This window comes from Lingula anatina, chromosome 6, assembly GCF_051362555.1.
Source record: "Lingula anatina isolate TDL-2025a chromosome 6, LinAna3.0, whole genome shotgun sequence".
In the NCBI taxonomy this organism is placed as follows: domain Eukaryota; kingdom Metazoa; phylum Brachiopoda; class Lingulata; order Lingulida; family Lingulidae; genus Lingula; species Lingula anatina.
Genome location: NC_141772.1, coordinates 11297755 through 11356669, shown reverse-complemented (window position 1 = coordinate 11356669; position 58915 = coordinate 11297755). Strand labels below are relative to the sequence as shown.

At 36.9% G+C, this 58915-nt stretch overlaps 6 protein-coding genes across 8 annotated transcripts; 3 read left to right on the top strand and 3 right to left on the bottom strand.

Moving 5' to 3' along the window:
* The first annotated feature begins 10296 nt into the window (after positions 1 to 10296).
* Positions 10297 to 16173, top strand: LOC106153404 (uncharacterized). 3 transcript variants are annotated; one of them, XM_087016219.1, is made up of 8 exons: positions 10297 to 10705; positions 11301 to 11380; positions 11900 to 12430; positions 12753 to 13445; positions 13705 to 13896; positions 14332 to 14425; positions 14954 to 15170; positions 15746 to 16173. In XM_087016219.1, the coding sequence occupies exons 3-8, from the start codon at positions 12103 to 12105 to the stop codon at positions 15776 to 15778; spliced, it is 1557 nt and encodes a 518-aa protein (XP_086872345.1). In that variant the 5' UTR covers positions 10297 to 10705; positions 11301 to 11380; positions 11900 to 12102; the 3' UTR covers positions 15779 to 16173. The 3 variants fall into 3 exon arrangements, with proteins under 3 accessions (XP_086872345.1, XP_086872346.1, XP_086872347.1); XM_087016220.1 differs by lacking the exon at positions 11301 to 11380; XM_087016221.1 differs by lacking the exons at positions 10297 to 10705; positions 14954 to 15170 and having other exon boundaries at positions 11152 to 11380.
* Positions 16174 to 16878: 705 nt separating this feature from the next.
* LOC106153403 (uncharacterized) lies at positions 16879 to 22911 on the top strand. Its single transcript, XM_087016218.1, has 5 exons — positions 16879 to 17644; positions 18130 to 19659; positions 19880 to 20012; positions 21239 to 21287; positions 21508 to 22911. Exons 1-5 carry the CDS (start codon positions 17542 to 17544, stop codon positions 22249 to 22251), a joined length of 2559 nt encoding a protein of 852 aa, XP_086872344.1. The 5' UTR covers positions 16879 to 17541; the 3' UTR covers positions 22252 to 22911.
* A 494-nt stretch (positions 22912 to 23405) lies between these two features.
* On the bottom strand, positions 23406 to 32285 carry LOC106153414 (UDP-D-glucose 4,6-dehydratase). Its single transcript, XM_013527336.2, has 11 exons — positions 32153 to 32285; positions 31626 to 31692; positions 31289 to 31357; positions 30737 to 30827; positions 30258 to 30400; positions 28091 to 28189; positions 27472 to 27531; positions 27156 to 27199; positions 26623 to 26788; positions 26242 to 26398; positions 23406 to 25693 (listed from the first exon to the last, which is right to left on the bottom strand). The coding sequence occupies exons 1-11, from the start codon at positions 32239 to 32241 to the stop codon at positions 25596 to 25598; spliced, it is 1083 nt and encodes a 360-aa protein (XP_013382790.1). The 5' UTR covers positions 32242 to 32285; the 3' UTR covers positions 23406 to 25595.
* A 159-nt stretch (positions 32286 to 32444) lies between these two features.
* On the top strand, positions 32445 to 40476 carry LOC106153413 (integral membrane protein GPR180). Its single transcript, XM_013527334.3, has 9 exons — positions 32445 to 32716; positions 34941 to 35075; positions 35358 to 35567; positions 36126 to 36306; positions 36608 to 36657; positions 37055 to 37206; positions 37707 to 37898; positions 38182 to 38259; positions 38598 to 40476. The coding sequence occupies exons 1-9, from the start codon at positions 32569 to 32571 to the stop codon at positions 38751 to 38753; spliced, it is 1302 nt and encodes a 433-aa protein (XP_013382788.2). The 5' UTR covers positions 32445 to 32568; the 3' UTR covers positions 38754 to 40476.
* A 193-nt stretch (positions 40477 to 40669) lies between these two features.
* LOC106153415 (ADP-ribosylation factor 4) lies at positions 40670 to 44711 on the bottom strand. Its single transcript, XM_013527337.2, has 6 exons — positions 44452 to 44711; positions 43659 to 43739; positions 43239 to 43348; positions 42700 to 42771; positions 42332 to 42457; positions 40670 to 41996 (listed from the first exon to the last, which is right to left on the bottom strand). The coding sequence occupies exons 1-6, from the start codon at positions 44516 to 44518 to the stop codon at positions 41913 to 41915; spliced, it is 540 nt and encodes a 179-aa protein (XP_013382791.1). The 5' UTR covers positions 44519 to 44711; the 3' UTR covers positions 40670 to 41912.
* A 5870-nt stretch (positions 44712 to 50581) lies between these two features.
* On the bottom strand, positions 50582 to 57506 carry LOC106153412 (uncharacterized). Its single transcript, XM_013527333.2, has 2 exons — positions 56893 to 57506; positions 50582 to 51104 (listed from the first exon to the last, which is right to left on the bottom strand). Exons 1-2 carry the CDS (start codon positions 57442 to 57444, stop codon positions 50838 to 50840), a joined length of 819 nt encoding a protein of 272 aa, XP_013382787.2. The 5' UTR covers positions 57445 to 57506; the 3' UTR covers positions 50582 to 50837.
* Positions 57507 to 58915: the final 1409 nt, after the last annotated feature.

Sequence of the window (58915 nt, the reverse complement as noted above, 5' to 3'; positions counted from 1 at the left end):
TTTCAAAAGTTTCTTCTATCATGATCATTATTTCATTTGTTGGTGGGATTATGCATATTTCTTTCATATTTTATAAATAACTTATTCAAATTGAATATTTCGGTTAAAGAAATACACCACACAGCTTATTGTAATAATCAAAATGATTTTATTAACCAAACGGTACTAAAATATGCCAAACCATGTGTCAAAAAAGTATGCTCACACAGCAAAAAGTACGTGCTGATTAAAACAGCTTATTATGAAAAAATAAAGTTCGATCATCTAAGAATTAGTTTTAATAAAAGAAGACAGTGGATAATAGATGATTAATCGTCTATTATGCAATAAATATTGGGTGTGCTTTCCCTGATTTTGAACAACAGCTTCACATTGTCTCCTGCAACTTGCCACTAAATTCTGCCAATCTTGCTTTGAGAGCCGGTTCCATTCTTTATTTACTGCCGGTTGGACCTCTCTAATGTTTCTAACTGGAGGTTGTCTCTCATTTATTGCCCTGTCAATCATATCCTAAGCATGCTCGATTACATTGAGAATTGGTAAATATGCAGGCCAATCCAAATGTGGGATACCGCGCTGTTGCAGCGCGTCTTGCACGTACCATGCTTTCTGGATGTGCATTGTCCTGCACCAAATTGATTTTTCTTTCTGGATTTGCTTGAATGTGTGATTGTATGCACCCCAATGGTATTTCGTCTCTGTATTGTTGACCAGGGCGCCTCCCTTGAATGACGTATGGTGGCAATTTTTCATTGTTTGGCTGAAATGAACTGGTCCTGGTGGCATAATCGAACCAGATGTCTTCATCTCTTGCGTCGGTTAATATTGGTCTACCAGAAAGAGGCTTGTCCAATACATGATGGGTTTGGCGCCATTTTGCTACCAGCTTGGACACTTGGCTTGGTGCTGCTTTTTTGTTGCCTTGCAATCTGTCTCTTTGGCACCCCAGCATTATAGCTTCCCATTATTTGCCATCTGATTACCTCGCTGGGTCCTCTACTAACCATTGGTTGGTCCAAAATAACAAATTGTGCCCATAAAACTAGCCAAACTGGAAGCTCCTCATGGCATGGCTAAACTGTGTTTTTCGCAAGTGGCACCCCCTTAGCATATTCTATCGTGTCCAACAGTAAATAGTACTCTAATGTCACGGTCCAGTAAGTCAAAGTAATAACAAGAGAAATATCTAACTATTGTACAAATTTTGCCTCAATAAAAATTTTGGTTGCTGAGAAATTCGAGAAATAAGAAAGTGTTGCTTAACTTATGAGCATCAGAGTATATATATATATATATATATATATATATATATATATATATATATATATATATATATATATATATATATATATTACACCAATTGACACTTCCGGCACAATCCTGTCTCCTTCGGTATGCTCTATCTAATCAATTTGGGCGTTTTATGGTATGTTCTGCAATTATAACGATGTTTAAGAGTCTTGGAAGGACCTTGTGAAAGCCAAGAAGTTGTTTGTAACTGACAACTGAATTGCACTGAACAATGATTTATCTTTTTTAAAAGATTGCGACGAGTTTTTAGATGATTATATGCCCAGCTGACATGAAATTCCACATATATGACCACGCTTATACACCTATTACACCGGGGTAGGCACTAATCACTGACAAATGCCATGACAAATGTGACATTCTGACAGGTGACCTTCTGACATTCACTCAGCTTTGCGTCTTACACCAACTGACGTTACATGACGTCAGACTTCCGGCACAATCCTGTCTCCTCCGGTATCCCCTATTCAACAGTTTTCTTGATTATGCTAAAGGATTAGGGCTCGTTCTCAGTGAAGCTGTCAGTCTGCGTAGATCAATCCGGCTCCATGGGACTCTCGCTGAAAGCAATGAGTTTAACAGATGAACACACTTCCTCCTGGTGTTGAGTATACCGTGTAGAATACAAAAAATACTGGTGATTATAAGATTACGTTGAAGCAAGATTACTTTTATTTTTTATTGTTTCATGTTTTTTAACCAAATCCTAATGTAGTGCCAATGTAGGCTAATATGTATGTCCAAAATTAAACACAATATTTTTACAGTTTTGTACAGTAGTTGCGTTTGATGTATATGATGATGTGTTGAACAACACATCATTAAGATGAATAGCTATCGATATTTACATCATTGTCTAATAATTAGAAGATCAACAATATATCTACTTGTATGATATTTTTGACAGATAAAACGTTCTTTTGATAATCTATAGAATCAAAGTAAATACTTTGAATTAACTTTCGTTATCATTTTACGAGACCTAGTATCGTTTACCTTTCCATTCCCATAGAAAACGTGCTTTGTCACAATGGGACCCTCTCATCAAGTTGAAAATTATTTTTACTCCACATTAACCCATCTTCTCCCAGCTATATATATATATATATATATATATATATATATATATATATATATATATATATCCTTATCTTCCCCATTTCCAACTTCTTTTAGTTTTCCACCAGCGCCTATTCCGATATTCCTTGCAGTCTACCTATCTTTAAGCTTTTCTGTAATTCTTATTCTTTTACATGATTATTTCATATAAACAAAATTTTGCATCTAGCTTTATGTTTTCCCCATTTCCATATTCCTTCAATTTTCCACCAGCGCCTGTTCTGGTATTCCTTGTATTCCATTTCTCTTAAAGCTTCTCTGAAAATTTTTCTCTTTTAATTGTTTATCTCCGGCGCAACTTCTCGCGTGTCGGTTTTACCAATATCATTAAATTATTAACACAATGTTAAGGATCTGTTTGAATAACAACGTTTGAACACTTTGCTGATGGGGGTATATCACGCGCCATGTATCTAGCTCGATTATAACGTGCAGTGCACTAGGTCACAATGAGCAACATATAAGCGAGATTATAATATAATATATAACTAGTAGTTGATACCCGTCACATCAACCATTGAACCATGATAAGATATTAGTATACACGATTTATAGAATCTCTTTATATACTATATTCTGTAATAATAATAAAATAATAATTAGAAAGAAAAAAAGACGGGCCTAAGTGGTATTCGAACCCATTCTACCATGTTTGGCAGCCATAGACGTTTGCCACCGAGTCACTGAATGCTGCTAACCGATGTAATGTAATTGACAGTATATGATACCCGTCACACATGCCGAAGCTTTACGGAAATTGCCGAAAGCTAGAAAATGCCTTCAAAATATACTTTGAACAGGTATAATCACATTCAAACTACTATCACTCTCTTCCCACTGCCCTGAGGTATTGCTAACACCTGTCAGTTGTCATCAGATCGTTGTACTTTGGGAGAAAAACGGGAAATGGAGACTTCGGGTGATTTCCTTTTACTATATAGTTAATATATTATTCATATAAGCGAAATTCTAGGGGCAACAAACTCTTTTGCTGAATCACTCAGATCATCACATATGAGGCGCAAATGATAGTTATTAATATTGTATGCCGAGAGGGTTTGCACATAGAATAAGGCAGGGTAAAAAGACGTTCAAAGATAGCAGCAGTACAGGAATGCTTCAAGTGAAAGGGGGTACACTGCACAAGAATTGACAAAATTATTTTATGCTATATTGTAAAAAAATGGGCATATTTGTTTGTACTCGCCACACGTATTATGGTATAAGTCTTGTAATCGTTGGCATTGTGATATACACCGGCTGGATTTGGATGGAATATAGGAATAGAAGTATTAACCGCGTATTGCAAAAACCTCCACCTTTTTGGAGTAAAATAGAACCTGGCAGGAGTCAGTTCAAAGGTGAAATGATCCATGAGTATCGAGAGAATGATCTCACGGATGACAACGGCTGGATTAGAAATGGTATCGCAGAAAAGGAACAACTAAAACGTGCCTGGTCGAGTTTTAACCCTAATGACAAAAGTAAAAGCTGCTTCACAAGCAAAAAATTCAAATATAACTTCAGGACTAACGTGGTAATGTCTAACTCTCATATTATGCACATCATTATAGGAGAAAGAAAAGAGGACTCGACAGGAAAGACTGTGTTGTCGGCCGGGGGAAGTAATTTCCGAATTGAGGTGACAGGAAACGAATCCATGGTTTGTCCTGTTAGAGATTTCTTTAATGGAACCTACGTCGCATATTGTGATATTCAGTATAGTATACAGGGTACAGTATATTTAGACTACACGGACTTTGAAGCGTTCAGACACCACGAAATTAATGGAGTATATCCATGTAGAATCCACAAAAAAATTTACTCGTTTCATCATGTTTTCTCCAACAAGTCAGAGAAAGAGATGGCGAGCACAGGGAGGAAAAACTGTAATAAAACAAACATTGAGGATTACCTGAATGGACGCTGGTGGAATATTCGAGGACAGTGGAAATGGGGAACTAAAAACAGGTGCATTTTTGAGTTTATGAGTGAGGCAGACCTTTGGAAATGTTACAATAGGAAAACTACTTTCAGAATCTTTGGAGATTCACACCTTAGATATACCAGTAATTACTTGAGTCAACTGTTGTCGAAATATTGGCAGATTCCACCGTATTCATTGCTTATAGATACTGGTCAAAATTCCACTGAAGAAAACCGAAAGCAGATTGTAGGTTTAAGCAAAATAGTATTTAAATGGACTCCCCATGCTGCCCATTGCGAAAATGAAATCAAATCAATTTCCTCTCGGTTTGAGAAAACTCCTGCCACCAAAGACGATGTAGTTCTGATGGGGTTCGGGATTCACGAATTAGAGAATGCTAACCAGAGTGCCTATAAATTTGTAAAACATGCTTTTCCTCGTTTTGTGAACTTCTTAAGAGGTGTGCGTGGAAACCCCAACACGGCAAAGACCCGTCTAATATATCTAAATATTCTGCCGAGATGTAAAGTTCTAAAGGATGGGAATGATTACCTGATTGCGGCGGTCAATGAAATCACCAAAGATAAACTGGAAAAATACGGCGTAGAAATAATAGATGGTTTTAATATCCTCAGTCCAATGAAGTGGACAAATTGTGACGGAGGACATTTTCTATGTCCCGTAAGGAGTGATGACCCACGCAAGTATAAAGGCCATACAGGAATGACAATGGCCCACCTTTTGTTCAGGATTATGTGCGGATTGTAGCATGATGTAGACGCCCGGAATAGTCTAGTGGGAACAAGGGGTGCACGTGCAACCCCTTAACAAACAATGGGAAACTGTTTCTTAATCCTTGATGTCTACAATTTTTATTTCTAGGTATTTCCAGAGTAAAAAAGTTAGTTCGCTGTTTTAATCCAATGCTTCAGTTTTGCACAATTGAAGTTCATCTTTATGTTATGTAACACTCTGTAGCTTAAATGGGTGCATTTTAGGGGAAGTAAATCATTCATAAATTATAACTTAAAGAAAGTGTAACAATGATTGGTTTCAGAGAGATGGTAGCCGACGTCACTCCCTGACATGGAACCCGAAGAAGAAGAACAATGATTTATACACTATTATGTTGCACACGTATAACAAGTCCGCCGCCACCCCAAATTTAAAAAAATAAACGAAACATTTATCATTATTTTTCACTACGTGATAAAAATTATGCTAAAAACACTACACTCATGGGGTACGTTATTGAAAATTGGATGTACAAAAAATGTATGTAACAATTGTTAATTTTACTCTTCAATGTAGTCACTTTTTAACAAGACATGATTTAACTGTAGATAATAAATACTACATAATCTATTCCATTCATTTTTATAAAAGAAAACAAGTAGCATGAAAGAAAGTCGAAAAATATAATAAAATTTAATCAAAGAAGATTTGCTGATATTTTTTACATACGTGTATTCTAGTGAGAAATGATACTTTTTATGAACAATGGTATGTTAATCATAAAAGATGCAATAAAACAGGTCAATACCCGACATCCCAAACCATATAGTGCTTAAAGGGACAGACACCAAGATTTTGAGAATAAATCGCTTCTTGTTGAACCTACCTGTGGGCAATGAAAACTTTTAAGACATAAATTGATATAAAGAAAGCCTAAATCAATACCGCAGAAAGTAACCATATTCACTGTCCCAGCCTATTCAACCTCGGTAGTCAGCTGTCTTGGAAAAGCTATTATGCATGATGACAAGGTGTGAAAAACGTCTCTTTATTTTGCAAATTTTAATAGCAAATAAAAGAAAATACATTGAGAGATGGAAATACTTGAATTCATATTTATATAGCCAATTAACTTTTTTCAACACCCCCCTTTTCTGTTACGTTCAAATTTCAAGAACCCCCTAATTTGTGCCTAAAAATTTTACCCCCACCCTAATTTTTTCCTCCACCCCCACCCACTCCAACTCAAATAATGGCCGGTCTCTAAATTAGCTGGTGACAGACGGTAATGACAACCAACTGAGTGGAACCTACTGCCTGCCTACAACTAACTCTCATCAATCAAATACAAACAACTAATAAAATACAAAAAAGCAAGTCTCCATCTGGCGTCGAGACCACCCTACTCCCCCCAAGAAGGTCATATGGAGTATTATCATCCGGGGAAGTTGTCACCCAGATCCAAAGATCCTCACAAGATGACGACTCTACATTAAATCCGCCAGCAAGTGTGAGGTCTGAGAAATGCAGATCCACCAATATATTTCATTGTTTATTAATGACTTGGTAAAATATATGAAACAAAATTGCGGCTGTAGCATTTTCATTAGAGAAGATATCTGTGACCTTTATGCAATTTGGTTTGCTGATGACGTAGCCGCAGCATCGGAAACGGCTGTTACATTGCAGAACCAAATCTATGCAGTTCGTGACTTTACCGTGGAAACAGGAATAAATGTAAATTTGGACAAATCTAAAATAATGGGATTTCGGAGTGGTGGGTCCCTTAGACATTATGAGTGGACAGTTCAGGGTCGTGAAATCCTATAAAGGTATCAAACAAGGATGCACCCTTTCTCCTCACCTATATAGCGTACCACGGAACAGTAATAAAGAGAGGACAATGAGGAACCTACAGTAACAATCAGAGGGAAGCGAATGTCAGATCTATGTTTTGCAAATGACCCTGTGCTCATTGAGAACAGAAAAGAGAAAAACGGCTAGCTCGTTGAAAAGTGTACATCGTAAAAAGAAAAATGCAGCTTAGCATGGATGAAGAGAACAAAAGAAATCAATGGTACAAGGAGGTGAAGTTAGTGCAGCAAGGCGTGGAACGCATTCGTACATGACGTGCTTGTAGGTCGAATAATCACGACTGAGTCTTTTGTTCTGCACGCTAGCCGTGGTTTAAGAATGATCTACTGGGGATATCTCTGTAACAAATACTGACAGAGCTGAATGAGATATCTTGCGTGCTCATTACCTTCAGTATCAGTCATTGACACTTTATTCAGGTGAGCACAAACAAACACGTGTGATAGGTTTGACTCGTGTATGCCGGGAGGACGTGTTTTTGCTGCGTAGGGTGATCAAGACAAAACAAAGTGAAAAAAGAACATTCAAAAGACACTGACGACAGGGGAGTTTCAATACAAGAGAATACATTGACTGCCGTAATACTTAGAAAATGGGAATATGTGTTTTAACCCATGGTATCTTCCATGGAATGTGTTTAACAATCATTGGCATTTTGATATATACATGTGCTGTCTCGATTTGGTTGGAACCTCCCAATAGAAGTATAGCTATCCAGAGTTTATTGCAAAAGCCTCCGCCTTTTAAGACAACAAAGGAATCCGACCGGGACAAGATCCATGGAAATCGAGATGATGAACACGAGTGGGTTAAAAATGGTTTTCCTGAAAGGGAACAACTAGAACTTGCCTGGTCGCGTTACATTCCTCATGCTTATAGCCCTCAGGCCGATATTACAAGTACACGTTGTTTCATAAACAGAAATGCAAGTTACAATTATAAGGTCAACGTGGTATTATCTAACACTCACATGTTGCATATTTTTATAGAAGAGAGAAAAGAGGTTTCAGCGAAAAACGGCTCGTTGTCGTCCGGCGGAAGTAATTTCCGAATTGAGGTAATAGGAAATGAATACATGGTGTGTCCGGTGAGAGATTTCTTTAATGGAACCTACGTCGCATATTGTGATGTTCTTTCTAGTATACAGGGCACAATATACTTAGATTACACGGACTTTGAAGCGTTCAGACATCATGAAATTGATGGAGCGTATCCTTGTAGAATCCACAAGAAAATCTACTTGTTTCATTATGTTTTCTCCAACAAGTCAAAGGAAGAGATGGATAGCTCAGAAAGAAGAAACTGCACTAAAACAAGCATTGCGGAATACCTGGATGGACGCTGGTGGAATATTCACGGGGTGTGGAAATGGGGAACTAAAAACAGGTGCATTTTTGAGTTTATGAGTGAGGCAGAACTTTGGAAATGTTACAATAGGAAAAGTACTCTCAGAATATTTGGAGATTCACACCTTAGATTTCTTAGTAATTACTTGAACGAGTTATTGGCCAAATATGTGCATGTTTCGTCGTTAAAAGAAAATAAAATGGGTTTCAATTCATGGCAACTGCACCTGAACCGAAAGGAGATAGTAGGTCTGAGCAATATAATATACAATTGGACTGCCTATGCTTCCGAGTGTGAAAAAGCAATCAGTTCAATTTCTTCCCGATTTTACAAAAATTTTGCCACCAAAGATGATGTTATATTAATGGGATTTGGGATACACCATATGGCGAATATAAACGAGAGTGCCTACAATCTTGTAAAACATGTTATTCCCCATTTTGTGGAGTTCCTAGGCGTTCTGCGGGAAAACCCCAACACTGCAAACATCCGTCTTATATATCTTAATATTCTGCCGAGAGTTTATGGCGAAAGGGATGGAAATGATTACATGGTTGCAGCGGTCAACGGAATCATCAGAGAGAAGCTGGTAAAATATGGTGTAGAAGTAATAGACGGTTTCAATATTCTCAACCCAATGAAATGGACCCAGTGTGACGGTGCACATTATTTATGTCCAATAGGGAACGACCCAAGACATTTATCAGGCCATACTGGAATGACAATGGCCCAACTTTTATTTCGAGTTATCTGTGATTATTAACACACACACACCGGTACTTACTACCCCAATGTCATAGCATCATCTCTCTAATAAAAACAAATGCTTGTCGTCGCCATCGGTTTTTGAGTTCATGTATTTGATGTTTGGCCATAAAGTTAGGATAGTTGGCATATATATATGATGACAAAACCCTACGAGGACGAGGCCGTGATTGCTTGTATTTTTGTTTTCATCACAGCAATAGAAGAATCAACAAAGATGAGCCCATATTTCTTGTTGTTCACCATGATTGTATTTTTATCGACGTGAATTTGAAACAATACACTTTTACTGTTAAGCAGCAGACTGTAGACATTCACTTTTAGGAAAAGGCTGGAATTTTAAAAAAATTAGTTTATTTTCATCTACTTGTTTTATTCCCGATCGATCTATCGATCTATACGGTATGTTTAACCAGTGTACACAAAAATAAGACCGGTTTAATCACAGTAATGTTAAGGCCATACTGGAATGACAATGGCCCACCTTATGTTCAGAACCAAGTGCGATTTAGCAGCATGCGTTGGCCACCCTGGATTTCACTGCATATTCATTATCGACATTGGTCTCCTATGGTATCATACTTATGATAACCATCCGCTTGAGTTAGGGTATCTCCCTTATGTACTATTATAGCAGTATGTATTTAAAGCTGCACTTTCGGAAACCAAATTCTCCTCATCCTGTTATTGCATGGTCAACGTCTGACTTATTGGGATACATGAGCAAGAATGCTTTGGGTGAGATCAGATTGCGTTGATATTTGCCTTCACGCTTAATATAAGGGCTATATAAGGCTTAATCAAGGTCAGAGTGAAAACTAGGTTAAAACGTTATTTTTTTATCACTCTATTATCCACTGTTATCCATTTATAGTGGCATTTACAGTAGTAGGTGGTGTATAATGTAGTCAGACAGCTAAGGGAACATATGTGTTTTGGTGGTGTTGGTGAACAATAAATCTTTTCAATAAAGGACTCATCGTGCTCGTTACTATAGCGATTAACAACCACGTTTACAGAAAATGACGTTGCAGAAACCTGTATATGCTGCATCTTGCTCAGATTAATAAAAAATAAATGTTCCTTTGTGTTTGCTTCCGAAATTTTAAGTTTGGAAATGCACTGAAAATAGAAAAGTAATTAAATGTGATTTCACGGAACTGTTCTACTTGGAAAAGTTTTCTCAGAATGGTTGGAGATTCACAACAACGAACAATATAACAATATAACCAAAGACGGCTGTGGTTTCTGCACCTAATCACTCACCCGACAACGCCCTTGTGCATGTGCGTTATCACGGTAGAGTCTGTGGTATCCCTGAAGTCACCTTTTGCAAATGAAGGAAGACATCTTTTGAGAATGTTACGGTAAGGGGTCCAGGGGCACCGGTGTAACGTAACAGAGTCCCCCATTTCTACAGGTAAGCCGCGCCCTAGATTTGGACCCAATTAGGTCAGGATAACCCTAACCATAAAAACTATATGGAGGGCGGACTTTCGGTTACATGGGCCCTCAGTTTCGTTACACCGGAACCTGCTCAACCAGCACTGGAATCAATGTGGTTTAGCTGAATCAAGATGGTCCATCGATGGTCAAAAGGGGGCTCGTAGACACAGGACTCGTCTGGTGAGTGATTTGTTGGATATGCACAATGTTCTGAGGATAGGACAACCACCTTTGAGCCCTGATATGTTTTTCTGCCTTAATCCTTGGTCCTACCAGTTAGGTTGAGTAATATTTCGCATCTATTGTAGAATTCATTAATTTTTATTGCATTCATACCGAAGCGAATCAAATTCAGTGAATGTGCACTGTTAAGCAAAGGGCGCACTTATATCACTTATGGAGAATTACTTTGGCGTAACTAAAAGTTTACAGATAATGACAAAGTCGGAATACACATATGCTGTATATCTGTTCAGAATTATATTCCTTCTGAGTGCCAACGAGATTAAAAATGTGTAAAAAAAATTATATGATATTATATTATAAAATAGAAAGACATTGATTTGCTATATTTCGTTTCATTATGTCCTGGGAAGAAGAAATAAATTATTATTATTATTATTAAGAATCTACTTCTAAGTAATGAATTTTGGGTAACAAAAGTTTCGTGACTCTTCGTAATGACGCAAGCTGTTGACCCAAGTTTCCATATTACGATCTGCACGCGCATTTCATGACCTCCCTTTTTGACCTCTCTTAAACGGAACTATTTAAGTCCTGCCAGAGTCTGTGTGTTTTGCCAGTGACGTGAGTTCATTGCAACTTCAGATCCGGGAAGAAGAGAATGCTGCTGATGTAAGTATATGTTTAAAAGCATGTGGATATTTAAAGGTGTGCACATTAACGAGTTACTGGACCTTATTACGCCGATGATTGCATTTCTTTGATTATGATTTTGGTTTTTTATTTCTTTCTCATTTGGCAAGACGCGGCAACAGAGGTCGAACGTTAATAACACTTAAGGGTCCCATCATCCTAATTTGCTATTCAGGACCCACAAATCTGTAGGGTTAGAGAGTTAGCACTTTGTGTACCTGCTTATGTAATTCAGTAAAGTCGACCTCACTAACACAGACACTGCCTTTTGTTTGTGGCCAACCAGAACAATGATACTCAGAAAGACCTGTTTTTATGCTTTTGACCTATATTAAGTTTCCTGATTTATATTAGGATTGCGCTCTGTTCAGTGCGGTGACTCAACTTTGACTTTTATCGTACGTTGTTCAAGTTGGAAGTTTACTAGCTTGATCTTGACACCGTACGTGACATGAATCAGACGCAGAAAACTGCGCACTTAATCTATTCCCGTTTCAGGAAGAAAATCAACCCCAGTGGTTTCTGAATTACAGTTGCGAGTTTAGGCAATCCTTTACCATGTCAATTCACAGCGAAAATCTTGTGACTTGCACTTAAAGGTCGTCATCCAATGTGTATAACTGAGGCTCGTAAGGGGACATTTTTATACCCGGAATCTGAAGCAACCTACTACGTTCCAATCTGACTATTATCAAAGAAAGATGGATTACAAGACCTTACAGGAAATTGCACTTCTGTTGGACCCCACAGACGTGTTTGGGAACGATTGGAGAATGGTGGCACATAGAATGGGATTCACCTTCCTCGAAATCCGCAAACTGGAGCGAGAAGCTGAACCTACAAAAAGTGTTCTGCTTAGCTATAAACACAAGTCTGGTAAAGCAGACGACGAATTATTAGTGGATTTGTGCAAGATATGCTCGGAAATAGGTCGCCAAGACGTCGTCGAGGTGATTAACATAGACACAGATGTAGAAGCCCCACTGGAGTCGGATATAAAATCGAGACAGAAGGAATTTCTTATAAAATGTAAGTAATGCGTACGTTGGAAATGTATCAGCGTAAGTGTTTTTACTAGTGCATGTTTAAACGCTTTATTAACAACAGTTATAGTTAAATGAAAATGTGCGTTAGAATTAAATGATTTAGGCTACTGTTCATTTTTCGGCCATGAATACATACCGGGGTACTAGTAGTGAAATTATCTTACGCCAAGGGAAAGTGAATCAAACATTTTGAAACAGAAGTTAGAAAGAAATAAAGCAAAACACAGGAAGGGTTAAACTGAATAAACAAAAAACCTAGCCGTTGTAATATAAGATTCACATTAAAATATATTGTCGTGTTTTAGATAGATGCACAAGCGAGCAATTGTACGCCCGAACCATAAACGAATGCACGCGATGCATGAGAGACTATTTCACAAAGGTGTGCGGAATTAAAACGCGCCAACTGCAGGCCTTCCTAGAGAAACCGCAGAACCTGAGCGTTCTTAAGGTATTGAGGAACAACAATGTTTTAACTGAAAAGCAATTCTCTTTACTTTGCCCAAGCTCGGGGAGCATTAACATACATGATATGGACTTGTCCCTGCTGTACATCCTTGTTAAAAACATAGCACTAAAGGACGCGGATTGGTCAACACTGTCGAATCAAGACGATTCAAAGCCGGAACACGACGTGATCAGAATAAAAGACCTTTGCCACAGATTATCTGCTGTGAGCCCAAACAACATTCAGGTGGAAAATTTTGAGACTATTTTTAATGATCTCAGTGACCCTTTGCGTCGCCTTGGTGGAAACCCCGAATATATTCTACAAACGGAATGTAGTACTGGAGATAAAGAGGACGCGAAGGCAACTGCTAAGCGACGAAGGGCACGTCTTTACGTGGCCATCACTGCAGTACTAGTCTCAACAACAGTCGCTGTTATTTTGGCTGTCTCATTCATCGTTCATTCAAATGAAACGCCACCTTACGACCACGCCCCTACCTCTGTGTGTGAGAAGGTTACACCTGAAAATATTACCTTCAGGTGGAAAGGTAATTTTGTGCTGTGAGGTCATCTAAAGTCTTTTTTATTATCGAGCTACATTTACTTCTTTATTGATAGCTCCATACGCAATATTGATAATTGATTTTGAAATCGTTTTGTACAAAAATATTGTTTTTTTTAATATATTGAATTTAATGCGTTTGACATGAAATATACACTGTATATCTTAACTGCTGGTATCCCTGTGACATATAAGATAAATAAACCCACTTCTAAAAAAAATTATTTGGAAACTTTATTCTGTAGGTAAGCAAGTCGAATTTCCTTTCGTTAGTCGAGATGGCTGGGGAGCTAAAGCTCCTCTTGGGGAGTACCCGTACCGAACTCAACCCGTCCCTTACGCCGTCATAGCTCATACGGCAGGGGCCCGCTGTAACGGCACTAGCTATTGCTGCATGGAAGTCAAATGGACACAGAAATTCCACATGAAAGCTCGAGGTATTTTACACACTATTAAGGATTTTTTCAAATTCTTCGTTGCTTGTTATATAAAATTAGATGATTGTTATTTATAATTTTAAAATTCAGTTTTGTTAGACATATTACACAGCTATTAAATAATCAAACGGGAAGAAACTTGTACCTTTTGAATTTTCCACACACGTTATAAACTATTCGCAATTTTCACCACTTTGCAAAGATTTTTTTCTCCGGCGTGATCAGCTTAATTCTTAATCGTTTAAAATGTGTTCTTTCTTGGAAACAGTTTTTTTACCTTGGTTTTTCTTGTAAATCAGGAAGTCACTACCCCCCCCCCCCAAAAAAAAAAAAAAAAAAAAAAAAAGGTCAGGGTTGAAATCGCGTGTAAAGGGATTTATCTTATTGACTGGAATCGTGTGAAACAGTGTAAATACGTTTCAATGGCTGTTTCAGGCTGGGGTGACATAGGGTACAACTTCATGGTCGGTGGAGATGGAGTGGTATATGAAGGGACAGGATGGGACCAAATAGGAAGACATACAAGAGGGTAAATATCTAGCCGAGTGCCCGTCTCCCAGACTACTTGAATATAATCGACTGGTAACATATTGGATCAATTTTTGCTTAATATACCCCGATATATAAACTTTACAGAAAAGAAGCATTTCAAGTACAGATTGGTGTTCGCATTGGCACAGTTTTCTGATAGTGCATACTAAATATTTTGGAATCTATAAGAAATTTAATTCACATAAGTCAAATGTTTAAATATTTGGTTAAATATTTTAACCTCACCAGTCACAGCTATTATGTCTACTATGTTTGCCAGCGGTCTGAGATACAAACGACTAGTAGTTTTGACGTTGAAATTTAAAAAAAAACGTGATATGAAATCACCAGTCAGTTTAGTAGCTATTGTTTTGACTTAATTTCCGATATTTATATATCTACATTTAGTTTCAAATTAATAGTCCTTGAGGTTCTCTGGGGTCTACTAGTCCCAAGTGACACTGAGTCGATAACTGTAAGGTGCAGACAGATTTAGATTTAGAGTAAAAGTTTTTTTCGACATTAGGTGGAACTACGATAGCATAGGCATTGGTTTCACGGGCAACTTTGAAACGAGTTTGCCGCCAAATTCCTCAATCTTAACTGCTCGTCGCCTGCTGCAGTATGGGGCGTATTTAGGAAAATTAACCCAGGATTATGTCATATACGCTCACTGCCAGGTGTCCGGGTTTGTGAGTCCTGGCGCTGCCATGTACGCTGAGATAAGGACCTGGGACCATTGGGTAAGATTTCTTGATTTTTTTTTTCCAAATCAGAATCAATTTGCCAATAAGACGACGAGATTTTTCTTCATCATTGGATAGTTTCAAGTACTATATGAAAATAATGCTTTATCTCCCACATGTCTCTATTCAACGTTTCATTTTCACAATGGCTATCTTTGTATATATGCACGAAGGAAGATACTTGCATCGGCTTTGTTTTGTCTGGTTGTTTGCTGGCAAAATATTTTTAAAAGTATACAAAAAAATTGACGAAATTGTCAAAATAGTTGGTCGTTCAAGAAGAAAAAAAGTGGATGAAAGTGTCAATTGAATAAGGGAGTTTTGATATTTTAAAAAGAATTTTTCCTTGAAAGAGGTCAGCTTTCCTTTTCAACAATATCTAGCACTGTAATGCGAGTTGTATTTATTAATAAGTTACAGCATTTCACATATGCAAAAAATCTGTTTCTAGTCAAAGAAGATAATTTTGTTGGTTGAATATAATATAATAATTTTAACTAAGAATATCAACCTTAAAAATTGCTGCCTTTAGAGCTCATATTTCATTTTATACCTTGCTCGCTTCATTTCAGCAAATACGAAATAAAAACGGCGCATGCGCCTAGATGATGCCTGCAGTGGCGTGACAGAAGTTCTGACAACCACTTCAACGAGATGACTCGCATCTTTATAGCAAAAAACACACTGCACAGTATAATATTATGTCAATTTTACGTTTGGGTTGATTCTTTCCGTTGACATTTGCATATTTTTTGTTTTTGTAAGTGTCAAATTCAAGTGTGGATTGGAACATATATTTCTTACAAGTATGAATGCCTTAATTACTTCTAAAGTTATTAAATACATTTCAAGTTCCATGTCAATGTCCTAATAGAATTTATTACTTTCATGCAATAATTGTTTAGAATTAAAGATAAATACTCGTTTAGATAACAGTAAGAACACACGTTTAGTGAAGATTCGTATTCTCAGCTGTTATGAATTTATCAAATAAATGATTTTGTTTTTTACAATGCTTTATTCAGTCTTTATTTTTTCTAACGTTGACACATTGCAAACATTCACGCTCACACACACACATACACACACACACACACACACACACACACTGGCGCGCGCTAGAATTGATGCTAATAAACAATGCTTTAAAATTGTCCTTTTATGTACACGTTAATGTTTTTGGCGTGCCCCAAACATGGTCGGCGTAAATAAAATTTTCTTTCATTTTCAATACCGGTGCCTGCACATACACGTACCGGGGGTACATGTACAGACTTGGTCATAAATGTTGTCCCATCTCTATTTCCATTTTATTTTATCTATTTTATTATTTTATTTTAAATGACCACCTCACACCCGTAAACCATTCTGAACATTGTTTTACCATATTTAACATGAGCCAGTCTGTATATATACTATAATACGGCCGCACCTATACGTATATATGCGTCATCCAACCCACTGCTCAGAATAAGTGATGTCCGCATTGATACCCACGGCTATTTGGTTTGAAAGTCGCAAGTTACAAAACAGTGTCATGCCTTGACCAACAACACAGTAAGAACATATTCCGTAATGTCACAAGATATTCTTTACTTTATTTATTTATTTATTTATTTATTTATTTATTTATTTATTTATTTTATTTATTTATTTTATGGTACAAGCATGATGGACATAAATTCTCTTCCCTCGCTTGGTGACGAGCATAAAGTTCGCTATTAATCTTTTAATTTACAACGAAAGGTGACAGCTATTTAATATGTAGACCGTTGGTCATAATAGTCGAACACAAGATCTGTAAGATAAGATCATTTCATAATATAATCCATGATTTTCAAAAAGAATGTCTGAGTCTCGTGAAAGTTAAATATATCAAACCCATGTTTGTGTGAATACAGCGCGCAATCTAGCATTTTTTTATGCTCTGCCTCACCACTGTTTGGAGCATAGGCAACATAAATTTCATGTTTATCGCATCAATATATATACAGCTCGAGCATAATACATAACTCTACATATATCCTTGAAGACGAGGCTTCTTTGTCCTTAGGCGTAACACACGTGACGACAGTAACACACAGAGTCATATGACACAGTGGACAAACTTCTTCACGGACAATTTAGTCCTTAATCAGTCACTCTTTATCTTAATTTGGACACACCTGTGCGAACTGAAGAAATTTGTTGGTGTCGATCGGTGGATGTTCCACAAAACTGGCTGCGTCGTTTACCTGAAAGTCCTGGTAAAACTGGGTCTACAGCAGCTTAGGACAGCTTACAAGTGCGCGACGATATGAAGACGACGGTGTTTGCTCATCTTGGGTTTTGTTATCGTTAGGTGATAACTTCAAAGAAAATCAGGAACATGGTATCTTTACAGAAAATGCCAAGACGTCGGAAACTTGTGTCAATTTCAACGTTTTTCATAATCTGGATTTTAAGTCTTCACGTCCAAGGAATATACGCACGTAAGACTTTCTCTTTTCCCTTGCCTTTGTTTGTTTCTTTTTTATAAGAAATGAAGAGAGATCAAGAATTAGGCAAAGCATTTGCAATACTTATTATCTAAAGGCTACATAAGATTTTCTTATTTTAGTACGTCTTTAGTAAAATATTAAAAAGTGAAGTAAATAAAGTTTATGAAATTGTACAGAAGTGAAATATAATGGCTTAACACAAGCAACTAATTTCCTTTTTCATATTATCACACTCATTTGATTTATTTCCGGCCGACAGTACCAATCACTATCTGACACCGATTTGCAAAGACAAACTGACAGTTAACTTTTGCAAATTTTGCCCCCGTACATTGTATGTGTATGCTCTACAAGTGTCGACTTTTTTCAGTAGTATTAAGATAAATATTTTATATTTATAAAAGAATCGGGGAAAATATTTTTCGAATGTTAGCTTTTGCAAATTATCGAACCTTAAGTGTTTTTATCGTTTTCAGCTAAGCGCAAGCCCAAGCCAAAACCTCCTCGGGACCCTCCAACGACAACTCCTTCTACGACATTTCCTGCACCAACGACTCCTCTGGCAACTACAACAACGACTCCACGGGTGACTACAACAACGACTCCTCTGGTGACTACTACGACGACTCCTCTGGCGACTACAACAACTACTCCTCTGGTGACTACAACGACTCCTCTGGCGACTACAACAACGACTCCTCTGGCGACTACTACGAGGACTCCTCTGGCGACTACAACAACAACTCCACTGGTGACTACAACAACAACTCCTCTGGTGACTATAACAACTACTCCTCTGGTGACTACAACTACTCCTCTGGTGTCTACTACAACTTCTCTGGCGACTACAACAATAACTACTCTGGTGACAAGTACCACGACTCCTCCAACGACTATTTCAACGACTCCTTTGGCAATAACTACAAGGCCTCTACTGGTAACAACTATATCGACTCCTGTGTTGACTACTTCAACGACTCCTCTGGCGGCTACTTCAACGAACCCTCTAGAGACTAGTGCAAGTTACCCGGCAGCTCACACAACAATGCCGCCACCGACAACAATTCATTTAGCCAACTTTACAACAATGGATCCTTTGATCACTAATTCAGCCTCGACCCTTTGGAAAGATACTTCAACATCGACTCTCTTGAAGACTTCTGCGGCCCCTTTGACGGTCACTGAATCCCCTGTAACGAACCCAACCACAGCTACAATTCAGCCCACAACAGTGACAATGAACATACTTACTACTCCTATCACGACAATTCTTGCAAATTCTGTCCAAAATGAAGCAACGACAACTTCAAAAACGATTCCCACGACTTCCAGTGTTAATCTGGAAACAACTCCCAAAATTACTCCTACGCCATTTGCATTCACTGAGGCAACGCAAACTATGGATACAACAGTGCGGCCAGGGGACACAACAGTAGGGCCAGGAGACACAACAGTAGGGGACACAACAGTGGAGCCAGGGTACACAACAGTGAGGCCAGGCGTCACAACATTGGAGTCAGGGGACACAACAATAGGTTCAGGGGGCACGGCAGTGAGACCAGGGGACACAGCAGTGGGGGGCACAACAGTAGGGCCAGGGGAAACAACAGTAGAGCCAGGGAACATAGAAGTTAAACCCAGTGCACCAACAGGGCAGAGTGAACAGAATACGCAACCCACATCGACAGAAAAATCTCCTAAAGACGGAATACATGGGGGGACAGACGAATCTACGAATAACGGCGGTTCTGCTGACTCCTTCTCTCATGAAGGATCAACCGGATCTTCATCTGGTGGTAGTCTCTCTCTGGACGGATTGCCAGGTATTGAATATCCGGATGGTACACAATCCGACGGTTCGATAGATATTGCTTCCAATGAAGATCCGTCGGGAAAGACAACTCAGAAAGGAGATGGAGACAGTTCGTCAACCACAGCGGCGTGGGGCGTCAACAAAATAGGAACACCCGACCTTGAACCAGCGAATGATACAAGTGACGGGAAAGGTAATGGTTTCTAGTATGAAGTGATTTACATTAGTTTTGGGCCAATCTTTTTGCCATTGTATGGTATTGATTGGGATACTTACTGAGTGGTACTTAAAAAACACAAATTGCCTTTAATTGGCACGCGAATTAAAATATAATGGATACTATATTCGTGAAAGCCAATTACATGTGGTCTTTGAAAATCATGTTTTAATTGTTTTTCATGTATTTTATGCAGATGAAGGCGGTGAAAAAGTTGGCAACGGTGCGATCTCTACCGGCGTTGTGACAGGAGTAGTTGTGGGGCTGCTTTTCGCTGCCCTCCTCATTCTTTCTACAGCTCTATTCATAGTGTGCTTGAAAAAGCAGAAGTAAGTAAAAAGAGCGCGGTCATTACCTATAATTTCCTCATACCATTACCGCAATATATTCATAATATCTGGTATGATATTTACACTGGTCAAAGTATTCCATCTATCCAAATTTTGGTTAAGGACAAATTGTCGGTCCCTTAGCCTTTTTCCTTGCACCGATATGAATTTCCGTTCATCCACCAGTTTAGACCATTGACAATTATAATAAATTATCATATTTCATTTTATTACATGGCCAAGTTTTATTCTTTTTTAACGTTTATAGTTCTCTTTGATTCCCTTAGAATATGAAGATATTTATTTAAGTTTAACAGCCAGTAAATACCTTCTATACAAAGTTGCACGGTGATAATTTCATGAAACACATAACACAGGGGGAAGGTCGGCAACAATGGAGGTGTCCCTAGGGTGACTCAGTGCGTTTTAATCTTAACTCAATCTCTTCACGACATCCACTATACCCGCAAGGTATTGACAGTCACAATAAATAAATAAATAATATACTGAGTATATAAATCAGCTTACATGAATCACGGCCCAAGGCCATTTCATGCTGAATCTCTACGAGAAAGGCATCACAAGGTTTCGACCGCTCATCTTCCGCCGAACAATTAAAATCAATTAAAATGGGGTGTGGCGAGCTGAATGTTAGATGCACTTTTTGGTTTGTCACAAATATTTTATTTTTCTTTTCTGATGCTTCGTTTTTGGTTTTTTATGCTAAGTCATGTAAATCGAATTGTTATTTGTATTTATATTTCTTATTGCGCGAATAACGGTCTTTATGCTGCAAGACGTTTCCACAAGATAATTTCAAAGTATAAAAAAAAACATTGTTCAACCACAGGAGGTCATTCATTAAAATGTTCTGGTAATCAAAATACAAATTTTACTTGGCCTCCCAACATTGCTAAAGTAAGTTGCCTTGGGGTAGGGAAATAATTCCCGTCACAGAAACGAAGACTGAAGTGTCAGTCTGCTCCTCCCACCGCTGGAGGGAGCTACTGTATCTGGATGCTGACGTCATTTGTTCTTTTCGCACAGTTTCCCACAGTACAGAAATTTGAACAAAATTAGCCAGAGAAATATTTCTGAATATCTGTTGAAAATGCTCTGTTGCCCTGTTAAAGGATATGAAGAACTTATGTAGACTTAATTCTATGTCGGTTTTATTTACTTTTTTAATAAGTGAGTTACGCCTAATGTATTTAATTCTTTTACAGAATACGATTGCCGGAAAGGTTCAGCACCAAAAGGACAGAAACTCTACAGGTAAGTGTGCTGGCAGCAAATAGCATCAGAAAATGCTCATCGTTTGCTGTGGGTTTTATTTTTTCTCGGAGCAAATGCTTCTGAAAAAAAAACAACATGCCTAGCACATTTCTGTTTAGAAAAAAATCGATACTGCAATCTTATTTATCGATCACCCTTCAAATATATTGATCATATATAGTTTTTTAATCAAAGTTTTCTTGCATCCATTTCATCTCAGAACAATCCAGTTTATAAGGGCGTTTTACCAACAATCGCCGTCACCGACGGGGCCTCTGCTTCGCCGGACTTCACTAACAGTACGTCGAACGTCTACATCGACAGTGATGCCCTGCAGCAGCAGCGACCCCCAAATTTCACGGGACAGAGCTGGAACAGCGAATTCAGCTTCTTTGAGGGCTCGTCTTGTCACTTGAACAACCACCCGTCAACGACTTACCTGGCACCAACAGACATTGATCCAGAGCGCGTGTCGAACCTTTATGCATCAATCGACGACTCCCGCGTCTCAGTGCGCAGCCAGGTCCTTGCCAGCGCCCCGCCCCTGGATGAGAGTAACACGGACTTCGACGACGCTGGCGGGTACTATGATCCGATTGATGCCCGCGGCGCTGCCAGAAGCCCTACAGCTGGCGATGCTCAGGATAACATATATTACAACTCTTCTGCTTTCTCCCCGACTTACGTGAACCAGCTTGGCACGCACAATTGCAACACGCATGTTGGAGAAAACTGCGATTATCTGGAACTTATGACCACGCCCAACGAGGGGGAACGAACGTCCACGATACGGCACCATTGCGCACCTGGCGGCGAAGAGGGTCACGTGTACGCGTTGCCTCGCAACAATGCGCCCCTCAGCGAATCAGGATACAGCAACAACAGCAAAGCACTTGATTGTTCGTCTCATTTTGCAACTCGAAGTGGCAGCAATGTTTATGAAATTGTTGAGTTTCGAAATTGATAAAAAAATTATTATTCATTTAAAAAATCAATACAAAACAAAGTTGCTTTGGGTGCAGCTTAATTTGGAAATTACCGAACACGCTTCATGAAAACATTTTATAAGTCATATTTATTGTAATGAGTTCAAAAATCAGTGATGCCTTCCCACTGATAAACAGTGGATAAACTCATCGACCAATTGATTTTGACTAAAACTTGTACACGTCTGATGATTATCAAGAGTGCACAGCACCAAACTGAGTTACTTCACCAAAGTTATTTGAAAATACATTTAAATAATATAGTGAATTCATATATGAATAATCATAATGGGATAATGAAAAACGAGGAGGGTTGGTCACAAGAATTATTTTAAGTGTTATTTTAATGTTTAGCTCGTCAAATTTGCAGCCGTGCACATGGCTGGGCCAAGCTGAAAAACAGTCATCTATTTAAATCCATCATATCTCTCAAATTCGTGTTTTGAATTTCAAATAATTTATGGTTCCCCTTTTCAAAATATGCAGTGTTTTCACCGACGTAACATTTCATTACGCAAAGTACATATTTTGGCGGGGCACATATAAAGAGCAGGAATAACTTGGGCACCTTAACCTTTGCAAAATTTTACCTGTATGCCATTTGCAGCAAGGATATAATAAATTATGTGAACATTGGATATTATCTCAGTTATGCTACACTTTACGTACTATCATCTAAAATACTTTTTTCAATCATCTTGCGCGGATAATAAATGGAGAGCATTTTGAGTTTATGACAGTAGTATATATGGTCAGCGAGATTCTGGAACACATTTAGACAGGAATTCACCAAGTTTTATTGAATATTCTTTTGGTAAAATGCATACCACGCGAATGACACAAGCCGTCAGCCTTGCTTGATCTTGCTTCGATTTACGTAGTCATCTATCCAAGTTAACTGAAATGTGGTCTAAGCAAGGCCTATTACCTGGAGTCTTTATGTGAAGGGGGTCTTTGGTCTATGGTTTTGAAATAACAGTTCATTCCTTTCACTCACTTGGGGTTGTATAGGTCAATGACAAGAACGCATTTATATCGGTAACACATTATTTTATAACTGGAACATGTGGGATTAGACTCAAAAATGTCCCAGTAAAAAGCCTTATCGAGTAGCTGAGAAATAACAAGCCCATTATTTCATAAATAATTTATTGTATCGCCCGACTACATATATTTTGACATAATATCAGGGCCATATCCTCCGGGGGGCAGCTGCCCCCCTGGGATTTAGAATTTTCCACACTGGTAGGGGGACACCCCCTCCCCCCTCGGGGGCTTCGCCCCCTCGTGTCCGCTTACTGCCCCCCCTGGCATTTTGCTCAGGCTACGGCCCTGAATATGAATTAAAATGTCTTAATATATCAATGTCAATTTTTCCAAATACGCATTGAATTCAGTATAAAGTACAACGTACCTGCATATTAAACATGGGGGTTCGATAGATATATGTCGATAGATTAGTCCTACAATCAACATAGAATTCCTTATATAAATGACCCATTTTAAGGGAATGACTTGCAAAAGCTTTTCGCAAGGCATGGAGAAATGTTAACATGGAAAAACAAACTACCTGAATAAGGTTATTCTAACGGTAATTGAAAGAATGGCATGCGTCTGGTTATTGCACATACACATTATGGCAAACTTTGATCATAACAAATAGTTTTCTTAAACCTAACAGACCTAAGAAGAAAGTGCAAACCAGGAAGTGGGGAGCCCAAGCAAGGCATGACAAAGACAACCACTGCACATACCTAAGTCAAATGAAAATGTAAATTTATATACTTTACTACCAGACTTAAAACCGCATCAAGAATGTCTGGTCTACCAGGAAGTATCACCTGAGGAAGTGCAACCCCCTCCCCCCCCCCCCCCAAAAAAAAAAAAAAAAATAAATAAATAAATAAAAATAAAAAAAAGGTAAGCAAGATTTGGTGGACAGCATAAAGGACTTTTGGACCAGCTTAACGTCAGAAAAGAAGAAATGGTTGCTATGAAAGTATAGGGACAGCAGATTAATCACTACAGAAATACAATTATCAGTGCTGGTTATACATAATTATGTATGCAGTTGAATTTTTAAAAAAAGTGTAAAATGGGACTAAAGCTAGCCTTTAAGTTAATTAGGAGAACAATTGAGAGCAAGTAACCAAACTAAGAAAACTTTAAAATAACCCAGGCTTGGAGATGAGAACCTTAAACAGCACTTCAGACAATGAAGAAGTTGACTGAAAAAATACAATCAGAAGATTTAAAGACAGAGAGTGCTGATTAGTGTCAGCTCAACTAACACACTGTTTAAGATGCCTAGTTTATTTTGCCATGAAACAAAGGAAAGACATTATCAGGAAAGTACTGAAAAACACAGACAGCACACACCACATAGATAACACAAATAATTTTGCAAAAATAATTTTGCAAAGGTTGAAAATGGGCCTGGTGAAGGGATCTGTTACTTGTATTCTCCATTATCCCCAAACAAGTTACAGTAATCAGTGATCACCAGCAGTCTATTTTCACATTCCATGTGCAACTACCCATTAAAGTTCTAAATGTATTCTACATAATTTCTTACACACAGGCTTCAAGATTGTGTCCTAATTATAGAAACATCCAAGAGCAAGGTAATGTTTACCAAATTAATAATAATTTGCTCATATTCATACCTATTTCAACACAGTTCTGAATAATGGCACTCATGTATCACATTTTTATACATGCCATAGTATCATAATGCAAAATGTGTCTAGAAAAAATCAGCTTTGCTGCACCTAAAATACTTATCACAATTTCTTTGACTCTAATGTATTTCAAAATAATCCACTATTACTGGGGATCAACATCCTCCATACAATCCTTGTTAAAAACATTCCTTAGGCTTATGCACCAATAGCAATTTCTCTATTACTACAATTTTCATAATTTACATTCAACCGTCTATCAATATATAATATGACCAAGTAAATCTGTGGTTAAAAAAATTCTTGCAAGACCCTATAGACTTTCAGAATAAAAAATTTACAATTAATTATTATACTTTAGTTTTATTGGCATGGATTCACCCTAGTATCTCTATATCTGAATATAATTCCATCTGCCAATTATACGTACTTCAATATAGCAATCTTAAAATACATCATCAATACCAATTTGCTAAAAAATAGTACAATTAACTCCATTTTTACTTTTTCTCAAAAGATAGCTTAATTTTTAAAAATAGGGGGAAACCCAGTGTATATTAAAGTACTAAGTAAGAAGATGTAACATTTTGCAACAAAGTGACTTTTTCGTTTACCAAGTGTGTTCATTACTTGCAAATACATCACAGCAATTTTGGCATGGTGGTCGTCTTGGTTGGGAATGCTTCTAGACTCTCTTCCGCATGTGTCCAGTTGTAGAAATTCTCTCTGTACCACAATACTGAAAAAGGAACTAAAATGTAAAATATACAATATATGTAATATATTTTACTAGAAAACTGTTGCTCATAGCAAGTATTGCTTAGTGTAATAAAATCCATAACTATTTTTATCACTATTGGTATTGGATGGTATTATACTGGTTGTGCCCAAAGGCAGAAAAAGAGTCACTTACTTTCATTTAGGGTGTGGGGCTAAGTATCTTTATATATCCCAAGCTACTAACATAAATTAATTTCACTAGGAAAGCTTACGACTTTGTTAGCCTTTTGTAAAGTGCAATTTACAGCTTCCCCTTTGTGGCTGTCTGTGTTAAGTTTTATTGTTACAATTGCTCAGCCAGTAGGAAATGTTTTACACTAAATCATACGGCTCAGGAGGTTCGTCAGGCACATGTTAGTATAGTCGTCAATGGGGAATTTTTCAAGGTTTCTGTCCCAAGATTTTAAAGCTAAACTGATGAAACTTTCCAAGAACATACCACTGCACAACATACCACTGCAAATCAACCCTAACATGCCTCTGATCTCACCTTTCCTGCCCTCTCACCTGTGTTTTCTATGCCTTGTTCCCAGGTGACTCTTGGCTGCCAGCCAAGGTTGGCAATCTTAGAGGAGTCCATGATGTATCTGTAGTCGTTGAAAGGCCTGTCTTCCCCAAAATCCAGGTACCGCTGCATGCCCTCCTCTGTCGTAATGCCCTTCAGCTATATTAACAGAGAATTAGAAAAAATACTACAATTGATCTGAAAAAGTATAATTAAACTTGTATTTCCCATATAGGCTTGCCTGTATTTTCATACACTTCCTATTGTTTGAACTGCCGATTGTGGTATAAGTCAGTTACAACTGCTCTGCATCCACTGTATGCAACATAAAAAGCGTAATTATATCCTACTTGTGTTGTAACTAGTACGTATATGATACTCACTTTCTTTATAAGGTATTTTGCCAACCCTAAAATGCTCAGGTTGAAGTCTGTTCCGATATTGTAGATCTCGCCTGGCTCCCCCTTGTGGAGGATGGTGTCAAATGCTTCTGCCACGTCTGTCACATACAGGAAGTTACGAATACTGTCACCTGAGCCATGTATACAGCTGAAGATGTAGAAGAGAAACGTAATGGAGATACTGATATGAATATGGGATATGCTTTAATTGTACAATGGCCTGTCAGTAGCTAGGAAGGAGCAATCATGTCCAACTCATTAATAAAATCTAATATGATTGTGTTATATTTGTGGAGGTAAAAAAAGAACTTAATTTCATTTGTCAAAATTTCCTTGAAGTCTATATAATTTCTCTCAACATTACTCGCTTGCATTATCTTCAGGACAGAAAATTTGGATTCTTTAGCTTTCATATCATATATTAAAGAGTTAATAATATATCTCTATTTTATTGCAGTACTTACTTTTTAATCAAACAAGCATTCTGATACATAATCTAGAAGTCTTCTACCTACCATTTCTTGTCTCTGTCCAGCAGAGAAATAAACTTTGGAATGACCTGCAAGGAAATGCATGTAAAACTGTTTGAGACAAACTTCACAGAATACAGTGTTAAAATCATGTAACATTAACTTTCTCAAACAATCAGAGGATATGACTGTTTTTCTCAGTGATGTGGCCCTTCATAGGTTAAAATGTGCAAATTTTGCGAAGTGTTAGAATAATATCAAATGTATTATGTACAGACCTAATTGGCTGTGTAATTGGCAGGTAATACTATGCTACATAGTTTGAATACCGAGGAATGGTCTAAGAGAAGATAATACGTACTGATCTTGGATACTGGTGGGGACCATAGACATTGTTGGACCTTGTTATTATCACAGGAAACTGCAAATAGGAGAGATTATCATCACTCTTCAAACCCACACTGACATTTTTCTGAATTTAAAGTTAGTGTTTAAAAAAACTTTTTATCACGTACAAATTTTATGAATTGCTCACTAAATTTGTGGTAATATGATGTTCACTAAATTATATATTTAATATATGAAAAGTTTTAATCAAGGAAAAAAACTTTATAAACATTCAAAATCATCCTAGTATTCATAAACTTTATTTACAGTGATTATGTACAGTCCATTTGTGATGGGAGCGATTAGAAGCTTGCCATGATCTCAGTTAACCACGAGATTATAAATACAAATTTCAATCTTCTCTACTGCCAAGTACATTATCAAACACACTCAGAAACTACCTGAACTTGAGCCGTCACAGTTGGATGCACATACACTGTATATGGGAGCAGCTTTACATTAATTATCAATATGCAGACAAAATGCCAAAAATGACAAGTCAGTAATGACAATATTTACATGAGCATGAACATATTAAGTAACCTTTCAATGAATTAATAAAATAAGAGCAGCTCCAGCTGGATATGCCTTACTTTGAATGACTCCCAATATGATCTCACCATGCACTCAGCAGCCGCCTTGCTGGCAGCATATGGGTTGGTCGGCTTGTAGTTGGATTTTTCTTTCAGTACCTGTAGGTGTCAGAGAAGAACCCCATCAACTGTGTTATGCACTAATTAGAATAAAGCAGTAATTGGCTGCATTCAGAAAAGTGGACTAACTAGTCTGAGGGTCAAATATGGCTGACCCACTTGAATACTTCCCCACAGGATATCTATTCAGTGTTTAATAACGGATAAGATGGCAAGTTTTTAGTGGGTAGCCATATTGGACAATCAGACTAGTTAGTTCACTGTTCTGAATGTGGCCATTTTTTTCACTCAACACTTAATAATGAAGATACTGTTTACCTGAACTAATTTTGTTAATTGGAATATACAAAAGATTACATACTTAAACATGAAAAAAAAACTTTTATCAAATCACCTTTTAGAGTGAGAATATTCTCTTTATCACATTAAAATGCCAGCATGTTTCTAAAAGCCACTAAAATGATACTTCTTGACAAATTGATCTAAGAAAGAGGTTTACAATGATGATTAATTTATAAAAACGTCTTACACATCACATTTTATAGGGGCATTTCAAGATTCGGCACTAAATTTCAGGACAGTATAATCTATCAACAGAGAGTATTCTTAACAACTACCTTTCAGAAAATTTGACAAGGAGTGTTTCATACTGCACTTGCCATAATATACTCATTTACAATGAAATACCAGAACTAGAGGATCAAAAAGGTATAAGTGCCTACTCAGTGATTGAGAAGGTTCAAACCACCCATGGGACAATGGCCCCTCCTGGGTCACCCTTAATGGGCCATTTTGCATATCAATGGGCCATCGCTTGACATTTATGGGCCATTTTTAAACATGACAAATATATTTGAAATATCTGTATCAATATTTTTGGGAATAATATGATAAGGTTTTGCAGTTAAACTTTGTTAATATATTTATTTAGTTAAGAGTTTTATTTGTCTTTTTCAATAAAACCATTACAATGCCTTCTTTACTGAACTTATTTGAAGACTAAATGAAAAAACAAAATGATCAGAAAACATGTAATACTCATAAGTAATTGTTTTTTATTTGATGAAACCATCAACAACAGGTAAACAATCTAGATCTCTGAAAACCTTGATTACTCAAAACTGAGAAAATGTAAATGAAATTGTCTTCACATACTGTCTAGTACTTATAAATCGGTCTCACTGAAAAGAGATTTCATTACTTAATGACGTAATCTCTTTTCCCTATGCCACACATTCAGTGCATCCTCATAACTCGTCTTACTCCCAAGAATCTTAACTCTTACACTGTTCGCAGTCGTACTGGAGCCAGGGCCATAGTTGAAGCCTTCGGGGTTGGAAACCTCGTGCGACCTGAGAGTGAGAGGTGCTAGCACTAGCAGTAACACTACTGTCAGTGTCACTACTCGTCGTAGTGCAAGGAGCGCTGCTCTTGAAGTTGGTACATTTTCTTCCCCCGTCTCCTTTGAGACTTCTTCCTGAACGTTGGACGGACCCTTAGACGAAGCGGTTGAAGTAAATAAACTAACTAATGTAGGCTGGTCTGGCGAGATTTTAAAAATCTTATTTCGGCGGCATTTTTCTTTTCACTTCACCAAAGTGCTGCTTGAAAAATCCCATGTACTTTCAGAACGAAAACAAGGTTACTTCTAATTGGATAAACATGACCTATAAATCGATTGGCCAATAAGATATCAGCTTTTATTTCATTAGCATATCTATTGGGACGATGTGCTCATTGCTCTCGGCAAACTTCGGCGATTGCGTTCGACAGCTTCCGAATTCGTTCCTGAGACGTCTTCAGGTATGAGAGGAAAATTACGCTAATCAGTTGACGAATAGTTTATTGACGAGTAGACTCTTTTTAAAAACGCGAGGTATAACAAAATCACGCGCCCTTATGGCGCACAAACAGGGCTTTTTATGCGCCCAGTTACGATTCTATGCGCGTATGGCGCAATGGCGCGTTCCTTCCCAATCACTGCCTACTGGGTATGCACCACCAGCAGGGTTACACTATAAAAATTTATTTTATATGAGAAATTGATGACAAAAAAGTTACAGAATAAAAATGTTGCAAAATTTTTTTTCAGTTTGTGGCAATGTACCTCTGTGCTACTTCCTCCATAGACTTCATCTGTACTGACGTGGATAAATTTCTCCACTCTTGCCTCGTAAGCTGCGTTCACCAAAACATGGCTGCCATAGATGTTGGTGCGTGTGAAGTCAAGTGAATATATGAATGACATGTCTGGAAGAGTATGGAACAGGACAATCAGGCAAAACTTTTCTTCAACTTTTCACCATTTTTTTTGAGGGGGTGAAAATGTTCAATTTTGAAAAATCTTATCTCCAAACTGCTTCAAATTTGCAAACAGGAGATTGGTTTGCAAAATAAATACAATAAACAAACAGATGGATTTTAGCACACTTCTTTAATTTTAACAAATCAATTTTAAATCAATATTTAAACTAAGGCATCTCCAGATGTAAATAAAAAAATATTGTCAAAGCATTATCCTTAGACTGTATAAAATTATTGTACTAAATACAAATACATGCTGTTTATATTAATTTATGAGCGTACCAACTTGTGATTCTGCAGCAAAGTGAAGAACTGTATCAATCCTTTCTTCTTGAAAGACATAGCGCATGAAGTCTGGTTCACAGATATCCCCCTGTAAACACAACATTTAAACAATCTCTGATCACTGACTCTTTTGCAACTACCCTGTGTACAGCAACTAAATCAACTCTTACTTAATAACTTAGTATACTCAGCTGCTTAAAATTCAACTCTGTTTTTCCACTTATTTCACACTGCTTATAATTACTTCATTAAACAGGTTTGCCTCTGCTGCATGTCTGCATGAACCAAAAAATCCCATCCTTTCAAACAATTTTAAAACTGAGGTAGCTTAATAAGCCAGAATATCTATTCTAATCAAAAACTTGGAATTGAAGCATAGCACAGGAATAAGACACCTAAGTCAATCAGTAGAGTGCATTTTTACTTACTTTAAAATTATCTCATCATAATTTCATTTATTTTTCCATTAACATTTAAAACTTCATATATATGTATAAGTGAGCACCTTACCTTTTTTGCTTGCTTTAAGGTATTTTAATTTCTACATACCTGAATAAATTTATAATTTGACTTTCCTTTGATACTCTCCAAATTTTTCACACTGGCACAATAATCAAGCTAGAAAGACAGACCATGCTTTAATTATCTACAAAAATAACTGCTGTAATACTCACATTATACAGGAATAATTAAACAGTCAAGGATATGTATATATACATCATGTGAGGCACTGACCACTGTTTTGCTTCATGTAATAGCTAGGTATGCTTGTTTTAACACTGTTTAATATTTGAAAATATTCATAACAGTTTTGAAAAGAAAATGATAAGGTAATGTGGATTTAAACATCCTTACAACAACTCTACAATATTGCAGCAATACCCACCTTATCAAGGTTGACAATGTAGTAATCTGGATACCTTGTCACAAGAAGAATAACAGTGTGTGAACCTCTGCAAAATCAAAATTGAACAAAATTACAAATAAAGAAACAGCTTGTATGACATGATATATTGCCGTACATTACATTAAAAAACTAACACTTAATGCATTACAATGTGCTTTCTTAATTGTTCCACAAGCAATCATTTCTAAATCTGAAAAAAATGAGGAGATTAGAGATTCAGATTCTAACTTAGTTTTAAATCTAAACTCAATGCAGTGCTATCATCACAGACGGTGTATAAACAAATGTGGAAATTCCGGCTTACTGCACGCACTTGAGTTGTGCTAAATGGCCAGTCCCCTAAACCCTTGTTAAGCTGAATTTGAAAAAAATAAACAGATGTCCGGGTCACCTCAGCTTTGCCGACTGATGAATGAATGAATGAACGTGTCAATGTTTGCCTTTTTACCCCTATTCAACGAATATTTTCAAACACTCGAAGACGTAAAGACTATCAATGAGCTTACATGAAGCCCGCACCCCCAGTTACAAGAATCCTTTTCTTATATTTTTTGCAGTTGTTGCAGCACGAACACTCAACCGGAAGCTCTTCCATTGCTGACTGCTTCCTACGGAAAGGGGTAATCGAGGCAAGTACCCGCTTTCTTATTTTAACGACAATAACTTGGAAAAGCTGTAATAACTCTCATTTCAATAGTTCCATGTCCAATATAAATCATCATATTTGTCTTGGTTAATTATGTGACAGTAGTTTAAATATGATTTTCAGTGCTTTGAATATTGACCTCGCTATGACCTCATTTTACGTCATTTCACGTGTCAACCATGGCCGGCAAGTTCAACGTGAAACTGAGCAGCAAGTACAGAGCATACCTGCAGTCTGTTTGAACGAGAAGCGGGAAATAGACTCGCTCATGCTGGCATGGTGAAGCCACGCAGACTTGCAGTATTTTGCGCAATATTGCTTTCATGCACCGTGCTTGCGGAGGGAAAGACATTCCGTGGAGTATGGACGACAAAATTGGCCAAAATCTCTGCGGGCCAGTATGTGGGGAGCTTCTGTTTTCGGGGTATGTTATGCGCAATTTAATTAAAAATTAAGAGTGTGCAAGAAATTAGGTAGCGGTGACTATATTCTTTGTAGTGAACCTTTTTATTTTCTTCCCCAGTGACCATTTTGACATAATCTATGCATTTCAAACTCAGATTCGTATACTGTTTATTTTGGACGTGCATCTGTCATCTGCTAAAATACATGTACAAAGTATGCATAGTGTTGTACTGGTGCGTCTGGTGATTAACAAGAATGATATGCAGCACATTTTGAGTTTGGTCTGCAAAATTTTATGTCAAAACATATTTATTACCAGTAATATAATAGAAATAAATATTACAAGTAATATTTATTTCTATTACAATTGTGCTTTGGGATAACCAGAATGGGGATTTCAAAACAATTAGGATTGGAAATAAAAATGATTTTGAAGTCACTGTCACCAAATGCAACATCATAGAAATAGCTGGCTCCACTCCTATTGAAAAAATGATGTAAAATGTATACTTTTTAAGTCATCAGTTCTCTGAAATTCATGTTTTTAGATAATTATTTTGGAGTTCCTTTTTAAAATAATTTTGAGTGAAATTTAACTTCATTTATATTATACTTATCAGTAGAATACTCATCTGAAACACCTATTTTGGCAACATACATGCATATATTTTAGCGAGACAAATGTCTTTGTTCATATAGTCTGGTTTGCATAATTAATAATCAAAAATGTATTAAAGCATACTGCAGTCTGCTCAAATAAGGGTTGATTATCGGCATGAATAATGAAGCTCACAAAGATAAATACGATCATCATTCAATTTTTTTAGTTCAGATTTTGTATTTCATATTTAATTTATATACAAATATTTTTTTTTCATATCTTACCTGTCAGCAGGATAAAATAAACTGATTAGCATTTAATGTTTGTATGAAAAAAATTCATTGTAGTTTAATAGTAGATGTAAAGAACTTGGTACATATTGAACTAGGCCCTAATGAATAAGTACAAAAGTATATTTTTGTTAAAATCAAGCTGTTTTTATTTTCTGATCATGTATCTAGTCTTTTCCCTCAACCAAATATGTCCCATTTTTGCAGAATCCACTAAATCCCATCTGGTAGTTTACCTATTTAGTCTGCATGCTTAATTGCAGCATTGAAAGTTATCAATAAGTCAGGATCTACCTGTATGTTGTTTGACAGAAAAGATGAAAATAATACTGTTATTTAGGATGTCATGAATTATTCAGTCAGTGGAAGATATGTGATAAGGTATAATCAACAAATCATTGTGAATCTTCTGGTCATGATTTTTAAAATCACACATGGACCATTTAAGTCCTAAGATTACCTTTGAACAAAATGTGCCTTCAATCCTGTGACTATTAATTATTAATTTAAAAACTGGAGATTGTTTCATGTTAAAATGGCTTAGTCTGAGTCGTGTAACAATGAAATGAGCCTGCTTTTGCAGTCTATTTGTACCTTGGGCAAAGGTTACCTGTCCGTAATATTTGTTAGTTAACAGCCTATTTAAAAAGTTATGGACAAATGATGAAAAATTTTCAGGATAGGTCAGAAATGTACTGACTTAGAAATTAATTAGATTTGAATTTGATCCATTAACAGATCAATTCATAAAATTGTAATCAGAACTGAACTGTCTTGACAGAGATCCCTGCTCACTGAGTGCATTTTTATTAATCTTGCATTTTTTAATTTCTTTCCTGGCTGGAGAAGCACAGGATATTATTGACAGCCAGTAGGAGCTGCAAATATTGAAGACTCCTTGTCACAAAAATTATGAATATTTAAAACATCAGTGACTGTATATAGTGGATGATCACCCAGGCACTACTCAAGATCAACTCATCACTCAAATATTCCCCATTGCCATCTATGAGACTCCAAGTTTGATTTTCACTCACCACATAATTTACACCTCAAAAACAACTGCAACATGTTGCATTGATGAACCACAGAGTACATTTGGGATAGATCATTTAGCATGAAATAATTATGATGTTCCCAGTGCTCACTGATCCTGATGAGTTGCATATAGCATTTTGTACATTAATATGCCTGCTTATTATATTTATTTATTTATTTATTTGTATTATTTAAAAAAAAACTGTTTATGTTCAATGACAGTAATTTTTAGGTAGAAACATTAGTCCCTTATATGCATATTTTTATGAAATATAAATCTTACATTTATTAATAATCTTTTTTCATATTTTCAGATGACACAGGCCAGCTTGAATACAACGTCAACAGCACTGTGGCAGGGGTTAGGCTTCTCTTGTACACAGATGCCACCTGGAGGATTGCAAAAGATCAGGCCTGTCTGAAGAAACTTAGCAATGCAAAAGAAGAGAGTTAGTATTGATATGTGACAAACAATTATCTGTTCTCTCTAAAAGATACTGATAATTTAATGCATTAGTTATTTAAACCAGTAGTTTTATTTTAACAATTAAGCAGTACTATGAAAGTTATAAACTGCCATCAGTAAGCTGCAACTGCACAGAATTTGTAGTATTTGATTTATGATTTTTCTTTTTTGTAATTTCAATTAAATTAAAGTTATTTACATTTTTAAAGATATTGTAATTTAAATGGTAGATGACATAGTTCATAGTTTGGTATTTACTCCCCAGTTTCCATCACCCGCACAAAGGGAAACCACATGGTCTCTCATTTTGCACAGCCCGTGATCTGGCACGTGGTCTTCATAGATGAGTACACATGCAGCGACACGAGGCCCGTGGCAGGATTAGAGCAGCCCAATCACATCCTGTATGAGGTACAGATGTTGAACACAGACTCACTAGGCAATCCCACAAACCATTTTAGTGTGGAAGAAACAGGTATTTTACTTACTAAACTGACAACATTTGTCAGTTGAAATTTTGGCCATAATTTAAAAAATGGCCACATAAGTAAGCATGTGCCTGTCACTAAATAAATGCTTTGCTTTAGGGGAGATGAAGACAATGACTTGGCACAGGAAGATAAGATAAGATAATAAGATAAGATAAGAGTTTATTTAGCCAATTATAAAAATCGGAAATCATTTTCCTTATGGAGCAATATACAGAGTAAAATAATAGAATAATACAATAAAGAGATACAATGAGAATGTGAATACCTAGTAACATCTTAGAATTAGTCAGTCTGTTTGTCCACAAACTCTTTAAATTCTAAACTAATGCAATTCATTAGATAATATACATAACACACTTGCTTTGTATAACAGTCTTACCTGTCTTTTTTGGCATCCAACAGCGCACTGTCACAGCTGGTACTATCAGTTCAGTGCAATGAACAGCTAAGACAATCAACCTGTCACATCTAACACAACCAATCTCTGCGTTTCACACCTAACACAATTAAACTGTCTCATCTAATGCACTTGCATCTTTCAGGTCTCCTTGGCTTCTACCAGCTGTTGACACTGCTGTACTTTGTTTTGGCTTGTATCTATGCACCAAAGCTTCAGCAGATCCTCACTAAGGAAGGTCCCATGCATCTGGTGCTACAACTTCTCACAGCTGCCATGGTGCTACAGGCTGCGGGGGCCTTGTTAATGGTGGTGCATTTACAATAGTGAGTATTGAATTTCAACTGCTCCTCTCTCTCTCTCTCTCTCTCTCTCTCTCTCTCTCTCTCTCTCTCTCTCTCACACACACAAACACACATCTAAGGATAAATTGATTTGATCAGTAAATTATGTTTATTCCTATTTACTTTTCTTTTTGTCAATTAAATATCAATCCCAAGCTGTTATACATTGTTTCTTCACCATTAACATAGCAATTTTATGGCACTTTGTAGCTTCATTGTAAAAGCTGTACTTACTGGACAATGCCTTTGTTTAAAATAAATTCAAAGATGTTGTGTATTTCAGCTTTTCAAGAGATGGTGTAGGCTCTCCATTCAGTGAGCTTCTGTCAGAACGTAAGTTTTTAGTCGTATTGGCCTCAGTATACGTAAATAAGATGAGGTATCGCAACCTTGAGATTAATGCCCTCAGTTAGTACCATCTCTTTAAAGTTGGTGGAATGTAAAGCTTACACAGGTGACAAAAGACTCAGAATATCAGGGTGAATAATAGGCCATATTTGTGTTTAAAAAAAGTCAAGCAGGAGAAATTCTGGTAATAAAAGATTTTGTAGATGCATGGCAGTGATCAGAAGTGTTTAGGTATAAGATTCACTGCTACTTGCCTCCAGAGGGGGTGACAAATATTATGGATTTTTGTCTAATAGAAAAAATTAAGACTTCACTTTTGTCAAGGAGATTGATATTCTTAAGTTATATCTGTAATCCACCAAATCCTCCTTATCTCTTTCAGTGTTAGATGTGCTTTCCCAGTTCACCATGCTGTATATGCTGGTCAGTCTGTCTCTTGGCTGGACACTGGGTGCCTCCCACCGTCCATCTCGGCTTGACCACCTGAAGAGCACCCCAGCTGTCAAAGTGGTCAGTGTGTTGGGGACAGTACAGGTCAGTCAGGTCTTATATTATGACTCCCAAACTTTGGTGTGGTCAGTGAACTGATGCCAAGCACCTGTTACTTCTTTGAGTGTATTGATTTCTTTTATGTCATTTGAAAATATTAAAGATGATTGAAGTTTTTATGCATTGATTTCTGATTTTTTTATGACTTGCAGTTTGTCTACCTGTTTACAAGGGGATTAAAAATTTTAAAAAGTTTGAAAATAGAAAGCATAAAGCAGTTGCTCTGTTATTTAGGTTACATTTCTAGGTTTGTAATATCAAAATATCAAAATATCAAAATGGTGTACTTTTGATTTGTTTTGATTGTTATTTTCATTCGGTTATTTTTTATCTGAGAGAATGATCAAGCCATTCACCTGACCATTCCTTTCACATTTAGCACACTGCTTATTTATCAAATAAAGATTCACAGCTCACATGTTGTGATTCCATTGCAAAACTCAGCCACAGAACCATCACTCATTTTGATTTTCTATTCACCCTAGGGGCTGTTATTTATATGGGAGCAATACCAAGAGCACGAACATAGACTTTATCACGCACATCGCAGCCTAGCAGGCGCAACTCTAGTCACTTTACGAATACTCCTGGCGGCCATTTTTGCCAGTCATTTACACTCCACGGTCAGGCACGAGAGAAGCACAATGAAGAAGCAGTTTTACACAGCATTTGCCAAAGTAATTCATATTAATTTCTTTATTATGCTCCATTCCATTACTTTGATTTTTCATAAATTCAAATATTCTAGCAAGATTTTCATTCTAAGCCCCAGGCCAGAGTAAATGTCCGAAGAGAATGAAAACCAACCCGTTAGATGATTTTCTTTCTGTATCAATTTTGGTAAAAGAATTTCTACAGCCAATCAGAAAATACTAGTCAGTTTCAGTTTGTCCTATGAAGATAAATGACCTGCCTTCTTTGATTATGTGCCATTACTTTTTCTTCATTTTTTTCTTCAAGAGCTGCTTGTTATGGTTTTTAAGCTACCCAGTTTTAGTACTAGTCTCCTGGCTGTTTTCTGAATATCTGAGATACAAGGTAAAGATAGAAACATTTCATATGACGTTAAATATAAAAATAATGAGGGGTCTCTAACATGTGTAATCTTTCCTATTTATTCCACCACTTCCCTGTTTTCCCTGCCACTTAATTTTGTTCATGCTTTAATAAACAAGATGACAATATTACCAGTGCACATCATAGCTCCCCTCAATGAATAGTCTTTGCAAGTAAAAACATACTAACCCTCGTAACCTAACATGCCTTAGAAGTGTTATTTAGCGTAATTATTTTTTCTTTCTTGTTGTCATTTATCTAAAAAAAATGCGTCTGCATTTGAAATAATAAGACCTTTATTGTGTCATTTTATCTTTCAGATGGTCACAATGGGTGTTGTTTTATGCCAGTCCCTAGCTGTGATACAACTGTACAGGTTATTTGTGTCAAGGAGTCTCTACTGGGAGGTCTCTGCTCTCTCCAGCACTTTACCACTTAGGATGGACAAAAGCTTTGGAATCAAGCTGTACTCCTGATTGTGTTGGGTGAGACACAGTGGTCTCACCTAGCACAATGCTGTGAAACTGCCAAGTATTCTTCTCATTGTGCTAGATGAGAAAAGCTGAAGTCACATTGTACACACTGAAGTAATTATAATTCATCTGTTAACTGTCGGTCACCCTTTTTTAAATACTTGTTTACTGGGGGCTGCTAACATGCTTTTTGTTTGTTTCTTTCATCTTGAGGAAAAAAGACATCTGTATTTCAAGGGTATTATACTGAAGACAATGTCAGGTTTTACCAAGGTCTCAAAAACTGAAATCTCAGTTGAAAAAAAAAACACTGAACACCAACTTTTTCGTTATAGAAAAATGCTTTTACCCAAACAAACAGTTTGTTCTTTTTTGCAAACCTGAATACAAAAGGGTGGTCTTCAGTTGACAAAGGTCCCATTCCCATAGATGTCAAGGGTCGATGTGGATCAATCCAACTCTGCAAGGACTCTTGCTGAATGCAATCAGTTTAACAGATTAACACGCCTCCTCCTGGTGTTAAGTAATACAGACAAGCTAGTGATTTTATGGATACATGTCAGTCAGTTGAGCCACTTGCACTCAGCAAGAGTCTCCACAGAGTTGGGTCAAGCCACGTACACAGGTGGTGTTTATGGGAGTGGGGTCTTCTTTTGCTTGATCTTATGAGTTGTCTTTAAAATTTAAAACACTTTTTTTTCTTATAATTCAAAGGGAGTGAATGCCTTATGCAACAGGCGAGTTCTGTGACTCAGTATGGGTTAGTGTTATGAAAAACCCCACTTAAGATCTGTAATTAATGTCTGCAGGGTATCTTTTAATGAAATAGTGTATACTGAAATGACCAGATCTTTTAGCAAGGAAATATTATTTTTCAGATGCATATTTTGGAATCCTTATATTGTGTGCAGCATTTTTGGTGCTTTTATTGTATACTAAAGACTAGAGGGTACTAGACTGCTTTTCAGTTTTTGTTACAACCACTTGATAGGAATGTTCAAGCCCACTTGAGATCTGTTTTTTAATGTCTACGGCAGATCACCAATGAAATTTTAATATTGTCAACAGGAAAATCTCTCAGATATTTATTTTAGAATCATAATAAAATAATTTTGCGTGTAGCATTTTTGACATTTTTTACTACATAAAATAGGATTATAGGGTAGACTGCTTTTCAATTTTGTTGTACCACCCAACAGAACTGTTCTAATTTTTAAATTTGATGACATTTAAAAAATACAATATTTTTAAAACTTGACAATTTGCCCCATTGAAAAGATCGAGTCATTACAGTAAATGCTGCCAATAGTAAGTGCTAGATGGTGCTTTTAGAGAAAAGGGAGGCTGGTCCATGTGATCCTTTAGGTTTACATATTAGAAACCTCCATCTCTGCGCTTCTAACCAAGTGAGCATTGTTTCAACATGTTATAACACAAGTTCAGTGAATGTTTATGACATGTAGAAAGACTAATTACATTATATTTGCACTTTACTCTTGAATGAAATATAAACTTAAGGAAGGAAAAGATTATATATTCTATGTTATTGTATATAAATTGTGCAATATCTTAATATATTCAAAGATGTTAATAAGTTTTTAATATTATTTCATATTGCTCATCAATATTGAGTGCAATATGAATTGAGCATCCAAACAGTTTAGATGTTAATACCAGAGCATTATTTAATGTTATTTATATAGAAATAAACACCTGTTCAAAGTGACATTTTGTTTTAAAATTCATAGAAGTAATTTGCATGTTCACCAGAACTTGATGCTTCAGAAAATAATACTTCTAATTTCACATGAAACACATTCTTGTAAAAATTAATTTACCATCATTTATTGAAGGGTTAATAATGGTTAATTATTAACAGTAGTTAAGAAAGGCATTTTCATATACTTAAAACAAATTGCTTTTGATAAGTTTGTACATATTCTTTTATTGTTTGACACAAAGTTTAATAATAGGGACATGACACTGAAAATATTTAAAAGAAAAACTACCTTAAAACTAAACTGAACACCTTTAACCAACTGCACAAGATAAGAATGCATTTTTTTCAATTAACCTTTAAACACACTCTCTCAGCAAGTTCAAATAAATTGTCAGATTTGTTTGCAGCAATTCAACATGGAATTGTGTTGAAACATTTGATCAAAAAGCAGTGCTTCATAAAATTTAACCAACACTGCATTTGGTCCCTTTCACTTGCTCCACCAAAATAACTAAGAGACGTTATCATGAAATTCTGTCAACACGGATGCCAAAGCTAACAGTGTTCAGCTATTCTGAACTAGCTTTAATGTACAAATATTTTAACTATCAATACAATATGTAAAACCAAATGCTTCCCTCCTTTACGTCAAACCTCTTTTCCATAAATATACTACCAGACCCATAACGAAATATTAATTGTTGCATCCATCTAATACAGTCATTATATAATCTATGGATTTTATTAAATCATCAGTAGTATCACGTTACTTAATAATTGTAACAGTAAATAGTCAGTTAAAACATATAATTTTTTTAGCATTTTCCATTTCACTTGAAATTGAAAATTAATTCTGTGCTCAATGAAGATCACTTTTCTGTCACAGATTAATGTATAGCCTGGGATGAAATAAATGATGAAAAACCTCAATGACCATGACACATTTATCATGACCTTGACCCACAATGATCATGACCTTGGCCCATAATGACCTTGACCTATAATGACCATGACCTTGATCCATAATGATCATGACCTCATAGAGGTTGACAGGAGCATCAAGTATCCAGTAATGTCTTGGAAAGCACCTTTTATCTGCTCCTTCATTCAATCCTCTTGACACTTAAGAGCTCTGGCTGAGTCCCTTTAATTGTTTTTAATTATTATTTGATAGAATCCTTGATGCAGAAACTCACTAATGGGACACCTGTCACACCTCACACAAAGTCTAAACTTGTTCAAATTTCCCTGTGAGAATTCACTCCTGTCCAACTGATGTATATATATTGTATTTTAACTGATTATGTTCTGCTGTGTTTGATATTCTTCTACATTTGTGTCAGGTGTGACAGAGTCATACTGGTGGTCCTTAAAAGTTCTCTGAAAGGAACTCTTGTGATTTCCATCCCCTGGATAAAGTCTTGAGAATCTGAATTCTTCTCCTATTTGGACAGTTCGTTTGATAACCAATCTAGACCCTCGTACAGTCCTTCCCCGTTGGGTGCACATGTACTCTGAATATACCACTGAAATGGAAGAAAACAATGTTAACTGGTGCTCTCAATATGAAAGCCAGGTTAAAACTAAAAACAAGTTTTCAGCTTCAAAGGTTGCAAGCTGGACCTATATGTTTGTAATTTTTTGATGTTTTGTTTTGTTTTGTTTTTTTTAAATGACAAAAAATTATATTTTTAACAAGACAGCAGAAAAAAATTCCCAAAAGACAGATGTTTGTGAAATTAATTGCTTTCAATTCATGTTTAATTTTTAAAGTTTTATGTTTAATCTTGATGAGAAAGAGAAAAAATTATGCATCATATTCATGCAACAATTCCGTATCTCTGCTGTGGCCTTGACTTACATTTCTGTTCCTCAGTGTACTAAGACCCAGACTTTCTGTCACTTCCGTGGGCGAGAGTGCATTGGGTAAATCTTGTTTGTTGGCAAAGACTAACAGTATTGCATCTCTTAGTTCATCTTCTTGTAACTGCATTAAAATCAAATATTATATGAAAATAAATAAACACTCATTAAGAAATCCTCTACCTAAATTGGCAAGCAGCAGCAACAGTATGTGATGTGAGACTATGGTATAGTGGATTTTGTAATAATGCTAAATTAAATATTAAGTTTTGAAATATAGTATAATGTTTTGTTGTTGTTTTCTTTAGTTTTATTTTCATAAATATCCTTATTTTTTAAGCTGAACTGACAAATCTGAAGACTGACCATTTTACCGAGCTCTTCCTTTGCTTCCTGGATACGTTCTCTGTCATTGCTGTCCACCACAAATATAAGGCCCTGGAACATTGACATGTGGAGCTGTGACAACTGCTCATATTCATTTGATAAACACATCTTTGAACAATAAATAATTTGAATAGAAATACCCGCTGCTGTATGAGGTAGAACATAGTTTTTTAACTGGCACAATACTTGCAATGGGTCCCAAAAAAAGTTAATGCAGTTTCTTTGAATTCAGAAGACTCAACTTTACAATTTGCAGTATATAAAGTGTGATTTTTGTTTCATGGTATTATTACATCTCAGTATGAGAGAAAAAATAAACTTTATAAATTACCTCACTGAATCATTTACCCCATCCCTCACTCTCTCTCTCACACACACGCACAAGTGCATGCACAAACAAACACGCATTTAAAGATGCTATACTTCTACCAATACTGTAACAATATCTGGATGCTCACGACGCTGTGAGATGTTGAGGAAAATTATAAGTAGGAGAAGAACCCCAAGCCATCACCAACCTGTGTGTTCTGAAAGTAATGCCTCCATAGTGGTCGGATCTTATCCTGACCACCAACGTCCCACACTGTGAAACTGATATTTTTATATTCCACTGTTTCTACATTAAATCCTGGAAAAAACCAAAAACATTTCATAGCAGAAAAATGGCCTTTCAGCTAAAACAGTTGGTTAATATAATGTAAGTAAAATTGGAAATTTTTTCAATATAATTTTAGCATCAGAAGGTTAAAAGAAGCTGACGTTTATCATTTTCCATCTTAGAAGACTGGCAGATCATTGGTTATTTCATACCCTTGAGGCAAAATGTGCACAACCAAACAAATATTCAATTTTTGGTAAAACTGACTGTTGATTCAAAATGGTGTCTCTTAAAAGATTACTGTCCCTCCCTTACATTATTTCCTATAGCATAATCTTACCTATTGTTGGAATTGTGGTGACCACCTCTCCCAGCTTGAGTTTGTATAGAATTGTTGTTTTACCAGCTGCATCAAGACCCACTTAAAAAAAGAATAACACATGAATTTACTACCAGTAGGGCTCTGTATCAACTCTCTCTCTCACTCAGACTTTGTCATAAAAAAATTTTAATTAGTATTTATTTCTGCTATTGATATAAATTAGTTCTGCAATTAACTTCCTGGTTTGAGGATGGACAACCCTGACATCTGACCTCAGCTCTCATTAAATTTGAGTAAACCTAAAGCTTGTTGTTAAAACATCTATAAACCATTCAGTACATTGCCAAACTAATTCAAGTGAAGAGTAAATATGATGACCAAAGTTACCACAAAACTCATTTTTTTCTGAAACAAAATGATCATCAAAGACTAAAATCCATAAGGTGGTGGGCATGCTAGTTAAGACCCCCCCCCCCCCCCCCCCCCCACACACACACACACACACACAAATTTTTTGTGTGATCATACGACTATTCCACCTCCTTTAATCTGATTCTGGTTCCAGTCTTCAACTTTGTAAAATATTAAAATTTACAGCTCTTGTAGATTAGGACAACGATCAATGGGACCTGTTGGAATTCTATGACAATGATAAACACTATCCGCCGGTTCTCGAGTTATAATTCACCTTATGCTTTAGAATCAAAGGATCTGTTAAACTTTGAGCAATCCTTTCTTTACAGTTAACATTTGAAATGGCACAAAATCGCGGACCTGCCAGCAGAGGCAGGGAATCAAGACGCTTACTCACCCATAAGTATACGCATTTGTTTCTTCCCAAAAAGCCGACCAAACAAACTGGAGATTGTCAGCCCCATTTTTGTAGGAATTCTTCCACCTCTCTCCTAGATACTGGTAGAAATATGTGTTCTTGTTTTGGTTTACAGTTCTGTAAAGTCTGATCGCGATCTTAGTTCAAAATCGCCCCTAAACTGGTAAAAATTCACCTCTGCCACGTCAACTTCGCCAACTAATGGTTTCGTCACAAGATGGAGACCGGATCTTCCCATGATGCAACTACAACGCATTTGTGTTGACTCACCTGTACACCTAACACAATGCAGAGAAATTGAAAGTAAAGACGAATAAAAATGAAACCTGTTTTACACACATTTGATGATTTTAAACATTATGCCGGTTGTTTGAAGCAACAGTGAGACCTCAAATGGAAAAATGTCCATCGAACTGGTCAAGAGGTACAAGCCTGAAGTGCTACAGGGACATCAAGCTGGATAGAACGTGTGTACGTGCTTCAAGCAGGGAAATTACCAATGTCTTTTTATTTCGCATTTTGTTCTCATCAACAGAAGCAAAGAAAATACCGGTATATTGCGTCATGGACTTACATGTGTTTATTTATCTGTTTATCACAAACTAATTTATATATTTCATATTATACCTTTTTATGTAAGAATGAAATACCAGTATGTGAAAAAAGCAAAACACTGTAATGACTATCACATAGTATTAATCTTATTTTTTAAAAAATACTCTTGATTATTTCTTTCTTAAAATCGGGGAAATCGTGCCAATTTATGTGCATTTGTTTTCAAACAAATATTGACCAATTGGAAAATTGTAGCAATGCGCAGTAGTAAACTCTACATTATCAATATCTCTAGAGGTATGCAAAAGATGGGATGGCAATCACAACACAAAGGCAGTAACATCCGAAATCCATATAAGGGCCCGATTGGAAGATGCACATGTTAGTCGGCAGACTGCAATACCATATATACTGATGCACCTTTTAGCTATATACTTAGTACCACATACATGTTGTAGTATATTGACTATATGTGACGAATAGAATTCAATAAATCAAAGTAACTTTTTACAGACGAACAATATTTTATCAGGGCGAGTTAATGTTGTTAACGGTCAGTAGTAACGATTATTCTACATGTACACGTTTGATACATTTAGGGCCCTTGGTTGATTGTACATAAATATATTGATTAAAGGTATGAGAATGTCTAAAACTCATATTTTTATATCTATAGATATCCTGTAAGGCAAATGCAAGGAAGACAATGACTGTCAAAATTTATCATGATCCGTTTTGTTATTCGAATCCAAGTGCAGGGACCGGTGGACAATTTATAATAATATATGACTTTGAAAAAAAAAAACAATTACATTTGGCGAAATTACATCCTGTGCAGATTTGTTTTCATTTGGCGATATCCCATACAAGTTTATATCCGGTACGAAGGGTAAGCTTTGGTACACACAGATTTCGCCATTGTTGGCTTCCAGGGCATACCGAGAATTGAAGACCTGTATATGTTGGATTTCTTTAACTCTAAGCAGCAAACGATGTGAAAAAAAACAGGGAACAAACTGTTTTTCAGCCATTATGTTGCTAGGCGAAGCGATATAAATAGACAAAAATAAATACACTAATATATAAATAAGTTAGTCATGCTTTTGCAGATCTCTTAAATCTTCGTGGCCTGATCTATCAACCTCTCGCCGTCTTTTTTTATTTATTCTGTTAACATCTCAAGATCAATACCCAGGAAGAGGGTGACATCATCATAGCTCTTCAAACCATACATCACAATACGCATATTTCAACTCACGATTGCTTTGCGACAGAAAACGCTAAAATTTGAATGAACATAGATAAATTATTTTACGCAGTGACAGACGCACCGTTCTCAAAGACTTAACAAGTGAGTTCGTGTTTGCAGTGGCGTCAACAGCGTCGCTTTACCCATATTGATCTTTGAGGTTAGATACTCATACTAGTGTATAAACATCTTCACCTTGAAGTTCAACTCCCAGGAAGAGAGAGAAAAAATGGTCTCATATTTTCTCATTTTCAGTTAACAAATAACTTCCTTTTATGCTATTTCTATTTCTGCAACAATCATAGTTACTATCTTTAACGGTGTACAACTAAAATAAGCAACTCTTAATTGCACAGTACATTACATAAAAGTCGTTTCGAAAATTTGGGGATTATATTAATTGTAACAGGCTGCTGAGGGCTGAGAAGACGTCAGCGGAAAACGACCATTCAGTTACATTAACTGCGCTTCATTATTGGGTGACAACAACTTGATGATATAAAATATTCCAAATGTGATGATGAATCTGATTATCCCTTGATAAGTTCAGAAAACGCGATGCCAGATGTGAGCGTAAGATCCATACACAGACTTCCGGCAAAGGTCAAACTAGTCAAATGTCAAGGCAGTGTCAAGGCGCGCCTAGCCCTGGATGAAGAGCCCTGGGAACACGTGGAGAGACACATAGGAGAGCTACATTATCAACGAGAAAAAAGATGATTAAAAATCAACGTGGCAGGGGGGTTCATTTATTCGTACATTACTGTAAGGCTCTAAGGGGTTGGGTGGGAGGGGGCAGGTAGGACGCCACGAGGATGAGAGAAAATTGCCGAAATTCTGTCATCGAATGTAAAACAGTAAACGGTTTCATTTAACAATATGTACACATTTCTTCTCGTTATACGGCTTTTGTGTGTGTGTACCTGCGGAGCTAAGGGAGGGGCACGTGACTTAGTATGCCATGTTCCCTGAACGACAGATAGCCCTAACTTAGATTTTCGAAAGCAAAAAGGGATTTGGTGGACCTTTGTAAGTTGTTAGACTTTTCCATTCTCTTTGCAAATCATGCAGTTTTAGCTCCAGTCGGAAGTATCTCGATCATTTTTACTTCAGTCAGTGTCTGAAAGTTTTAAAACGTTAGCCTATATCCTGAAAACTCATATCAAGAAACACTCCAAACTACTTATACCGTACTACACGAGTTGAGTAAAAGAATGTTATAAAATGTACATTAGTGAACACAAAATCTACCACCACCCCTGCGAAAATTTGTCTCATTTGACGCTCACTTACGGTGCTCAATCTGTCCTGGAACATGACGTTTTTCATATAATGAAAAATGTTCTAAATCTGTTCTAGGACATTGTGAAGGACTCCCCAGAAACAGATCCCCAGAACCGTTACATTCATTACAGAACAACATTAGAACTGTAAAAAAATACACCAAATGTTCTAGAATAGATTGAGAACCGTTAGTGAACGTTAAATGAGACAAATTTTCGTAGGGGCTTTTACTAACACAAAGTGAACAATTTTATAAGCTAGGAATAAGATATATGTATTTAAATTAAGTGCCAAAATTGAGAACAGTGAAAGCCTCATGGACTTCTATACCCTGGGCATTGTCAACTTTGTTTACCAAATACATCCAAAAATTTCAAATCCAATAGAAAAAAGCTTTAATATCCAATATGTCTTTCTTAGAATTGCCATTTTTAGTATTATAAATGTACCATCCGACTTTTGGTTGTAAATAAACATTATTTTAATGAATAGCACAGGCGGCACAAATAATTAAAATGCTTGTATTAGTATACTGTAGGTCTTTGACAGCTCCCTGCTCCCCTCCCCACCCCTACGGTCCTGCAAGAGATTGCGATGAGAGTTGCCGAATAAGGTCGCGTAGGGTGGCAAGAGTTCATATCTTGTCGATGAGGCGCTGACGCCTTTGGGCCATAGTCCAACTATAACGGAGTAAGTGATGTTGCTCTATGGCCATTTTGCTATATTAGCGAGGGACTCCCAAAGGGGAAGCGACTCCCAGCAACACATTCTAACGACCATATTAGCAGAAAAGCGTTTTCAGAGATTTCCCTCAGGCCGGAACCTGTGATGTAATCCTTTCACACCTTTCGCTTTAACTCTCAGTTTCAGGACATTCAACCGGCGATTAATAAAGCAAAATTGTCAAGAAATGATGGAATTGTCATATTATCAGATACTGCACTTTTCATCATAGAGGTGATTGGAGTATAAATTTTAAAATCAACTGCAGTGCAGGTGTGATCAGAGCACTCATCTCTAAGTGTTAACCTTCGCATTTAACTAGAAGTAGGGCCTTCTTGGCAGATATGATCTACAACCGAGGTTTTCCGATCTACCCCGAGTTTCAAAGGTGACTTCAAACTGTCCTCTGTATGGCCTATCAGCAAACAACAGAGCCATGCTGATGACAGAGCCGAGTCTCCAGTGACCTCTGAGCTCCAGGGTGAGGTGTCCCTACCCTCTCATATCACAGGGGTCTCTAGTATACTGACAAATACACAGGGTATGTCTGGCGAGGAACGCGACCTGCTTGGTCATCCTAAATCCCACAGGGGTCGATTCAACAATTTTGAATGAAACTAGCAAAGCGACCCCTGTGGTCAGAGAGTAAGGTACCTACATGCTCACATATATGTGAAAAAATGAAAGAAAGTTTATTTTCTCAACTGTTGGTTAGTCTTGTTGAAAGTTATTTCGAATGTTTGGACGGTTTTCGAAATAGTCCAAGGAAAATGTGCTCCCTCCAGTTATTTGCAAGATATGTCGCAACTCAATAGCGTTAGTGTACGACAGAATCAACAAAATAATGAGCACGAAGAAAAAGAAGTAGACCAATCCTTTTTTGAATATCTCTTTTATTCGTGTATTTCATTCTTAAAAAATACCCCCCCCCCCCTGCCCCCCAAAAAAGGAAAGAAAAAAAGACGAACAAACATTCTGTGGGAATAACAATTAAACAAAGATTTTGATGAAACGGTTCGTCTGTACTTGCTTCAGGATTCACTCTCTCTTGTGTCGATCATTTCAGAACTTTAGAGCGAGGTTAAAAACTCTATATTAATTATCTATAATATTTTCTTTAGCAACCAAACAGGTGTCAAACCAGCGTCCGGAAAACGGTCTTTGTTTTGCTTTGAACAATCTAACTGGCATGCCAACTTGAACAGTATATTGTCAAACTGTGTATCTCCGTTCTTGTTTTCTGACAAGTGCTATTGTAATATTGTCAGTTTAATTTGACATGCTATCAGCTTAGATAAATATTTAATGCATCTATATTTGTAAGTTCATTTCTTGATTCAGTGACACGTGCACTAACGGTAGGCACGTGGGCCTACTAATAATGCAAAGGGCTACCCGCTTATTGACACCAAGAATAAGACAACGATCTAGAATTTTTTGAAAAATAAACGACTCCCTAGGAATAGACTTGTCTTTGTACATCCCTAATATTGAAATGTTTACTCAAAGTTACAGATGGAAATATAGAATATCATCCAAGCATCCGTTTAAAGTGGATTTTTTTGAAGGTCCCATCTTATTCATTTAAGAAAAATTTGATATATTGTATTTATGTGCATGATATAGTATTTATATACATGACAGAGACATAGGATATGCAAAGGTACCTATACAGATTGCTGATTTTTCAACTTCCTTCATTTGCTGTGGCAGAGACAGAGGATAAGCAGTAAATTGTTGGTAAATTATTTTATTTTCATTTTATGGCAAAAGTTGACAGATAATTACGGTTTATAAGATACTGTTCTAAAGTGTTTCTGGGATAGAAAAAAATTAATAAATAAAAATGACCGTACACTTTAAGACCAAAAATTGTTGTGTACTTGAATTCTGGACAATTCCGTTACATAGTTGTCGACTGACATTAAGTAAATTTTGCTTACATATAACACTGGACGTTATTGCTTACTAATGGTAACTATAAGCAATTTTTTTGTTTTTGTTAAACAGGCGCAATACTTCGTTTAAGCCGACCACGTCTCCTTTAATTTAAATACAGGTTAACCAGAATATTGCAACAACTTAAATTTCCATCGAAAGTTGTTTTGTGTAATCCTTAAATCCTTAAATTTTGGCATATATATTTAGATGTCAGTGTCTGCAAGTTACATTATATTATTATTGCCTGTCAACAGAGAGACGACCAAACACTCCACCCTAACAAGGCAGTCCTCGTCTAAGATGTCTGGGCTATTTATTAATCATTTACACGGCAATAAACCAACTCAAAAACAATAGTCAGGCGAAAATCAGAGCTCTGTTTATTTTCTTCAGTAAATAGGAATCTTTATAAGAAAGAAATACGATAAACGAGTTTGTGCAATGTGTACGTATATTTTTGATACTCAAAGTACCTTTAAGAAAATAATCCAATTTACAATGGGTTTGCCGTGACTTTCGACGAGTGATGCTGTTTCTATAATGATCTCGCTGTCCCTCCTATGTACATGAAGCAGATACCCGGATGTACATTAGCTTACTGTGACGTCAACGTTCAGGTTCTAATACAAATTCCACGGTCTGTTGAGTCCCCTATTACGTCACATCGCAGACCCTGTAGGCAAGGACAGAAGTAGTGTTCGGTCGGTTTGTGCAAGTGCTCCGGTACGCAGACATCTCCCTCGTTGCCTCTTGGCAGGCATTGCGTGGTCGCGAGCCAGGGCAGGTAGAGGGTGCAACAGCTAGCGTCGGTGCTGCAGTCTTGGTTGGTTCGGCATCTGCCTTCGCTGGTGTTCTCACCATTGGTGTCAAAGCCTGTGTCCTGTAACGACAAAAATGGATAGAGGGATAATAAATAATGATAAGGAATTACCTAAAGCTAATTATATACACAAGTAGATTTTGGGAATTTTATTTCTACGGCGTTAAAATCCTCGGCGCTGCCCTGTTAAAAAAACATGACAAAAAAGAATAAAAAAGTTAAGAATTTCTATCAGATATTAAGTAAATCTTGAACAGCTTAGTTGACATGGTTTGTCTCTTAATGATAGAATTAAAATCCAGGCGTAAGGAAAGTGGACACGTTGATATTATGTGGTAAGTGCATTTTACCGCCTGCCAGCTGACTTATTAATGTCCACATAATATCACTCTATCAACAAAATAATGTCAGAAGCGACTATACATTAATCTTTGCCCTCAACATAAACAACGAATGATTTATAACAGGAGTGTCTCTATTTCTCTCGAAACAGCCAATTAAGAGCAATTTTCGGTTAAACATTCGAGGTGTCATTCGATTATCTCCCAGACAATCCTAGATATAGTCCCTATATCGCTTGATTTATATCGAAATCTCAAGTTATCAACCTAAGTGAAAACGGATGTCAACCTTCGCTCTGCCATATATGTCAAATATGAACAATTTTCTAATCAATATTTGTGAGAGATATTTAACGTCAATCATTTTCGCCAACGTTTGAGTCGATAAGAGGGCAAAGTGGAAGATTGATTGCCAGTTAGCACGTCATATAATTTAGTGGATTCAAGGTAAACCCAAAATACACCTTTATACCAATGACAGCCCCCCCCTCCCCCCCAAGAATAGCTATTTCGTTTTGCTGTACTTTGGAGAAGCTATCATTGTAATTTCGAGTACAGAATACAGCTGGTGAAATTCTTTGCTAAATTTGTCCATAAGACCCCATTTTAAACCTTCCTGAAAAGAAGACCAAAATTTTTTTTAAGTCATTGGGATCATCTTTCAACCTCCCCCCTCCCCTCCGACGTGGAAAGCATCTTGCATACCTTATTATTATTATTATTATTATTATTATTATTATTATTATTATTATTATATTATTATTGAACAAATATCACAATAATTTTTCTTTTCCGAGATATGTCAGAACATTTTTTCTGTATTAGTCATAATATACATGTAGGCATCTTTTATGCCAAAAACAAAAATAAATAAATAAATAAATAAATAAATAAATAAATAAATAAATGTAAAAGCGCCATTCATCTCATCAAAGTAAAGGACATTCCTTTATTGCAAACCATTATAACGATTTAATTTTCCATGCGGTGAACAATTGAACTTCAAAACTTCAACAATTGAACTATGATGTCAAACTCCAAACGCTTATTGCAGTGAAAGATAGATATGGATATTGGCGCATACGATTGAAATTGAAAAGAAAACAAAACGTAGTTTGGATACGGTGTAATTCCCACCAACAATGTGCTCCGTTGCCTTAAAATGTTCCAGAAAACCTGAAACCAGTCGCCAATGAGTTGGCATAACTGACAGCCAATGGAATCGTCTTGACATATTCAGAATCGCACAAATCATGCCACTAATTCCAAATTACCAGTTTAAATATCTTCAGTAGCTGACAGGAAAGCTTTATTGGCAATAATATAAAAGGGAAGCAATATTGCAGTGCCAATTAATGAGTGCTATAAAAATCGCCTTTGACTTTCGTAATTAATTTCATAACCTGTAGGGCGCGTTTCTTAATTCCCTTACCAGGAGTGATAATAAACTGGGAATGGGTAAACTCGTTAGGAAAATAACTTTGATTTATTTCCATGTGATTTCGGTACGGTAGCACTAGTAAGTGTGGAATTCTCAGGACTCCTTGGCCACGTGTTTTGTTTGATATCATTTATTTTATTAAATTTTGTACTTAATTTGGATGTAACTTTATTTTCAAAAAGACTGGCCGTCAATGAAATATTCTCGTTCAGGGACAACCATGCATTAAAGAGGACATTAAAGGCTGCATGTTAACAGACGTTCTTGAAAACTCCCTTTGATTTCAGTTTTCGACCTTCACACATATTGGGTATATTTTTGGGTTGTATCTTTCATTATTCTTTCTGTATTACAGCAACACAAACACTACGGGTCTTCGGTAGTTTTGCAAAAAATGGTTCGTTTTGAAATATGAAATTTAAAAAAATATGTCGAATTTGTCAATTTTCTATCCATTGCCTAACAGCATCCACATACGGTCAGATAGACTTCTCTTGATTTTATAAATTAAGGGCTGGTTGCCTTTCAACTTATATATCTATGTTGGAGATTACTTGTGCCAAATGTAGCCAAGTACTCATGACAGACGCACCCTTCTGAAGGACTGGCTAAATTCCATTCCTCAGAAAGTGATTTAATAATTCTTATCAATAAGTTTTATTACAATTAAGAAATAAATAAACAAACAAAAAAGCACATCATAAAAAAAGCGATGACTATTTTTAAGAAATAAAATGAAACTGTTCAGAAAACAGAAGAGAGTTCAGTTAAATGGTAATGTGGGTGTGAAAAATACAACTAATTTGAAGTTTCCCTTAAAACAAAAGTTATCCCACCATTTACTTTTATCTTATTGGTATCTTTTACCTAACATGACCCTTTCTAGCTTAAGCCAAACTATCTAAACGTCGTCGCACGTCCGTGACGGCGTGACATATCATCGTTCCTGTAACTTCTTTAATTACCGGATCTAACCGCAGCAATTTCTATGTACCCATTCAAGCGACAACCCACGTAAAACAAACAGATGAAAAAGCCCTTTGTGTTCTTCTCCATTGATCGCAGAGAAAGTAAGCATTGGCTCGAGGAAGATGTCACTGCCGCTGTTTTCTGGAGCTATTCAGGCTGCAGCGATCTTCAACGGAAAGCTCATTTATCAACACGGCAAAAACACGATGAAGCAAGAAATACGTTTTTAAGTTAATTATCGGTCATTTGGTAGAGGCCTGGGTTATTAAGCGATGCATTAAAGCACATGTCGATTTAGGCTACGTTATATCATTTCAAGGTTACAAAATAACAGTACTTGAAAGTGTTTAATAATAGACTTCGTCAGCTCTGTCGCTAGTTTACGTGTACTTAAGTTTGCTAACCTACCAATGCTAACGACATTCTGGAACTTGATGTTGGCTCGATAATATAGAAAGGTTGACCTAACATAAATGATAGTTAGGTCTGGAACACAATTTGTAAATGAAAGAAAGGTTAATTAACAAAGGGCTCCCTCAGTTTCATTAAAGGTACATTGCCGCTGCTTCATGGTACTATGGATGCCATTATCATTATTTATTTTTACACCAAAAATGTATTGCCAATGCAAAACTACCTCAATGCTCTAATCTGATATTGCCAGAGCATATCAGACCAGTAGCACCCACCCCATTATCCAGCAAAAAAGGAAGCTGCGAATCCCCACCAATCCCCTTAAACAATACTTACTGACGCAATCCCTGGGGAAATCCCAGACAAGATAACTGCCAGGATAAATAAAGTGACCCACGATAGAGAGAGTCCGGTTCCCACTGATTTATACAAGCAAGGCCTGATTTTGACCCACTTACGTCACGTTTACTCTAACCTGTGGGGATCTAATGGAGGGCGCACTCTCTCGACAGCTAAGGTTATTGAGAACGGGGACGTAATGAGAGCGTGCTAGATTTATAAATGATGTAATTAAAATAGGCACGCAAAATTTAGACAGCTACACTATTTCCTTCCCCTGAAATGTGTTAGGTGATTGTGTTTATGTTCCGGGAATGGCAAATTAGGTTCTATTAAGGGGTTGGTGGGGAGCGTTGGGGAGTCATAAGATAATTTACCTATTTGTATTAACGCCATCAATTGATGGCAATGGCGGATCAGTCCTCTGTGAAGTTTACACTATAAAATACATACATAACTTTACACTATAAAATATATACGAGAAATGCTTAAACCACTGCGTTTGTCCCGAAAAATAAAAAAAGCACTCAAAATAATCGCTCAAATGGTCCTTGAAGACTGTGGCACGAAAATGTTGGCATTTGTCAAGCATATTGGGAACCTCCAACTTCAAAGAAAATATCAGACTGTCGATAAGAAGGTCAAGCCCAGGTCAGTCATCGTTCTGAAGGTTAACGGCAGACCCTGGGTTTCGTATCAAAGGTCAACTGCCGGACAACTATAACGTACTGAATGTCACACGGCGTCCCAGGATTCGGTGGGTAAAGTTTATAGTAGCAAAGCTGGCAATCAGAAATAAAGGAAATCGCCTGCACTTCTACCATAGGCGTAGGAGCGGGAGGGATTCAAGGTTGGATCCCACCAAACCCACCCACCACTAATGAATGGAGAATATTAAGCCCCCCCCCCCCCCGCCCCCCCCCCCCCCCCCCCCACACACACACACACACATTATCTTCCTACGCTCACTACGGCTACAAAACGTCTCGTAATAACTAAGGGCTTCAGGCAAAGAACGGGAGTAAACTTTAAAACTAAATATTGGTCTATTTCAGTTCAAGCAAAATCCAAAGTAGTATATATTTAGATAATCTTAGGACTTAATTGTCTGAAACATTGTCCTGTACTTCTCAGTAGTAAAAAAGACAAAAAATTCAATTAATGAAACTACTGCTGCTTTAGCCTGGGTCGAACTAGCCTCAAATGATGTCCCAAAAAATAAGAGCAGTTTCCGGAAAATGGCATTTTCTGAAACCGGACCATTATAGTCATTCAGTGGCTTTCAGTGTCTATTGAATGTATCCACCAGTTACATAATTGTAAGGTAATGAACACACATGTGAAATTCGTCTGTCGTCTAAGTAATGTTCTCTATTTTGCCGAATGGGACTTAGGGCAAGTAATGCAATCCCGACGACTGTGGGCAATATTTCTATCTCTTAATTAGATAGTTGTAGATATAAACGAAATTGGCAATTTATCTCTTCAATCGCACACAGAGTCACAAATCACTGTAAAGTACCAGTAATAATGTATAAGAGAAGAATAGAGGTAGATATTGACATTACTTTCAGTCTTTTCAGTTGTTTGCAGAATCATATACAAAAACAGAGGTACAAATAAAAAAGTTTATAATGGACTTATATACATGTACATACATTTACTTGTATATGTAGATTAAAGTCACATTGGAATATCGGTGCCTTTTCAGCTGCATCCTACGTCACAAACGTACACAAAGGAACACAAACAGTATTTTCTGTAAAAATCTTATTCAGAGAATCATTATTTTAAAGACTTTTTTAAAATTCAGATCTACATTGGACCTATAGGTGAGTAGACGATTATTTTTATAAAACACAATAAAGGTCCTCGGGAGCAGTATAAAGTATTAAGGAGAAAATGGTACAGTAAAGAGAACATGTAATTATCAAAATCCAGTAGCTGCTTTAAATCGATGTTTCAAAATCAAACAATGTGAAGATGCCATGTGTTTTTGGAAGAATTTTTTTCTATTCATACAAAAAACATAAGCCCCTAACAAACTGCAAGTCCTGTTTTTTTTGGGGGGGGCATAAAGGTATCCACAATCACGGGAATTCATTAATATATGCAATCACATTTTACTGCAAAAAATTCAAAATTAATTCTATTTGCTTAGAATATGTTTTGTAGCATGAATAATGTAAATTATATTATTTAAGGACTGAATTTTTGCGAGATGACTTCTCAGTAACTGATGCCTTCTGCTACTGTTATCAAATGATGTAAAGGTTATTAACTATCAACCAGTATCGTTTTTTCAGCTTGGTCAAAACAGTAAAAAAACTCACTACATTCTCACCTCTGTGACCTGAAAGTTGATTCTCTTCCCCATGAATCCTCGGGTCCGCTTCCCCATAAACCCGCGGTTCTTTTTTAACAGGAGTGCATAGGCATCGTCGCCTGACTTCTTGCCACTTAAAGTTCTGCTTTTGGGAAAGTCCTCCGCCTCAGAGCGCCTTCCCATAAAACTCCGTCGCTTGCCCATAAAGTCACGCCTCTTTCCGATAAAGTCTCTTCTTTTTGCTAAGGCCTCGTTACGTTTACTCATCTCTGCGTTTCGTTTGCCCATGAAGTCTCGCCTTTTGTCAAATCTCTGATAAAGTCCAAAGGTGTCTTGGTTCACGACCGGATAGAGAGAATGGTGTTGTTCGGGGGGCTCCCTCCCAAAAAATATCCCCTCTAGGTCTTCCAGCATGTTCTCGTCATTTGTTGAAATGTCGTCTGCGTGCTTTGCATCATCTTGTGGCTGGTAAGGCAGCTGCTGCAGTGAGGAGACAACTGGCAAAGTTTCCAAGGAAAAGGTAACAAGGAATTGTGCACATACGAAACAAAACAAAACTGGGGGATGCATCGCGCTTATCTTGCCTTCTTCATTATAACCCAACTGACTCGCAGGGGCCTTTATAAGAGTAACCGCCTGCGAGAGGGAAGTAAAAGTGGCGATCCCTTCTACGTCATAATAACTGAGAGCTAAGCCGCGGTTGGCTCATTTGCATATTCTACTCTGCTTTGTGATAGTACAGTACCAGGCAGATGGACGGACAGAGCACCATGACGTCACTTCACAATTAACCCACAAGGATCACTGCGGTAGAGAGTACAAAATTAAGATTTCATGCTAAGCCGAGGCGCCTGCAATTAATTTTATGGGCCGCATAAATGCTATTTGTATTATAGTGTTTTCTGGGAATTTACTGGATAATCCGTCGGGCTTAAGGTAATAATTCAGGAAGAGTGTTGTCAAAACAAACAGATATTTTTTACCAGAGGATTTCGTTTTAGTTGGCGTGCACTCAGAATTTGTGGTATATCTAAACATCTGGTTGGTTGGTTGGAGAAAGAATAGATTTTAAAAAATAGTGACCGTTGTTAACAGCGACAAATAAAGGGAACTTTGAAAGGCAATTTTGGCAGCCGATCATTTTGAATTGCATCCACAGTGCAGACCTGTGTTCTCTCTACCATCAACGCCACAACCTGTTGCTGAATGCTTTATGAATTTATCTCAAGAAATGAACATCTTTCAAATCGAAAGCTTCGCTGCATTTTCAATTTCCCCTGAGTAGTGCATCATGCCCACTCTTTTTCTTCTTTCTTCATTCAAGTGGAGTTTCCTTAAACCGGAACACATCATTCACTCATAACTTACCTAGAAGAAGAAGACTTCACGCTCCTTCAGCGTGAGCTATATGTTTACAATGAATTTTTTCTTTTATTTAATTCTTCTTTTTGGGTACTTTCTTTTCAGATGAAGTACAAACACAGTCACGCCTTAACACTTGACATGAAAATTTAATATCTTGGTATTGTTGTCGAGGCGACAAATTTGTAGACATAAAGACAGATTGATCGTTGCGTTATCATTAATTCATACAAAACCAGACTGCATTTCTTGGCCATGTTTGTTAAATCGACGAACCAAGCTAAGACCATTTGCACTGTTCTTGCAGAAACCAGTAAGGTGTCTTCTGTCGAAATAGTCGAATATCTTTTCAGTAATACCAAATTGAAAGAAAAACGAATACGTGCCTCAAAAATTATCAGACCTATCTTGAGTTAGGTGTTGTGTTCTGTTTCAACATGCATTTGGATAATTTTTTCTTCATAGACACTATGTATAATTTAAACTAAACCCTTTGTGTAGTATGTTTTCCATGGTATGTATTTGTCGCATTGGACAAAACGGGTATCAATCGTGCTTTATTAATTTCCAATTTTGGCACCTCATTCATATTAAGCTCACCTGTTACTGGGTGTAATGCATCATCTTTTATAAAGAGATGATAGAAATATCGACATTTGTACTCAGATCAAGTCGTCAC

Coding starts and splice junctions, on each gene's coding strand:
- LOC106153414 (XM_013527336.2), bottom strand. CDS start 32,241: ATGGAAGAGCTTCCGGTTGAGTGTTCGTGCTGCAACAACTGCAAAAAA. Junction 31,693..32,152: donor ACTGGGGGTGCGGGCTTCAT/GTAAGCTCATTG, acceptor TTGATTTTGCAG/AGGTTCACACACTGTTATTC. Junction 27,532..28,090: donor CATATTGGGAGTCATTCAAA/GTAAGGCATATC, acceptor TCCTATTTGCAG/TTTCCTGTGATAATAACAAG.
- LOC106153403 (XM_087016218.1), top strand. CDS start 17,542: ATGGTATCTTTACAGAAAATGCCAAGACGTCGGAAACTTGTGTCAATT. Junction 17,645..18,129: donor CGTCCAAGGAATATACGCAC/GTAAGACTTTCT, acceptor TATCGTTTTCAG/CTAAGCGCAAGCCCAAGCCA. Junction 20,013..21,238: donor GTGTGCTTGAAAAAGCAGAA/GTAAGTAAAAAG, acceptor ATTCTTTTACAG/AATACGATTGCCGGAAAGGT.
- LOC106153413 (XM_013527334.3), top strand. CDS start 32,569: ATGGTGAAGCCACGCAGACTTGCAGTATTTTGCGCAATATTGCTTTCA. Junction 36,307..36,607: donor ATGGTGGTGCATTTACAATA/GTGAGTATTGAA, acceptor TGTGTATTTCAG/CTTTTCAAGAGATGGTGTAG. Junction 36,658..37,054: donor CAGTGAGCTTCTGTCAGAAC/GTAAGTTTTTAG, acceptor TATCTCTTTCAG/TGTTAGATGTGCTTTCCCAG.
- LOC106153412 (XM_013527333.2), bottom strand. CDS start 57,444: ATGCATCCCCCAGTTTTGTTTTGTTTCGTATGTGCACAATTCCTTGTT. Junction 51,105..56,892: donor TCAACTTTCAGGTCACAGAG/GTGAGAATGTAG, acceptor TTGTCGTTACAG/GACACAGGCTTTGACACCAA.
- LOC106153404 (XM_087016220.1), top strand. CDS start 12,103: ATGGATTACAAGACCTTACAGGAAATTGCACTTCTGTTGGACCCCACA. Junction 12,431..12,752: donor GAAGGAATTTCTTATAAAAT/GTAAGTAATGCG, acceptor GTCGTGTTTTAG/ATAGATGCACAAGCGAGCAA. Junction 13,446..13,704: donor TATTACCTTCAGGTGGAAAG/GTAATTTTGTGC, acceptor TTTATTCTGTAG/GTAAGCAAGTCGAATTTCCT.
- LOC106153415 (XM_013527337.2), bottom strand. CDS start 44,518: ATGGGGCTGACAATCTCCAGTTTGTTTGGTCGGCTTTTTGGGAAGAAA. Junction 43,349..43,658: donor CACCACAATTCCAACAATAG/GTAAGATTATGC, acceptor GGTTTTTTCCAG/GATTTAATGTAGAAACAGTG. Junction 42,458..42,699: donor AGGAAGAGCTCGGTAAAATG/GTCAGTCTTCAG, acceptor ATTTTAATGCAG/TTACAAGAAGATGAACTAAG.